We start from the raw sequence: 71590 nt of genomic DNA, 5'->3' as shown, positions 1-71590 counted from the left end.
GGGACTTAAAGGCTTGAAAGTAAACAAGTGGCCATCTAGCCCAGAAGCAACAAAGCCCACATGGAAGCAGCACACCAACATGTGTGATCATGAAGTGCCGAAGGGACCAGACTTCAAACACCAAAGGCTGGGGTGGGGTGGGGATAGGGTGGGGGTGGGGGGTCATAAACTTGGGTGACTTATTAGCAACTTTATTTTAAAGAATCAATCTGCTTCATTGTGTTTTCTCCTCACTTGCTTCTCTTTGGTTCTTTCCTCTCTTTTCACTTCTTTATTCCTAGTTAATTTATTTTCTCCTATTTTTTTCCCAGAACAACTTTCTTCTGCTTTTGTGCTTTACACTTCCACTGACTTTGATCTTTGTGCAGACAAAACAGTTGGTGATGGTAACTACACACCACAGAAAGATGGAAAACACCAGTTGACTACCATATTAAACAACTATATATCCCATTATAAAAGGAATAGTAGCTAAAATACGTTTTTTTCAAAGTAATTAATTAAAACTGCACGTTTGTGTGTATGTTGAAGAGAAATGAGAAAGAATGGTATAATGAAATAAAAATGCAGGATATTTTAAATCACACTCAAGTTGCAGCTATGTATCTTTCATTGGGTCTATGATCTAAAAAGTCTTTTGGCTTCTGTTTTTAACATTTGTACAATTAAAAATTAAGACAAATTTTGAATAAAAAATGAGACTATGCCACTTTTCAGAGTTACTCTAGAAAGTTGTATAAAAGACTAACTCAAAGATTATTTTTATAGTCTAGGTTAGGACTTGAAAATAACCCACAGTTGAAATTGGCCTAATGTATGTGTTTGTGCATCCCCTGAGCTAAGAATGGAATTTAAATTTAAATAAAGAATAAGAATGATTAAAAAAATCAACTAAAAATATATGAAATGATTTCATGGTCTACAAAGTCTGAAATACTTTTTTTCTATCCCGCTACAGGAAAAGTTTGCCAATATTCCTCTAGGGCACTAAACTATTGGTTTGATTTACTTTTTACTTTTTATTTATTTTCAGGATTCAGACACAATGAAAGTAATGAAAGCTTATAGACTGAAACATGAAAATTACCTTTCCCCATTAGACAGGCACTAGATTTCTGCCTGGTAGAAAAGATAATGCTAAAGGTTATAGCTATATTACTCTCTAGGACATTAACCAATTTCTTCCATGACTTTGTAATAATATTTCAGCATCTTCAAGAGGCTGCAAATACTTCAGTCTCTTCCACTAACAGCTTTCTAGCCCTGCTGCTTCTTTATTAATGAGTCAAATAACATGGTTGACATGTATTAATTTCATATTTATATCTGGATTCTATTTCTAGCATTTGGAAAATAAGGGCTTGACAGTAAACAGACCATATTTAGCTGTAAGCTGATTCATATTTTTAATACAATATAATATTGGGTGATTGAGCATAGATTTTTCCTTTTATTGCTCTATACAACCTTTAGAAATATGATGTAGAATTACAGTTAAGAGCCTTTCTGGTATAATTCTCTCTCTCTCTCTCTCTCTTCAAAAAGAAACATATTGTTTGGTGCTGCTGCAATGGTGAATCTTCACAATTAGTCTTCTTTTGCTTACACTACAGAGTTGCATGTATATCAAGAGATTGTTATGTATTTCTTTTCCCCAAAGCTTTTAGTAAAAGGTCTACTTATTATTGTTATTGCATAATTTAATTAAACACCACACAAATAGTTAAAAGTGAGAGAGTTGTTTCAATAAAGATCAAATGGAATGCTTTGAAAATACGCAGTATAAATGTACTGCTAAATAATGGTCATGCAATTAAGTGTGGGTATGGCAGTAGCAAAGACTGGCATTTTGGGTGATAACAACCCCCCTGGTTATTTTGAAAACAAGTGTGCTGCAGACAAAGTACCTCTGTTCCATCTTGAAATTTCTACTTTGGAAACAGCTTGGAAGCTTATTACCTTTTGTCTGATGTGGTACTCAGAGGATAGTTACATTTTCGTCTCAGGAGGGGTTTGGCGGCTAATTGGGGTTATTTGGGGTAAAAAGCCCATTGACAGAGAAACTGCTCTCTTAGACCACATCAGCCCACAGATCCAGAGTGCACGCTGCGAAATATGCTGAAGGCATGAAGGGGCAGGTGGACTTTTTGCCGAAGTAGTTCTGTCCTTTCCCTTCTCTCAGTTAAGAAAATCTCGGGAGCTACTGTAAGTAGTCAAAGTGTTACCCCACAGCTGAAGAATAAGATTGGACTCCTACATGTGGAAAATAAAATCCTGGAAAAATTATTACTTTTAGTTCTTATTCACTTTAAAGAAACTCCAACTGTAAATTGTAGAAGTTTTTGGATGGGTATAATGTTAAAAGACAGAAGGGACCAAGATGGAATCAGAAAAAAGTCTTTGTCATAGCTTAAGTTAAAATAATTTTAGGTCATACATATATATTAAATTATGTTATGAGTCCCTACTTAACTGGTTTGATTATGTTCAACCAGACAGATTGCAAGGTAACAAGCCCAGTAGTTCTTAAAATGTACAACGGTAGTAGAGTTGACACTTTGTGGATCCATTTATTAAATTCAGCTTTCATGACGATTCCATAAATACCTTCTGCTTTCATGGGAAAATTATCTTATCACTTCTCATGGAATAATTAACTAAATATCAGTATGTTATTATATGCAATTATGACCAAGCCATCACAATTTCCTCTCATCTTTAGAGACTTGTTCAATATTTTAATGGATTTTTAAAAACATAAGCATAGATAATAGTCAATATTGAATTTTCCCTGAATCCCAGAAAAACTGCTGTGATTAAAGAAACCCTCCCACATCTGTGTTCCGAGTGGTGTAATCGACTTACTGCAAAGAACCACATGTTCTCTATCACTGAGATCAGACCCCGGGGTGACCTGCGTTTATCTCTGTGAAGGCTGACACAGACCCTCCAGGTTCCTATTCATTGTCTCAGAAATTAGTACCTGAATCACTTGTCGCTATCGATCAATCAGAAACAAAAGGCATAATGACCACACAGTAGTTAAGCTTTTCTCCTTCAATCAAGCTTCTGAATTTGGGTCTACCCTAAGACTGAACCAAAGTATTTCCCCATAGAGATCAACTCCCGTAAAGGAGGTTCAAAGGACCAGAGGGATTGAACCAAGTGAAATTTCAGGTATTGATATTTTAGTTAGCAAGATTGATTAGTTAAACACTTGTGTTTTTGAGAATTACACGGTTTGAATATTGGGATGTAGGGTGGTCTATGCACAGTTAGAGTAGTGAGGATCAATGAGAGAGGAGATTGAAGATACACAAGAACTCTGTCTTGAAGGGTTTTATATGCCAGACTCAGGTGTTGAATTGATGTTGACTATAATGAGGGTCCACTAATAGGTTTAGGTAAGAGAGTGATGGCACTCTTTCCAGTAGAGATAGCTGTCTGGCAAAATAAAAAAGTGGATTATAGTGTGGTGTCCAAAATAGAGGTTATTTGGCACAAGAAGTGATGAAACTAGAAAATATACAAGGGCCCCCCACAAAAATTGGAACTTTTTGTCAAAATATCCTCCTTTACACGTAATACATTTTTCAAATCTGTGACTCCGTTCTTGGAAACATTTTGCAAACTTATCTGTTTGGAATGCTGTGGCAGTTGCGTAATCTCCTGTCAACTTGAACAAAGGAGTGGAGTCTAGCTTGTCAACCAGGGCATAGCCAATGGTATCTCTGTGTGGGCATGGCCCTCTGCTGAAGATTCTGGGAACTCCTGTCTTCTTCCCTGGAGGCAGACACACTCACTGTCTGCTATGTTTTCTTACTGACAAGACATATAGAGCCACACTGATCCCAGCTAGAGCCCAGGAGCTGGAGGAGCCACATGGAGACCCAACCCAGTAGAGATGCTTCTACCACCACTGGATCCATAAGACTTTGCACCCATAGGCCTGTGATCTTCCTGCTTCTGGAGTCATTGCATGTGTTGCATGAGTCTGCAGAGGAATTTGTAGGTTGGTATTGGACATCTGAGCTAATATCGGACTTATGGACTTGATCTGGACTGGATTGGGGTGTTGTCTCAATATGCAATTGCTTTTTGATATGAAGTTCTCTCTTATACACATATTGTTTCTCTAGTCAACCTAGACTAACACAATGGCTGACAGAACCCCCCCCCCCACCTTTTTTTCCCCTGTTCTATGTCTTCAAAGCACTGTCCTTTTATGTCCTGCTTCTGCAAAAACAAAACAAAGTAACACAGAGTGAGGTCAGGTAAGTAAGGTATGTGGGGCAAGAGAGGCATGCTGCTTTTTTGCCAAAAACTGACACATTGAGATGGCTGTGTGAGCAGGTGCATTGTCGTGGTGGCAAAATCAGTCACCTTTCTGCCACAAATCAGGGCTTTTTTGGTAGCACACTGCTACACAATCTTTTCAGAACCTCTAAGCAGAAAGCTTTATTAGAAGTCTGACCCGGTGTAACGAACTCCAAACTCACAATCCCCTCCCATCCAAAAAACCAAATGAGCATTGTCTTGATCGATGAGCTTTTGTCGGGTGAGGTGATGCTGGTGTTTTCCACTGACTTCATTGATGCTCGCTTTTGGGGTTCTAAGAATAGCTCCATGTCTCCTCACCAGTAATGACCTTGGGGAAATATCTGGGTCACTTCAGAGCTGTTCTTTCAAAACAAAGCATGTTTCTACTTGATGCTCTTTTCCCTGGTCAGTCAGAATGTGAGGCACAAATTTCGTAGCAACTCTTCTCTCTCCCAAATTTTCTATTAAAATTGACTGATAACTTCTCCATCTCTTTAATGGTCTGTTGACAGTCTTCGAGCACAAGTGAACAAATTTTGTTGATATTTTCATCCATTTGGACAGCCATAACAAGGTTTGTCATCAATCAACATTTCATATTTTTGGTAATGAGGAAATCACTCATACGCTTGAGTTTTTCCCATAGCACTATCCTTGTAAGCTGTATTCAACATTACAACAGTTTCTGTGGCACTCTTCCTGAGCAAGTAACACAATTTCACAGCTGCACACTGTTTTCTGAAATCAGCCATCACAAAAATGAGGTTCAAGCAAAACTGCTTTTACCGAGAAATTCACAATGGCCAGAGAGAACCTTCCCGGTGATGCCAGTGGGTGCACGAACTCAGAGAGAGTTGCTCCAAGCTTGCCTAGCAAGAAAAATTCACACACAAAAACCACCACCTTTCTGGTTTTTCTTTTTCATTTGTTTTTGGTGGGGGACAGGAGGGTACCCCTTCATATAGCTACAATGCTGGTGGAAATAAATTGGAGAGTCAGTGTTGTTGTTAAGTGTCATTGAGTCAGTTCCAACTCATAGTGACCCTATGTCCCACAGAATGAAACACCACAGAATGAAGCACCACCCAGTCCTGTGCATTTTCATAACTGTTGCTATGTTTGGGTCCATTGCAGCAGCCACTGTGTCAATCCACCTTGTGGAGGCCCTTTGTCTTTTTCTCTGCCCCTCTTCTATACCAAGCATGATGCCCTTCTCCAGTGACTGGTCCCTCCTGATAATATGCAGAATCAATAGAACTTAGCAATTAATTTGTCTTATACTAAAGGAGGAATATTAAGAATAACTTTCTGAGTTTTTCCTGGGCATCTGGGTGATAAGTGACTCTAATGACACATGGAATAGAGGGGATTATCAAAGAAATATCGGAAGGTTGCCTAGGAAAATGATTATCAAGTCATTTTTTAATAAATAGTATTTGAAGTGTATGTGTAAAGACCAGGTCAAGATGTACATTGTAAACATAATTGTCTAAGTACATTGCCTCTTTGCACTTCCTCCCACCACACTTCGCCTGTTGATTGCACTGAAGTAACCTGGCTAAGTGGGTTACACATCAGACCACTAAATCCAAGGATAGCAGTTATAATCCACCAGCTGCTCTAAGGAAAATCTGTGAGGCTGTTTCGTTCCCACAAAGCCATAGAGTGCCACACAACAGAACGGGGTAAAGAGGAAGTTCTGCTTTTCCTGTAAGGTTACTCTGAGTTGAAATTGGCTATATGGCAGTGAGTTTGGGTTTACCTTTGAAATGAGGTAGTGGGTCAGAGGTTTAAGATGACATATTTATGGACTGTTAGTCACATTTCTGATTTATTGCTAGGCTTTCTGGCTCTGAGAAGTATTTCAGGAACAAGTCTACTGCATGGAAAAATGTTGAAAATAATAGAAGTTTTTGTTCCAAGGTGCAAACCTGGTTGACCTTATTTTGTTTGTTAATTTCAAATTATCTTTTTTCCGCTCTGCTTCCTTCTTTCCCCAGACAGTGCTCTTCATATGCAGTATGGTAGTTACATAATCTGGTGTCAATTTGTAATTTGAGAGGATTAAGAGAGAAGGGGCGGAGTCTAGTCTGTCAATCAGGTCATTGCCAAGGTGGCCTCTGTTTGAGCATGACCTTCTCCTGGGGATTCTGGGAACTCCTGGATGGGACACACCCTCTCTTGGCTCATTCCTTGAGTGACTCTCAGCTGATAAGACACATGGAACTATGCTAGATCTCTGGAGCTGGAGAAGAAGCCACATGGAGACTCGTGTCGAAGCTGAAATGCTTATGTCACCACTGGATCCACAAGATTTCCCACCACTGGCCTGTGATTTTCCTGCAATCGGTATCATTGCATGTGTTTCGTAAGTCAGAGGAGGACTTTATTGGTTGGTTTCAGACATATGGACTAATATCGAACTTATGGACCTGCTCTGGACTGGGCTGAGATGTTTTCTCAATATTCAATTGCTCTTATATATAAACCTCTTTCTTATACACATATGAGTGTCCATGAATTTATTTCGCTAGTCAACCCAGAATAATACATGTGGTTTCCTGCTTTCATGGTGCTTCCCTCTCCAGAAGACGGACTCAGTGTGTTCTTAACAGTGGCTCACAATTTCTTTTCTCATAGTATCAGCCAAACCCCATTTTAACTGGCCTATTTCTTTATTTTTCCACGTTGATTATCAACATTATATTCATATAGTTATCTTCCAAAAACTCATTATATATTTTATATTAAGATAAAATGACCTGTTCCCTATTAAAATATTTTAAACTATTAACTGATATATAAAAGCTGACTTTAATATTACAGTGCTTCCAGTCTATGTCATACTCTTTGAAGGATTTTTCTTTCTTTCTTTTTTCCACACTGTTTACTGAATTATTGATTCAGTGAGAAATTCTTATTTGTAAAACTAACTACCGAGGAAGTAGTTGTTAAATAGTTATACAGTTAAACTCTTTCAACATTGATTTAAGAAATGCCCATTCATTTATTCAGGGCTAATAATTGCATTTCAATTAATCACAGCGAGCAAAGAATCATATTTTGCTTATATTTAACATCTATTTTTCAAAGTTTATTGATTTAGAAAATAGATTCTATCTGATTAGCACCTCCTTTGATTTTGTTTTTCTAAGGCTTTATTTTTATTTGAAATGAGGCAGTAGCAAACACAATTAGTATTGACTTAAACGTAGCCCATTGAAATATCATGAATACTTTCAAAAGACTGCCTAAAGGGGAAAAAAAAAGTTTCACCCCCTCCAGGATTCTGTAAATGGGATCATTGCATGAACGTCTTTCCTTAGATTTCAAAATAAAGTCTGGAATTTACTTAAAGTCACTATGCAATGATACTTTTTACTGTCTCCTGGCTTCTACCATTTATTTTAACTGTTAGGTGCCCCACAAGGTTTCTAGATTGTAATCTTTATGAGAGTGGATTATCTCCATTGAACTACTGGGTGAGTTAGAACTGCCAACCTTTTAGTCAGAGTAGAGCCCTTAACCACACAGGGTCACTGTGAGTGTAAAATTGACATGACTACAAAATAAAAGTGATTTTTTTTTCAGTCATTACAACCAGGTAAATGACGTTGATTTAGAATAAAATGCAGTTAGGGTAAATGGTTTGAAGTTTCCAATCAATCTTTAACTTTCAGGGTTAGGAGTTACTTATATTTTTTTTCAAGCACTGCTTCTAGCAGAAAGAAGAAGGGGAAAAAAACTATAGACGAATCTATAGACTTGTTGGGCGAGAAATAAGCCTATAAAATAAAAATTTATGTACATCGATCATAAATTCGACAGTCTAAATCTCCCTTGAAATGCTTTTGGTTTTTAATAATGGATTATGGTATGGTCCCATAAATGATTTATGTTCAGATATTAAACAAACACTGCTTTGGATGATTAATTTTAAAATAGAATTTTTTCCTGTACCAAAGAATAGACATTTCCCCTGTATTTTCAGTTTATTTGGAGGAAGCAATATCAGCCTTATGGTTTTGAATTCATGATTATGTCTTTGTGGGAGCTTCTTTGGAAAGGAAAGCAAAAATAATAATTCAAAGACATCGTGCACAAAGCTCTTTACTTTTTAAAGGCCTACCTGACATTTAAACAATAAAATATTTAAATTGCGATCTGTATAAAATGAATGTCAAGAATAATCAATATATTCACGTTGAAACATTACACTTTTAAAATGGTCAGTTTCATTTAAATGGCAGCTCTTTATTATGTTTTATCTCTAAGTAATTATGATTTACAATATTGGCGATCCAGTTATTACAACTTATTTTTCTACATGTATAAAACCAATACAAATATTAGAATAAATGACCCACGCCATATTCATAAGAAATTTACAACTTCTAAATTTATTTATAAAACTATTAACAATAAAATGATATTTCACTTGACACTCCTAGACATAGCTCAGTCATAACAGCAGAAAAAAATGAATAACAGAGATTTTATTTTTCAAAATACTCATAATTGAATTTAACCTGGGTTTGACATAAACCATACATATTTAATGCCTAAAGAATAAACTGTTTAAGATCACTGCACTTTTTATTTTTCTGCCAAATACCCAGTCCTGTTTTACACTTTAAGAAACAAAACAGGGGGGAAAAAACAACAAAAACAAAACCCCAGTATGTGTTCTTTCAGAAAGTAAATGAGGTCTTTAAAAAATTATTTTCCAACCTCTGTTACCCTTAAAAACACAGATATCTGTTAATATTAGAAATAATTATACAAACATATTACATATTCAAATACAAACTCTAATTATACAAATATACTATACATTAAAAACTAATTATAAGTAATAGTTATAATGTACGACAAAATATTTCTGTTTTTTATATAACATCTAAAGTAAATAGCTATTAACCTGAATTCTTGACGATTCCCCATTAAATTGTAATTGCAAACTAACAAAATGAGAGGATCCGGGTCTGTGTAACTCTTTATTCTTATAATAATTGATTATTTCAGTGACACATCCTCATTTTTTTAAGCACAGTTATGAAAAGAGTTCACTTTAAGTTAATTGGTATCACCATGCAATAAGTTGCAGGAGTGTGTCGTTGGAACGTTGATCAGGTCCACATTAGATCTAATTGGGGAAAACTGTTATTAGAGTTCACAGAGATGAAGGCTATAGAAGAGAATTACATAAGAAATAAATGTGTGAAGTATGTGATACCAAGACTGAGCTATCTGATTTTCTTTTTAAGTACACACACACTCACATCCACAATATATGGCTAAAAAGGCTAAGATGATACTAAATTTTATTAGAAGGGATATTGAAAATTTTACAGAAAACACTTTTATCTATTCCATTTTATCAACATTTGTCTTCATCAATACTATTGGTATGTATCAATACCACATTACAAAAAATCCACAGAAAATTCACGAAATGAAAGGGTGTGCAATGGATTGTGCATATGAACAGAAAAAACAACAACAGAAAACAGAAAAGATTGAGTCAATAAAAATTGAGAGTAGATCATCCTCGAAATGCCCTAAAGATTTTACAGTTTTAGATATATTGTTAGAAAAGAAATCAGTTATATCTTGAAACTTAATTAGATAAACATAAGAAATACCTTTTCATAAATGTATAGGGATCATCATTGTTGAAATCATTAATATCTGAAATATATAAAAATTCAAGAAGGGTGTCTAGAAGTTTATGGATTGTACCTTTATATGAGATTATAAAGAATCTGGGATTAAAAAAATATATATCATTTAACTGCTTCAGTTTTGATATCATAGATTATGAACATAAAGTACCTTAAAATATGACAGAAAATGGTGAACAGTGTGCATCAGAAAAGTCTTCTTGTAATATGAAGATAATTTCTACTTAATTACCTTGTAATTTTAATTACTGCTTAGCTTTGTTTTTAATGTAAACACTTTACTTCTTAAATTCATTGTCCATGTTGTTTAGAAAAATATATTACCCAATCATTTAACATTTAAATTATCAGGAAAATTTATGTCTCTATTTTTGAAAATTATTTTTTTAAGTTTTATGATTCCACTCATAAAAATCACTGATTAAAGAACTGATGAAGTAAGACATTGTATATAGAGAATTTGCATCTGAATACTGCTAAGTATTCAAAAAAACATGCAATTATTTTCCTTTCTTTCCTGTTAAATCAGAAAACCTAGAATAATCATTTGAGGTGTGGGCAGACTTGAGGCGTGGAGGGGTGGTGCCTGCTTAGTGAGTGTCTTTGGTAGGGGTTCTTTTGAGGGAATGTACAGCCTTTTGACAACCCTAGTTGCACAGGCACCAGCCAGCATCGACTGCTTCCAGGTGGTGAAGGCTTTGCTCGTGGCGACTTAATACCAGGTAGGAAAAAAAGAAGTTGAGAGGCAATGACTGATGAATGTAACAGCTTGCTCTGTGATACCAAGAGAGACAATTACTGAACATGCAGTCTTGTGCTATAGTACAAGACAGAGTTTGAATATTCTCCATAAGGAGACAGTGAGAATGTCGACAAGAGCTTGGGTATTGGAGATTAATAAAGCTTCAGATTTCCCGGACCCAGCTCACCCAGGGGTGGGCTGCTGAGGGAGCCGCAAGGAGCTGTTGGGGCTCCTTTAGAGAAGCCTTGTCCTCACCAGCTCTGCTCCCGAGGGCCTCTGTGAGTCCAGAGGGAACCGAGTAGTCTTTCTTTTCGTGTCTGAAAAGAAAGGTCTACTTTTAATTACAGGCTCCTCCTAGCTTTGAGTCTTTTCGTTTCTGGGAGCAATTTAAAATGTTCCATTTGATAGACTAAATTAAAGCTGGGGCCCTCTGGAGTAAACGTGGAGAAGAATATAGCGATTTCCCCCATGTGAATCATATACCGTATGACGCGTTGTTTCAGAACCAGTTTTGTATTGTGCTTCCTTTAAAAAACTGTGCATCTGATCAGGCCCTGTGCCGTTTGCATGTGTTAAATGTTCAATACTCTGGATTAAAAAGGAGTAAATTTTTGGCTTTCAGATGTATGGTTTGTGGACATATAAGTAAGTCATGCAATGAGGGGGCTTCATAAAGTTTGTGGGAAAAATGGGATTGAAAAATAATGAAACATGTCATGATGTTTTTGAAGCCCTCTCATATTTTTCCTCCAGTGTTTAATGTTTAAATAATCTCCAAGATAGGGATATCAATAAGATAAATAAAATAAAATGGAAATATGGAAGATTTGTTGAATAGTAATAGTTCTAACATAAACAATTTGACATTTAAATATCCATACTAATCATATGACATTTAAATACAGATATAAACAATTTTGGAGATATTATAAAATAAATGCATCAAAATGTTTTCTCTTAGTTTTATAAATAATCGCAATTAGGCCCCAGAGCATCACCATGTGACAGAATAGACGTGTCCCACAAGGCTCCACCGGCCGTGTCAGAGCAGATTGCCAGGTCTATGGGTCACAGGTCTCCTGCAGTGCCACGGGACTTGCTCAATATGCCAACCTTGCACTTTACAAACAAGCACTTAATCTTTGCACTACCGGCCTTCCTTTACAGCCAGTACCAGTACTTAATAAGTGACTAGGATAGCAATTTAACTACACAATTATTTTAAATAGCTCATGCTGCCATACTTTTAATTTTTGGAATTATTCAGACTTGTCTATACTCCATATTCCTCTTTATCACTTTATATATTTTTTGAGACAACAGAATCCTTCTTCAAACTCAAGATCCTTTACTTACTGACATGTGCCTATGGTGATGCCATTGAATTGAACCAAGTGATTTGTTGTTGTTGTTGTTAAAGTTTGACTCATGATGTTTTAAGGCCTACATATAAATATATGTGTGTGCTGGTGATTTCTACTTAATTAATGTGAGTCCTTAGTCAGTTATATAGCTAACACTTTATAACATAGTTTATCTTGCTCGTAGAGGAATAGTTAAATAAATTAAATGGAAGGTTGTGTTTCAGCTCAGAATTTCTCTTTTCACAGAAGTAAGGTTTTGAATAATGCAAATGGCGTTTAAACTCACGTATCTGATGCTAAAGAGTCTCCCACACTGCAACATAACAATATATAGCTCTTTGAATTTATAATGCCATAAAAAAATCAACTTATGGCTTAAGAGTATATTATATCTCTGTAAACCCCTTCTGTCCACTTCAAGTAGGAGATGCTTAAGGAGCTGGGGACAATGAATAAATTCTAAACAAATGATTTAGAAATTCAGGTTTGATATACAAAAATTTAATTTTTTCGTTTCATTGAAATGTTTTGTAAACTCTAAAATGTGTATGTTGTCACAGAATTTTTTTAATAGCCTATAAATATAGTGATTTAGAGTTGATCTCTTCCATTACTTATTTCCCCCCAAATTATACCCTGGTAATTAGCTTATAATTTACCTTCTTCACAAGAAAGGAAGCCATTTTTTATGATTTCCAACCTGTTGAGTATTTACCAGTTTCTTATAAATCTCTGACTTTAAAAATCGAGGGAAAGAATCCTTGGCCATGAGACTATAGATTAATTTCTGAGCCTCATCAAAGCATTTGAGCGTTGGTTCTGCAATGTTCTTTGAGATGAGGTCCCTGGTACTGAAGTCAATGTTAATCTGTAGAAAAGAAGGTTGCATATTATAGGATTAGTTTAATCAATGAGCACGGTTTACACAGGTGAGAAACACACATGCTATTGGAATTTTTTTTCAAACACAAAGCTGATCTGATGCAAATCAGCTAAATGGTCATTCATCCACTCATTGTACAGACTGTAGAGTACATACTATTATTTAATTATGTCCTAGGTGGTTTAAAGGGCTGGCACTGACAGAGGACAGAGTTCAAGCATTATTTTTGAATTTTTTAATGGCAAAGTTAAAAAAGAACTTTGATCTTTATAGCTAAAATGCACTTTGCATAGGTCAAATTTTAACTTGAATTTACTAGGCTGATTTCCAGCACCCTATAGATAATCTCTATACCTTCATGTATGTTTCCTCCAACTTTGTGCTACTTTGTATTTCTTCTTGTTCACCCAAATAGTATGTATGTGCATGCACATATGCATGTGTGTATGTATCCATCCACCCACATATACATACATACATACATACATACATACATATATACATACATACATACACACACCTGTCCTTGCCCCATTGCTACTATTATGCCATATTTTGTATGCGCTGGAAACCACTACCTGCGATTATGCTAAATGTCCTAGACAGTCCTACAGGACAGTATCTCTTTAATTGACTAATTCTATCTACCATCTAAAATGTCTTCTGAAAAGCTGAAAAGTTTCTATTGAGGATAGCTAAGTTAAACTGAAAATATTGATGCACAAAAGAGATGTGAATCTTAAAGTTCACTGAGGTGGGTGCTCTGTTTGTCTTAGTCATCATTCTGTTTTCCAACACTTAGCAGAATACCTCGTATTATAATAGGCAGGCAGTACTTATTTGTTGAATAGAATGAAAAGAATCTCTTAGAAAATATGCTGGAATGTTGAGTGGTCAAAGAAACACCTGTTCAGCTGCATTGAATTGAGGATAGAAGATACGCCGGCGGAGCTGCAATTAAATCTCTCTTCAATATCTTGTTCATGTGTATATGACTCAAACAAATTCATCTTCAATTTCTTCCTTATACAGGTGAACAGTAATAGTTGCTCTCTAAAAGTGTTATTGTAAGTATGTATAAGATAAGGAATTTTAAGTATTATTAGTTTTGATTTAGGAATAATAATAGAAAAAAGAATCTTTTTTAGAAATGTGAAGCAAAGATCATCAAAAGACCAATATTGCTCATGAATATTTTCTTTCTTTAGTAATTCTAATTTCAGACTAAAGATTGGAATTTTATTATTTTGATTACCTTCTTTGTTCCCTTGTTAAAATTTGTGGCCATAACTCTTTTTATAAAAATTTAAGAATATAAGTTAAGTGTGAATTTATAATTCAGGTGTTAAAAAGATGTCACTTCCATTAGACGTCAGACAATGCTGGAAAATAGAAAGACTTCGGGGTTTCACTCATTTCAAACCTGTGCTCTATCACTTGTGACCTTGGGGGACTTGCCTTATGTGTCTGTTTATCCATCTTTAAACTTCTGATAGGTCTTGACTCAGACTTGTTAGAATGAAAACGAGATAATCCATAGGAGCCTCTATTCTGAGCCAACGTGTCGCTGAGTAGTCCAAATGGTTAAAAGCACTACTACTCCCACCCCAAATAGCTTTCTATCCACCCAGAACTGCTTTGAAGACAGGACTGGCAATCTGCTTCTGAGAGGTCAGAGTTTGACAACCTTTGGGGCAGGTGTACTCGGTACAAGTGCTGTTATTGTTAGGTGCTGTCCAGCGACTCTGAAGTCATAGTGTCCACACAGTCACAGACAAGCGTAGAAGGAGATGCTGCTGGGTCCTGCACCATCTCACAATTGTTAGGTTCGAACCATTGTTACAGTCACCATGCCCATATAGCTCCTTGAGGGTCTTCTTTGTTGGCTAACCCTCTACTTTACCAGGTAGGGAACAGTCTCTCCTGATAACATATCCAAAGTACATGAGATGAAGTCTTGCCATCCCCACTTCTAAGGAGCATTCTGGGTATATTTCTTCCAAAACAAACATGTCTGTATTCTGGCAGTTCAGGGCACTTCCCATATTCTTCAGCATCACCGTCATTCAAATACATTGATTCTCCTCATCTTACTTTTTAATTGTCCACCTTTCATACGCATCTGATGTGACTGAACATACGATGACTTGGGTCAGAACACCTTGGCCAGCTGATTTGTAATTGGTCATTTGAATTCTTAATGGTTGCTTTGCTGAACATTGAATGTGGAGCCAAAAAAGAAAACCCTTGTCATCGCTCCGTTCATCATGATGCCGTCTGTTGGTCTGGTTGTTAGGCTTTGATGACACTGCCTTTTCATTCACGCTGAAGGCGGCAGTCTGATTGTCATCAAGAAGCACTTCACGTCCCTCATTTTCAGCAAGCAAGACTGTGTCATCTGTCTATACCACAAGTAGTTAATAGCCTTCATCAAATCTTGATCACCCTGCCCAGCCCTTAGATTGTCTTCAGCATACAGATTGAGTAAGTATGGTGAAAGGATGCAAACCTGGTACACACCTTTTTCTTTTAATTATATCTCTTTGTTCTGTTTGGATGACTGCCACTTGGTCCATGTGCCGGTTCCACATGAGCACAAGTGTTCTTGAATCCATAATTTGTTATGGTCCACATATTTGAATGCTTTTACATAGTAAATAAAACAGAAATAAGCATCTGTCTGGTATACTCTATTTTTCAGCCAAGATCCATCTGACATTCGCAAAGATAATCCTTGTTCTGTGTCTTATTCTAGCAACTTTTTCGTGATGTCCTACTGCAATGATTTTTAAAATTTTACTTGCATGTGATATTGTGTTTGATAATTTCCACATTCTTTTGAATCACATTTCTTTGGAATAAACACATATATGAATCTCTAAGAGCTTGTTGAAACTTTAAAGTTGACATTTCCTCAATTCCTGGGGCCTTGTTTTTGCCGAATGCCTTCACTGCAGCTTCGAATTCGTTCTTCAATATCTTTGGTTCTCAATCATGTGCTACCTCTTGAAATGGTGACATGTCTGCTAGCTCTTTTCGGCACAGTACCTTTGTGTGTTCTTCCTATCTTCTTTTGGTGCTTCATGAATTATTCATTATTTTGCTGATAGAATCCTTCAACATTGCAATTTGAGGCTTGAAAATTTTCCTTATATATTCCAGCTAGTGTAATTCTAAGCCTCCCTTTTTAATAAAAGAAAATGGAGTTTTAACTGTACACACGAAGTCTCCATGAATCAGAATGGCAACTAACAGCAACATTTGCAGCCAAATGTCACTTATGTTTGGGAAATATATCCAACAAGTAAAGAAATAGTATTAGGATAAATTTAAACTAGGAAGATGATAAGCAACTCCTTCTTGCCAGATAAACATTCTGGCAGAAAAATCAACAAATGTCAAATCTCTGGGACCAGTCAGACTCTGCTGGCAAGTTGGAAGAGCAGTTATGATGGGAGATACAAGGTTAAAGGGCTAGGAAGGCAGGATCTATGATGGGGTTGGAAACGAAAGTGTAGCACAATTCCTGTAGATCTTATATGCTACTGTAAAGACTTCCTATTTTTCAAGAAAACACAATTGAAAGACAGTGAAGACGTTAAGAAGGAAAGTGGCACAATTTAGTGAATGGATCTGTTACTGTCCAGTGTGGTGCTTCTTAGTGGGAGTCAAGAAACAGTGGTGATTATCAAATCTCCGAGCTATTTTTATACATCTACCAAAGTGTTTCTCACAAGCCTTTGTGTTGTGATGATTTGATAACACAGGATCCTTATTTCCTTCTTTAACAGCAATTTTAGCTTTTTAACAACATCATTAGGCATCTATCTAACTTTGTATCCCCCATAACAGTAATTATAGTGATTTGCTTTTCTTATGCATTCATTGGATAAACTTTCCTTGACAATAATGAGAGCATGTTCTTTGTACATAATGATAGATTAATATTATTAGTAGTAGTAAGAGGAGAAATGTGTGATTAAACTGAACACCAGTGATAACTACTCTGTCCTATTTTAAAAGTCCAAACCCTTGGTTTTGCTACACAATGTGCCCCCCACCCCTACTTTTTTCTCCCTTCTCCTGTGCACTGGATTCCCATCAAGTTATGTTTCTTTACCTTAAATTCCTTGTATTTTCCCATCTGTGAATATCTTTTTATGCCATTAATCTAATTGAAAATCATTACCTAAGTCTTTCATAGTCCTTCAGGCTCCATTCAAATAACATATATCACAGGAAGTTTATTTGTGGAATTTTTTAAGACTCTCAATGGATTTTGCACTACTGATGTAACATTTACAGGCTGGGCATCCCTCACCGCCTTCCACAATATAAAAATTCAATAAATAATAATTGTACAAATAAAGTGCAAAAACTTTTCTGGATTTAATCCAAACAATGTTAAAACTTTAATGATGATTAACTCTTCTACTTCAGCGTATTAATATTGTTATTGAAGTATAATAAGTTTGTATTTCTGACTTATCCTTCTCATTTTTCTGATTTCTTTTGTGTTCTTACCAAGGAACTGTCAGCAGCAGCTATTGATAGTTAAATGATGAGCAGATGCACAGTTGCCAAGGGAAAATCCTATGATGTGCCTTAGCAATTCTGCTTAATGTCAATGGCAAAATATCACACCCACATGTTTGTATAAATCTCATGATTTTTCTCCCAATTGCTCAGCTCAAACATGTGACTCATCTCTGATACCTCTTTGTATCCCTGATCTCTTAATGTGTGTATGTATTGAATTCTGCTGTTCATTGGTAATTTCACAATGTCTTTTTTCATTCTCGTGCGTCCTCGTCAGGATAGACTTGGACAAGCCCTTATTACAACTACCTTTGATTCTGACTCATCACGACCCTGTGGGACATGGTCGAACTGTCACAGACACTTTCTAACAAGGCAATATTTACAGAAGGAAATAGTCACATTTCCTCCCACAGAGAATCTAATGTTTCAACTGCCAACCTTTTATACAACAGCTGAGCACTTTAATGTCTGTGCCACCAGGACTCCCTTATAACCTAATTATACTCACTTAATTTTCAAAAGGTCATGATACCTGAGAACAATAAGAAAAAATTTAAGCAAGAAAATGATGTAAATATATTTTTAAATGTACCCCAGCCTGACATGTGGTGAAATGGCCAGATGTTAATAAATATTTAGAAGATCCTATCAGAAGGTACAGTCAAAAATGATATGAGTTAGGCTGGGTAACATTGAGGAGAATTAAAGAATGTTGATAAATTTCCAAGATAGTCAAGAGCTCATGATTGATTAATTATGAGCAATGGTGAGAGAGAAGATCTCTGGGAATAGCTGGATTTTAGATATATTCTGAATAAAGAGGTACAGAAAGTGATGATGGATTTGGATGCGGAGTAGAAGATAAAAGGAATTAAACATGATAGACAAGTATTTAGCGAAGGGAACTGGAAAAATGGAGCTACCATTAACTGAGACGGAGAGAAGGTGGGTGGAAGAACGTCTGACGAGTATCAGGACTCCGAGGTGCTCTGTTAGTTAGGCTGCCTTTTTAAAGCCACAAAACAGAATGAAGTCATGATCCAGTGAGCGCAAACAAACACAAACGGGGGCCCCTTCCTTTGACTGCAGCGGGGATTGGATGATGATTTTTTATCTGTTATTGAAGCATTGCTGACCCTTGGAGCATCCTGTATTACAGAGTAGGACTCCTTCACAGGCTTTTCTTGACTGTAATCTTAAGGGACATCACCTGATTTCTTCCCTGTCACTTCTAGGTGGATTCTAACAGTCAACCTTTGGGTTAGCCATCCAAAGCGAACTATTGTACATTTGGAATCTTTGGGTTAGGAGTAGAAACTGCAAAATGAATTGTTAAAGAGCAATCTCTAAGGAAGGAGGATACGCCATCCTTGAATACAATTCATTTCTCCCCAATTACTTGAATAAAGGATGAGTGATCAACTCAAATATTCCTGAGAACTCAATTCAGATGAGGTGTTAGAATACCCTTTCAAGAGTGTCTTCTATTTTCTTCTGGATTCCTTTGCATGTTTAGTAACAGGGGGGAAAACAGCTAAACAATTAAGCCTAATATATGTACTGGTAAATAAATTCATCGGATATAATTAATCCTGGGAACATATCTATAAGCTGGAACCCAAAGTTTGCACTTATCTTAAATTTGCTTTTTGTTTGCATTTTAACAAAGATACTTCTGTAAATTTCTGCCTCAAAAATTCAGATGGAGGCCATGGGCCCAGTTGGAGTAAGCGGCAGCGGATCCCTTTCAGGTGGTGATATTCTAGAGATTCATAACATTTGCAATTGTATTTAACTGCCGGCAGCTTCAGGGAAGTTTAGACTTTGTTGAGCATTTCAAAGTCTTTTAGTTAGAGGCCAAAGAACGAACATGGTGTCAATTAATTACATAAACATCAGTTATAAATACATTATTTGCTGATATAAATCAAAACTCAAACTCGTGCCATTGAATCCGTTCTGACTCCCAGGTCCCCTCTAGGACAGTGTACAACTGCCACTGCAGGTTTCCAGGGCGGCGCATCTTCCTCTGATGGCGGACCTGGGTGTTCAAAGTGCTGACCTGGTGGTTGGCAGCTGAGCACATACCCCGTTGTGCCACCAGGGCTCCTTTTTTTCATCGCTATAGTCAATTTTAATTTGTTTTAAGCTTCAGGATATCTGAGAAACAAAATATTTCAATGCGTAATTTTCAAAAGGTCGCGAATTATCTTAGAGAGTTGAGATTTCAACTCCGCCAACCATCAAAGACAACCTCTCCACCCAGCCCACACACAAGACTTACAGTGTGTTTCTTAAAAATAACAGCTGCCGGGCCGTCACAGGCTTTAACATTCTGCCAATTTTGGAAAGGGCTTGCCATGGCTGACTCTGACAACATCCCTTCTATTAAAATGATTGATTCCTGAATTACATTGGAGTCATTATTAAAATCTTGTAATAACACTATAGGCTACTTTAATATCCAGGTGATTTTGTTAACTAGAGTGCATGCAGGCCTAATTCCTTTTTTCTGTCCCAGAAGTTTAAGATCACCCTTGACTTTCATTCTGTGGAATCGTCAAGGTTGATGTTTGCCCATGCAGTAACTCATGGCGCCAAACTCAAGTCCCACTCCCAATCGCCCCTCCCCATGGACATACTAGACCTTAAAGAATTTTTAATAATGTTTACTGTCAATTTTAAACATAAAACAATATGCGAATTGTTTTAATTGCTTAGCTGTACTAGTTATTAGATAACATGAATACTAACAAAATAGCTTTGTAAATGCTTTCTACATTGAACTACATTTGTAGGTACACTTTTCTTAGGAAATAAATGGAAAGATGAATTGATTTTTCTCCTAGCCCTATTCTCACCAGACGTCACTCACCAGATGGCGCTCTGCTTTACTTCACCAGGCAGGGCTAGAGCTGCCGTTTTCAAATCACACGTTTGTGGCAGCCTTGTGAGGAGCGACTCCATTGTCACCATTCTGAAATGGCACGTGCTCGCTCTACATCTGCGTCACCATTTGTTAATAGTCCTAAAACTTTAAACATTGTTTACTGCCATTGCCCACTCACCACACTGCACTATAGTGCAAACACAACTTTCAATGGAATGTGGAAATGAAAAACTAGTGTGTGATTCACTTTTTGAGATATTCAATTGATTATAGCAGTCCTACGGATGCCAGCTCTTCACTATCAAAAAAGTTATTGGTAAAGATTTAGAAATACTGATTGCTACAATATTGTTACGGAAACACTGGGAAAGTAAGCAAAAACCAACATCTATTAACACAATGGCCATAATGAAACCAACAGAGGATGCTTGTAAGTGAATGAAGACAAAACCACGTGATCTGAAGTGTCCTTATAACTGAGTCATAATGACAGCTCTGGCCAAAGCACATGAGACAGTTCAAAAATTCATTAGCATAGAACTTTCATCCTGGTACGTGTTTTGATACATGAAAGTGGGGACTCTTACACATATTTTTTATTGCATACAAAATTTTATTGTAGCTAAGTACAGGTATATTTTTATATTAAAAACATTGTACAAAATTGTACAAAAATTGTGTAGACCCCAGGATCCTAAACTTACTTGCCCTAAATGTCTTAGAAAAAAAAACCTCACTTAGTGAACCCCTGGTAATTAAAAATATTGCGCTATCATCCAAAGTCTAGGATAAAGTGTAGGTATCTACTTTTTCCAGCACACTCCCCCTCCCCTAGACTGGCCAGCACCCCTAAGAGGCAGCTTCACCCACTTTGAGGAAGGTTGGCATATATAGAGTCATTTTGTGTGAGTAGGCATCGACTCAATATCAATGAGTTTTGATTTTGATAATTTATACCTTCGCAGTGAGGCCATTGCTTTCCATAAACTATTTTAGCAGGAAGCATCCATTTTAAAGTGTACTTGTTGCCGCTCTTGTTAACCTAAACCATGCCTTATATATTTTCACATAATTTGAATGAAAATTTCCAATTCTGCTCTGAAATTCAAATGAAATAGCCTTTCTTAATTTAGAACGGATAGTGTAGCAGGCGACTGTCATTATGCAAAGGATGTGTGCATGCATATGAAAGAAATGCCTTACTTAAAGTGATGTAGGCAGCGTCTGAGGGCTCATTCACCACAGTGCTGAAATATTATTCAAATTAAAGCCATCTATAATCATCACTTGCATTGTAGGGAAAAATGTAGCTAATTGCTATTAACGCCTTCAGTATTGGCTCATTTTTTACATAATGAAATGCAAACAAATATTCTCTAACCTATGCTTAAGGGCTGGCTATTGGAGTTGAGAACTGCACAGTTTGAAGCACCTAGAAGAAACCCTGCCCCTAGAGGACGATATCCTTTTGTTACCATTAGCTCTGGAGACAGAAATAGATGTTAACACCTTGAATTGGACAAGAGAAATGAATGACATAGAATTCAGAACCAGCTTGATTAATTAGACAAGTAGTCAAAGGAAGATGCAATTGAATAGAAACCTGATTCCCCTCCAGTTTCTGTGGTGATAAAGATGACACATATAAATTCATAACATTTATGGATTGTTAAAAAATAGGTGTACAAAAGCTGAAGTCATGCTGAAGCAGCTGAAAAGGACTAAGATTGACTAGTTTCTTTCATCAACTCCAACATGCTATTGCAAGGCTATTTTAAATAGTGTTAGGAAGTGGGATAGTTTTCAAAAAACAGGAGAGCTCCTTGTTTTTGTGTTGATATGCTGCATCTTCCCCCCAGATATGACTGCAGATTGCTAGAAGAAATATTCCTGCCACTTTTTTTCCTTCTAATACAATATATTTGGATCTGGGCTTCATAGTTCACGATGTTATAAAAAACACAGAGAGCATGGTACTAGAGGGTAAGAGAAGCGACTCATTCTTGGCTATGAACTAGGACATGTGAACTTTACCATGGCACCACAGAAGAAAGGCCTGGTGATCTGCTTCAGCAAAGAATGTAGCCAAGAAAATCATATAGCGCTTAGTTCCTCTCCATAACACGCAGGATCAGTATGAACATGATTGCCCTTTTGACAGTGGTGTCTTCTTTTGTTTGTTTGTTCAGGTTTTGTTATGAAAAGAGAAAGAAAATTCTGAAAAATAACAGATAGACCGTGTCAAGATGATTATAAGCTTCTCTCTTTATTAAAAACATAAAAATTCCCTGGCTATGTTGAAAACACTTGGAATAATTAATAGATCAAGGGAATGGAATTAAAGATGAAAGAGTCGACATTATAACAGATCCAAATGAAATGAAAAAGAATAGCTAGTACTATAAATGACTACACTTTAATGCATTTGAAAGCCCAGAAGCAATGGACAAATATCTAGAAATACACCATCTATCCAAGTTATCGCAGACAGATGTAGAAAACCGCAACAAATCCACAACAGAAGGAAAAATAGAACAGGCCATCAGAAAACGTTCAAGTAAGGGAAGGTCAAGAGCAGGTGGCTCCACAGAGGCATTCTACTATGCATCTGGAGAAGAGTTGCCACCAGTTCTACCCAGAGTCTTTCAGAATAGAGAAAAAGACAGCGACTTTCCACACTAATTTTAGGAAGCGCACCATCTAAGTGAGCATCACCCTGATACCGAAATCAGGCAAAGATCCCTCAAGGGCAGGAAAAAAAAACAAAACAAAACAGAAGAACCATTGTGAGCAGGGTGCAGAACCAGGCAGTGTTTCTTTCTGATGAACCTGGGGCATTAGGAGTCAGAACTAACTCTGTGGCACCTCACACTAAAGGCAAGATTCAATCCCACCTCAATCCTCTCCATTAGTTTAGCAGAGCACTCCCTCCAAAATGAGACTATAACCATCGGCATAGAGTTCAGAATTATAATACATCATGTAAGGAATTGTGGCCGGAAGGCTTATAATAATTGACTACATCTCATTAGCTTAATTGGTAATGAATATCTGCCTTGAGCATGTATTGTGCTCTCTCTCTCTCTCTCTTTTGAATAACGTATATTCTACAAAGAGAGGACATTAGAATAGACCCTGGGAGTACATTACAAACACTTTCGTTCACAAAAATGACACTAGTGCCCATCTGACATTGATGGTACGTAGAATTTCCATTACAAGATTTTTCAGAGGGACATGAAAGGACAATAATTTGATGACACAGAAGAGGAGAAGAAAAAAACAAGGGAGTTGCTGTCAGTCATTCAAACAGATGAGTTTGAAAAATATTTCCAAGAATGGGATCTCAGATTTGACAAATGTATTACGTGTAATGGAGAGTACTTTGAAAGTGATAATGCTGTTTTGTAAAAAGTGTAAATACATAGCTTTGGGTGAAAAAAAATAGATGGGAATTTTCTCAACAAAATCCAGGCTTGTATATTCCAACAGCATGTCAAAACAATAATACGCTATGATCAATTAGGATTCATGCCAGGTAATCAAGGATTGTTCAACATAAGAAAAACAATTAATGTGATATTCCATTTAAACACTATAAAGGAAAAGAACCACATATTCAAATCAACATATGCAGAAAAGGAATTTGACACTATCCAACACTCATTTCTAATAAAAACATTTAACAATATAAAGGCAGAGGGAAAATTTCTCAACACAATAAAGGCCATTTATGAAAAACCGTGGTTTTCCGTAAAGGTGGCATCACGCTCAAAGGGGAAAACGGGAAACCCTTTCCCTGTGATTGGGAATGAGGCAAAGATCATCCCGGTCACCACTCTTATCCAATATCATGCTGGAGGTCTTAGCAAGCACCACCAGATAAGAAACAGAAATAAACAAAATACAACTGGAAAAGAAAAAGGGAAACTCACTGTTTGCAGATGATATTATTTTATACGTGTAAAAATAATATCAAAGACTTCACAAAAAGATTGCTGGGAACAATTGAGAGATTCAGTAATGTGGCAGGATATAAGAATAACACACAGAAAGCAATTAGATTCCTGTATGTCAGCAAAAAGACCTATGAAAGAAACAATACAATTTACAATTGCCACACAAATCATGAAATGCTTAGGAATAAACCTCACCAAAGAAACAAATAACTGACACAAACACACACCCCCTAAAAAAACTATAGATCATTATTCTAAGAAATCAAAAGAGACTTGAACAAATGGAGGAAAATCCCATGTTGACGGATAAACTCCCTATCATCAAGTCAATTTGGATTCACAGTCACCCAATAGGACAGGGTAGAACTGCCCATGGGTTTCCAAAGCAGTAATTCTTTACAGGAATAGAAAGCTCCATCCATCTCGTGAAGGGGCTGGTAGTTTTGGACTGCAGACCTAACAGTTAGTAGTTCAACACATAACCCCCTTGGCCACCAGGGCTCTTAGGTTCATGGGCAGGAAGGCTTATTATTGTGAAACTATCAGAACTACCAAAAATAATCTATGAACACATTGTAACTTTGGTCTACATCCTAAAGTCATTAAGAATAATGAAAGAGGTGACCTCATGTTACCCCACCTTATAACTTATTACACCACCACAGTAGTCAAAGGAACCTGTATAGGTACTAGTATAGTGATAGATACACAGATCAATGAAACATATTAGAAAATGCATAAATAAATCCATCCATCTACAGACAATTGGTCTTTGACAACGTACCAAAAATTATTAAATGGGAAAGAAAGACCCTCATCAATACATTTTGGTAGCAAAATTGATCTCCTGTTCAGAGGAATGAAACAAGAAAAAAAACAACCCTCATGTACAAAAATAAACTCAAGATGCATTGAAGAACTAAATGTAAATCCCAGAGTTACGAAGACCATCGATGAGAAAATAGACACACACGAAGTGCCCTGGTGCAGGGCTTAGACATACCACCAAATGTAATGAAGGAAACATACACAGGAGGAGACAAAACAGATGATTGTGAACTGCTAAAAGTAGGACATTCATATGCATCAAAAGACTTCACTGAAAGAGTAATAAAGAGAACACACAAACTGAGGAAAAAATTATTTAGCAGTGACACAAAGGACAAGAAACTAATATTAAAATCTAGAACACATTGCAATACCTCACTAAGAGAAAAACAAAAAATCACAGCAGAACAGTCTGACCACACCAGACCAGGTGCAGCACAAAGGGAGTGCAATGGAGCAGCAAGGGGAGCAAAGTAATGAATCCCAAGGAATCCCAAAAATGGACTCCCCCCCCCCCCCATGACTATCTATATAGGATAGGCAGTATAAATAACTCTGAGGAGAAAACAACGGGACCAATGGCTCTGGGGGGACATGGGAGAAGGGGAGGTGGTAGAAAGAAAGGGGAGAGCCAACAAACCCAGGGACAAGGGAACAACAAGTGATCTAAAATCGATGGCAAGGAGGGTGTAGAATGCCTGGTTGGGCTTGAGCAAGTGAAAGGTAGCTGAAAGGAATTACTGAAAGCTGAATCATGATTGAACATGATAGTTGGACAAGAGGCAAGTAAAAGGAAATAGAGGACAGAACTAGGCACCAAATGACATTTATAGAGGTATAAATACAGGCACATATATATGCAAATATATTTATATGTAATTACAGGGACATAGATCTATGTATATATATATATATATGTATGTGAAATATTAAGGTAGCTGACAGACATTGGGCCTCTGCTGAAGCCCAATGATCACTGAAGGCAAAATGGGTGCATAAGAAAAGTGGTCAAGAAAGCTGATGGTGCCTATCAAAAGCTATGGTATCTGGGGTCTTAAAGGGTTGAAGGTAAACAAGTGGCCATCTTGTGGAAACAAACAAAACCCACATGGAAGAAGCACGTCAGTCTCTACGATGATGAGATGTCAATGGGATCAGGTATCCAGCATCAGAAGACCCCTAAAAAAAATCACATCAATGCAAAAAATGGGGGGGAGGGACAGAATGGAAACCCAAAGCCCATCTGTAGACAAATGGACATCCCCTCACAGAAGGGTAACAAGGAAGGGATGCACCAGTTAGGGTGCAGTATAACACCGACAAAACATACAACATTTTTTAGTTCTTTAATGCTTCCTCCACCCCCCCCACCCCCCACCCCCGACTATTATGACCCCAGTTCGAACTTAAATATCTGGCTAAACCAGAGCGTGTACACTGGTACAGATAAGAGCTCTCTACAAATGGAACCCAGGACTGGGAGTAATGATACCATGAGGGTATGGGGAAGGTAGAGGAGAAAGGAGGAAATCATCACAATGATCGATGTATAAGTCCACCCCTACCCCCCTTCCTGGGGATGAACAACATAAATGTGGCTAAAGGGAGACAATAGTCAGTATAAGATATGAAAATAACAATAATTTATAAGTCATCAAGGGTTCATGAGGGAGGGAAGGTCAGGAAGTGAGGAAAAAATAAGGAGCTGATACCAAGGGCTCAACTAGCAAGGAAATCTTTTGAAAAGGATGATGGCAAGATATGTACAAATGTGGCTGACACAATGGATGTATGGGTTTTTATAAGAGCTGTAAGATCCCTTAATAAAAGTATTTAAAAAAAAAAAGAAGAAAAAAAATGGGCAAAAGCCCGAGGACACAATTCACCAAAAATGGCATTCAAAAGACTAATAAAGACATGAAAACAATACTCATGATCACAAGCCATTTGGGAAATGCAAATCAAAACAATGATGAGATAGGACCTTACACGAGCAATAACAACTCAATTAAAAAAGAAGAAAACAAAATGCTGAAGAGAGTGCAGAGAGATTGGAACTCTCATACAGTTCTAGTGGGTTTGTAAATTGTACAATCATGCTAAAAAGTGACATGGTGCTACATAAGACAGGTGGGAATAAAAATCACATATGACCCAGCAAGATCTCTGCTGAATATATGTCGCAAAGAAGTTGGAGACACAACACAAACAAATGCATGCTATTCACAAGAGCAAGAATTTGGAAACACTCCAAAAGCCCATCAGTAGAAGAATGGATTAGTGGGGGGAAAACCAAGTTTGGTACATTCACATAATGGAATAATATGCATTGCTAAAAACATTGGTGAAACTTGAATTTCCTCAAGACATGGACTTACCTAGAAAACATTATGCTGAATGAAGTTGTAATTATCATGTGAGACCAGTACTATAAGGCATTTCTTTTCAGATCATGTAATCATTTAATCTGGTCTCCTAAGCAATGGGTGGCAGGTCTTTCTAATCATGTTTAGGATTCATGTGTCATTCTCCTACTTGCACATTTAAAACCCACTTAGTCATAGGAACTCCTATCTCAGCTGGTGTCAGTTTTGTGTTTAGTAGAGAGATGGAAAGGACCAAATAGTTCCTGCCATAGAGCAATGTCCATGGTCACTCAAACCAATAAGTATTCCTACAATGGCATTCAGCAAGTTCCAATGAAAATTCATGAATGTGGGGGGAGGGGGGAGCAGATATGTCTGTCTCTGCGTATTTGATTTCACTTTTGTTAATTGATAAGCCAGGAGAGGTAACCTGCTGTTTAGGGGGGGGGGGGATTACCTTTACTGATATAAACCTCCAATGGAGAATTCACCCTGATCAATTCCCTGATCATGCATTTTTGACCAAGTTTCTATTTAGCCCATGGTGACCTAGGTCCTGTGTTATTAGCAACCTGGGATTTAGATTTTCTCTTTTTGAGTTGCACAACTTTCTTCACAGGCAACACCAGGAGGACACTATTAGCAAATCCCACCAAGTGAACCCATTTTAACTTAAACATATCGGTAGCAGACTAAAAGAATGGAAATACTCATTTGGACTTAAGAGTGAAATACTCTATTGTGGGAAGAAACAGATTACTTCTATCCCAAGGTCATGGATTTGGAAGTCATTGGACTTTGGTTCATATCTCAAGTTTTTAAGAGTGCCTATAATTGGCTACTTTAGACTATCATATGTTTGCTATTTTCATACTATTTTTGCTTTTCATAACATTTCTTAGTCCTGAAGTGGCCTTGGTGCTGAAGTTGTTACGGGTTGGGCTGCTCACCCCAAGGTCAGTAGTTCTAAACCACTGCTGCTCCGCAGAAGAGAGACAGCGTGTCTGGTAAACCCACACAGGGCAATGCAACATTGCCCTCTAGGCTTCCTCTGAGTTGCGTCAACCCTATGGAGGTGAACGTTTGTTTATTTGTTTTGTTTTTTTTGGGTTTTATTAGTCTTGATGATATAGTTTTGTTTAGTGAATGTGTGTTATTGCAATTTTTGCCTTGTGTCCAATCTTCATTGTTTTCATAAACAATGTTCATGCTTAAATCTGTACAAGTCAATAATCTGTGCATTTTACTTTAAAAAGTTTTCTGATATAGTGTTCTAAATTCTATATCATTGGTTAAATTACTTATATTATAGATAGGATGACCAAATACTTTGTGGGGTTACTTATATCATTTCTTAAGAAACTGACATTACTGTGTCTAAAGTGGGTTGGGACATACATAACCTGTAGATACAGGAATGAATGTTGAGCTCACACTTAATTTTAAGCCCTAACCAAAGAACAATTAGTTTTTATGTTTTCACCCTGTTGGATACCTGCCCCATGAAGTGATCACTGAAAACACGATGCTATTGCAAAGTGTGGTGAAGAAATCAGATGGTGCCAGGTTCTCAGAAAAAAATAGTGTTTGGAGACAAATATTTATCTGAAAATGCGGCCATTTAAATGTGGTATCAGCTAAATCTTCACTGAGAAACCAAGCGATCTAAGAATTATTGACAATAAAATTCAAGATCAGAAGGGGAGAGTTTATTAAAGCTTAAATTTTGAGCACTTTTTTGCACAAAGCTATGGGTGGAAGTATAAACCCCAAATCATTTACATAGCCCTCACATGGACTAAGCCTTTACTGAATTTTCTCAGTACATTGACCAAGGATGTGAATAGTCTTGTCTCCAAATAGAGTATATTATAAAACAGAGTACCATAGATATAGGTTTGTCAAAATTTAACATCTTACCATTTGCTTTTTCTTTTGACCCATTTTTAACTTTTCTTAGCTTTTTTACCTCCTGCTATCTCTTGAAGTTTTTCTGTGTTTTGTTGTTGCTGGGTGTTTTTAAAACAATAATTTTCTTTATTTGAAACACAGAGTCAATAAAGGTATTAAAAACAGTAATTAGATTAATAGTCTCAGGGTTATATTAGGGGAGATTGGGGTAAATGGGTAGCTAATAATAATGGATACAAGATGAGGAAAATGTTCTAACATTGATTGTGGTGATATATGCAAAACTCTCTAATATATTTAAACTATTGAATTGTATGATATATGAATTATGTGTTGATAAATCTATTTTAAAAACAGTTAATAAATAGCATTTTGCTGCATTAATAAAAAAACAAGTAGGCAGACATACATATTAAACTTTTGCATAATGCATAATTTTGCATAAATGCAGTCTTATTAAAATTTCTTTTCCTTATGACTAAATTTCTTTATTGTTTTATGAATTATGATGTCCTCACATTTAGTAAAGAAATTTAAGAATTTAATATTTTGTACTGATATTTTAAACTAATTGCCAATATAGTTGCTCCTGAATTGGTAAGAATATGAAGTTTAAATTCTATAATGCAAAAATTTTAGTTTTTAGTGTTACAATGGAATTAATTTCTAATCTCAAGAATGACAGTTGACATAAACAAATTTCTCTGTAATGTCTTAGCTCCCATTCTGTCTTGAGTTTTACTTTTTAAAAGAATAACATTGTAATGTGTTTTAAAATATGTCAATGTGTTAGATAGACAGATATGAAAATATACTTAAATTTTAAGAGATAAATATTTTCCTGAAGTCACATAATATAATTTAATTGAAGGTTGTCCAATATTATGAAGCATGTGGTCTGAGTTGAAGAAAAAATAAATATTGTTTTAAGAATTTTTATTATTTGCCAAATTCTCTCAATGTGTACAAAGCAGAGACATTTTAAAAAATTATATTGTTTGTTTAATAATTTTCTTATTTTCAAGTTAGTCAAAATATCTGGCTTACATACACATACAGACACACTGACTCACACAAATAATCAAAAACAACCCATGGTCATCAAGTTAATTTTGATTCATGGCATCCTAATATAAGATTTCCAAGACTAAATCTTTACAGTAACCACCAGCCTCAATGTTCTCCATGGAGTGGCTGGTGGGTTTGTCTGTCTGTCTCTCTCACCTTGTTATTCCCCTTCATTATTAGCTCCTGAACCTATCTGGGTGCACTTTGTTCTGTGAGTAGCTCTTTTTGGAGCTTGATGATTTATGACACGTGATGAAGTTCACACATTTATTAAGTTTTTCAGAGTTGCTTGTTTTCAAATGTAGCAGTAGCTTTCAGGTAGATTTAGTAAAAATTTACAGTAACTTGTTTAAAGAATGGCAGAGGTTAAGATTTTAAAAGATCATTCTGCATTATCCTTAACTAGACACATTATCTAATTATCGTTGTTCTGTGTAAAGAGTGTTACTGTGCTAATTTTATAGATGAGTAAACTGAGGCTCAGAGAGATGAAATAGCTCACCACAGGTTCAGAGTCAGAATTAAAACCTAGTGTAAGTGATTCCAAATGTTAGGTTTTCCATTATATCTAACTAACTCCCTGTTAAAGTAGGGACCAAAGGGAAAAAAAGATAACACATTAACAGAGAGAGAATCAAGACTTGGTGAAATGATTATAACTTCTCATAGAGATATGTAAGCTTAATTTTGTATTTATTCTTTGTCTATTAGAGGAGAAAATTGACAAACATTAGTTATGCCAATTTATAGACAAATAATTTTATAGACTTAATATTATTAACCATACATTATCTAATTACATTGAGTTCTATATTGTCATTCTATCAATTTTATAGATAAGATAAGAATAAAGTAAATGGAGATTAATAGGCATCTAGATAACATGACTATTATCATTGTTCTTTGTTTTTAGTCCATCTACCAAGAAAATTGGTTAATTTTGATTATTTATGAAAGTCAATTATACAACTATAATTGTATATTAAAAATGAAGAACATATTCATGTAAATCTCATTAATTTTTGAATTATCTTTTTACTTAGGAAAATTACTAAGTTTTCTAATCTCCACATTAAGTCAGCCACTCATAGACACATCTTACTAGATAAATAGAGAGCACTCCCTGCCTCCCTTTCTCTGTACTGCTGGGCTTGAGCGTTCTCAAGGCTGTTTTTCCAAATTTCTCCTCTTTTCTTTCTGCTCACTTTAATAAGACTAAAGATTTCAATCTCTTCAAAACTGAGGGAGTGTTGTATCTCTGTATCTACCCCCCCTCCCGCCCCCCGTGACCACTCTAAGATATTCTTTCATTTGTTCTCTATATAAAATATGGCTAATTTTTCAAAACCTACATCATTTGTAAAATAGGGTTGGGGAATCTCCCAAGCCAAAGCCATGTCCCCTGCTGTGGAATTGATTCTCATTTATAATCGCCTTATATAAGACAGAATACAATTGTTCCTAAGAATTCTCAAGGCTGGACATTCTGATGGCGGCAGAATGCCTCTTTCTCCCATGAGTGGTGCCTGGCTAAGAACCAATCTTGCAGTTAGTAGTCTAGTGCTTAACTCATAGTATCACCACATCTGTGAATCCAGGTAGACTTAACCATTCTCTCCAGTGTGCTAATAACAAACTTTAAATGTGGTTTATTATTATGTTTCTTACTATATATTTGACTTTTTTATTATATGTTAACCACTTCTGCAAAATGTCAGTCAAATCAAACAGTACTAGCTTTGAGCACATCTGCTCCACAAAACCTGTTTAAAGTGTTCAAGAGCAAGGATGTCACTTTGAAGACTGATACACTTGTTGTAGTTAAATAATCTTGTGTCAGTTGGGGACTTGAGAGGATTAAGAGTGAAGGGGTGGAGTCTAGTCTTTCAATTGGATCATAGCCAATGAGTTCTCTGTATGGGCCTGGAATTCTCCTGAGGATTCTGGGAACTCCTGGATTTCCTCCTTGGAGGCAAGACAGACACTCTCTCTCCTCACTCCCTGCGAGACATCCCTGAGGAAAAACCACATGGACCTACCCTGATGCAGCCAGAACCCTGGACCTGGAGAAGCAAGGTGGAGACTCCTGCCAGCACTAAGATGCTTACAACGCCACTGGATCTACAAGACTTTCCAGTCGCTGATCTGTGATCTTCCTGCATTCAGCATCATTGAATGTGTTTTATGAGTCTGAAGAGGACTTTATAGATTGGGATCAGACATATGGGCTAATATCACACTTCTGGACTTGATCTGGACTGGGCTGGGAAGTTTGTGAAAGACGGACAATGAATGAGAGGCTAAAGAAGAATGGATGCATTTGAACTATGGCATTGGCAACGAATATTGAAAAGTACCACTCAGTCCCAGGGAAGAACAAATCTTTTTTGGAAGAAATACAGCCTAACCACTCCTTAGCAATGAGGATGGTATGGATTGTGATTAGCGCTGGAAGAGCCTCCAATAAAATGGTTTTTTAAACAGGAGGATAGTGACATTTGTCTTACATACTTTGGATATGTTATCCGGAGGGATCAGTCCCTGTAAAAGGAGATTATGCCTGATGAAATGTAAAGTCAAGGCAGAAAGATGCAGACTGCCGAGGAGAAGGATTGCCACAATGGCAGAGGCCTGGCAGTGTTCAGTACTGTTATGCAAAGGGCTGCTAAGAGTCAGAACCAAGGAGACAGCACCTGACAACAACAACATCACATCCAGTCTGCAGCTCCAGTGAGCTCAGAGACAACCAAAAAGGCAGTTTAATGAACCAATATATCCATAGTTGTATTATATATAAAGCATATAACTGATGAGATATGAAGGAATACCTTGAAGACAGCAATTCATAAAGAGTATAAGACACCAGTGCTCATTAATAATCTAAATGTTAAAAATGTTAAAAGAAATGATTATTTCCAACATAAATATATATATATTTATTATTTATATTCCAACATAAATGTATGCATACATATATATTTATTTAATTGTTTTCTTTGAACTTACTATATCTAACAAAAACATTATTAGAGATGGTAGAGATAATGTTTACTTTGGAAAACATTTATAATCTCAATTATATTTGATTTAGTAAAAGTTAATGAAATGGGTATATTATAAAAGCACTCAGACACTTTATTTCCTAAAATAAAATTATACTATTTAGCTGAAATTTCACTATAGTCATTACTTTAAAAAGTTTAGGAAGTAATAGTGTTTTGTCAAAATTGATAGATTAAAGAATGTTTGTATTATAACTTTGCATTCAGCTATAATTAAAGATTCGATATTTTATTAGTAGACTTTTCATACATATGTTTGATAATACTAATCTAAAGCAACTGCAGTAAATTAGATGAACTCCAACAGAAGAAAATCTGGCTTTCAGAACAGTATCACCATAACATTAGGGTTAATTTCAAAACCTTTTAGGGAATGATACATGAATCAACTTGACAAATCCTATATACTACATTTTCAATTTTCTGGAATTATTTATTGATTCTTAGATGATGACTCTGAAGTGTACTTTGAAACCACTCCTGAGGAGTTAACATTCTTTTACCTTTCCTCTATGAAGTATAGACCCTGCTTCAGTAACTCATGTCTATTCCACGATACCAGACCACTAAATGCCACAGTAACTAATGCTCATCTTAAAGTTGAACTACTGATATGGCAATTTTATGGTTTAGATCTTCTCAAGGCTCTTGCATTTCCTCTGTTCTCTCCATTGTCCCCCTCAGCCAAATCATCCTTCTCATACCAGGCATCTAGTTTGGGGGTCATAAATTGTGGCCCAGGTCATCTATGACAATATCAGATTTACCTCTATAGAATTTGGGTTTGGTATTGGTACTTGGAAAGAAGACTTGGGGTGCAGTGTTCCTTGGCTCAACCCCACCTTCTTCCCTGAGGGGGAAACATGGCAGTCAGCTGCCAGACAAGTTCACAGTCTCAGCGACCCACACAGGCATTTCTCTTCCGCACTACAGGGCTGCTGGAGTTGGAATTGCCTTGACATGAGTTTTATTTTGTTTTGCTCTTTTGGATACCAATACTTTGCAGTTCTTGGAGTGGGAATATTGTTTATATAGTTGGCTACTAACTGAAAGTTTGGTTAAGGTTTATACTTGTAGTTTAATGTACCTTCTTATTCAAAACTTAGTGCTTTAAACAGTTTGCCTACATGATATATTAGATGAAGACAGGCTCAAAATATGATGTTTATAGTTGAGCATGCAAGAGGTATGTGGAGATTATTGTGAATTTGGCTATGGTGTTTTATCAAATATAAATTAGATGGCCCACGTGCTGGGGTTTTCTCTGAGGTCCTTTGTAGGTTCTTTACTTTAAAGCAGCATCAGTGGGTTCTCACTATGTGAGACAACGTCTCAAACGTTTGGCTTATTTTCACCATCAAACAGAATGCCTCTTTGGAATACAAGGGCTCATTAGATGTCATAATTTGTCTAGCTGGCACATTAAAAATAAAGAGTTTTACTTTTTTAGTTTAGTTTTATTTGCCCCTCCCATATTAATGTTCTTGTTTCAATATGTGTTTACAAATTCTACTCCTTAGTGACCTTACTGAATTCAACAGTTTATTAAAGGGAAAGATGTAACTGAGCTTTATCCCAACAGCATATTTAAGTGAAATTTTGTGTTTTAGGATTCTTAACTTTTAGATAGTAGAATATTTTCCCAAGAGTCTGCATGCCAGACTAAGAAGACTGAAATATTGATTATATCTTGAACATTGCAGGAGTCACAAATATATACTGAATTAGTGATAAATGATTCATCAGTAAATCAGCAAAGGAAGATAAGATGGCTATCCTAATGAAGTTCAATTGGAATCTACTAAAACTTTCCATCTGAATACTAGAGTGGTGATTGGTTATTATTTAGAAAGATTTCAGATCTTCTAATTTTGGGATGGCTCACTCACCTCTTTAGGGGCATCAGCTTCGATGAATTCAGAATAGATCATCTTGGCTTTGGAGGCAATTGTTTCTGAACTTTCTGTTTTCTTGAAGTCTTCACAGGCAAGCCAGAACTCTACATTTTCTTCACTGAACTCTGACTTTAGAAATGTTCTAAAAGCATCTAGACCAGCTATAAAACATATAAGAAATATTTAGATACATCACACACAACAGTTGAATGACTAAAATGAGTACATTATACACTTTGAGCATTTATTATTTAATGAACAAATGTATATCAGTTCTTCTAAACATAAGCATGATTCCATTTCTAACTTCTGAAAATCTTAATCATAAATACAAAGGACCTCTAGGGGCTCTGCTGTCCAGATGTAGGACTGTGAAGGGAAAGGTCTGGGATGCAAATTCACTGGGCACTCCACTTCTGTAACTCTTTACAGTGCCTGAATCCCTAAGGAACAGTTCTCCTCTGTTCTCTATAGGGTTGCTATAAGTTAAAATAGACTTGATGGCCATAGGTGTGGTTGTTTTTCTTTGTAACTATAAATTATTTACATCTTTCATTGTATATTGGCTCCATTGACAAAGAAACTTTTTCCCCCTTGATTTGAAAAATCTAGAAGTTTTATAGAAGATAGGTCTTAATGGTCATTTTTCCACAGGAAGCCCCATGAGCTTTTAGACTCATTGCACTAAGCTCCAAGGTCCAGTCAGTTAATTATGTGATACTAACTTCAACATAATAATTTAAATTTTTAAATTATCTGTTGAAAAAACCCAACTTGATGTTAAAGAGTTAGAATGTGTTGGTTTGTCCTTAAAGCAAAGCAGGATGAGCTATTAATTATTGTTTTGGTGGAATAATTGTATGCTGGTATTAGCCAAGTGGAATCTCAAGATTAAGAAAGTCACTTAAGAAATTAAGGAAGGTATAGATACTTGATGTAAATGAGCCCTACTATTGTATGGTGATAGGTAATTTTAAGTTCAAAAACCAAATAAGCAGACATTTTACAAAATTCTTCCTCCTTTGACTTATTCTGTGCCAGTAGTTTACTTCCTGCCTCTATCGTGCATTTCTTCAGTAATTTAAGACCAAGGGCTGCAAACTAGGGTCCACTTATCTGCAGATTTTTGTACTTGCCTTAATTAGCACATACATTTTACAGGTTTATTAACTACAAGTAGGATTTGTTACTTCCAAGCTCATTTCCAACCAAATGTGCACATCAATTGTACAGCTTTTTGAGTTCATTATCACTTATTTAGTCTTTTCATTCTTTGCTTACCTCATCAGTTTGTGCTCTGAAATATTTTCTCTTTGGTAAACTAGAGCTCATTTGAGAATGCCATTCTTGTTAAAGTGGGTAATACACCCCTTGGGGCTGAAAACACAAATACCTAGTATTTTTTTATGATTTATGGGCTGTAATGCAAGTTTTTAACTGTCAGGGGGAACCTGAGGTGTTTTTGTTGTTGTTGTTTGTTTGTTTGTTTGTTTGTTTTTGAACTAAAGAGAGTGGTTGACCAAGGAAGTTTGTGAAACTGTGCTCTAGTTAGATAGGAGATCAGTGATATCAGATTGGAATTCCTGTGTTGAATGGATTAAACCAATATCTTCAAACCAACAAAACAAAAACACTCCTCAAACTCACTGGGATCAGGTCAATGCTGACTCATAGCAACCCGATGGAACAGCCCCTGTGGATTTCTGAGATGGTAGTTCCTTAGGGGAGTAGAAATGTTTTCTCCTGAGTAGCTGGTAACCTCTAACTGCTGACTTGCAGTTAGCAGCCCAGCACTTATCCCACGACACCACCGGGGCTCCGACTTAGTATCTTAGGGCCATGGAAGTCAGGATCAGGGTTGCACCTTTCTGACAGCAGGTATCTGCTTATACGTGGGCTGTATACTCCCAAGAAGGAAAACATACGTGTGTTTTTTGTAACAGATTTGCCTTCCAAAATGCTCTGGTTTCCCCCCCACGTGTTATGGAAGCCCTATTTGCATGAACTCAAAGCAGCTGTTCAGAGAGTTTTCCACTTCCAAAAAAAGAAAATAAAATCCAACACACAAGCCCATTGCTGTTATGTCAGGTCTGATCCATAGTGATCATATAGGGTAGAGCAGAACAGCATCCTAACGTTTTCCAGGCTGTAAGCCTCATCTTTCCCTATGGAGCAGCTGGGTGGTGGTGTTTCAACTGCCAATCTTGTGGTTATTGTGGTTAGTAAGATTGGGTTTATCCCACATCACGACCAGGGTCCTCCTCCATTTTCAAAGAAGGATTGAAATAATTTTTTGGATTACTAGTAGGCCAGAAAATACTGACAATAAAATGTAAAAGTTTATGGAGAAGGAGCCTGTCAGTTATTTGCCGAGTTGTTGGAAGTAAAGAGAAAGAATGAAGTATAGCAAGAGAACGTGGAACAAGATTAAAGAGTGTAGAAGCACTGGATTTAAAACAGATCCAATTATATGGGCGTGTGTAATTTGAAATAGAGGTCAAATAACACGCTACTGCAAAAAGATTATCAAGTAGTATGGTACCAATTAAGATTCCCAGTGGAAATATTTGAGAATGAAAATGCCATTATGTGAGCACTATATAAAAATTCAATTACTCACACATTTTTTTCATTTAAAAATGCATCCAAGAATATTCTGTGACATATATTTAGGTTATAAAAACCCTCTTGGTAACAGTAGATTCCAATTTGTACTGCATTTGTCCCAAATAATGATGAACTGTGGGGGAGAGGGAGTCTAAACAGAATCTATGGTAAAAATTAATTTTCAATAAGAGATGAAGTATGCCTTAATAAAACTGAAAAACATTGCAGATTCATGATTGGTAATATTGTAGACATACATTAATACATTATATGGTATTTTTAACCTGTAAGAATTATCTAAACACATCCTATAGTGATGAGAAGCTAGAAATTCATAAACAATTTCATTTCCTTATCTTTAGTTTTAACGAAGCGCTGACATGAATGAACAATTATTCTCTACTTCTTCCTCTCCTCACTTGGCTTAGGGCCCAAGCAAACCGAATAAAAGCTAAAGGCAGGGATGGTTATCTTGGACGCACTATTTTGTGGAACAATGATTTTATACGATTTGAAAACTCAAGAGATGTAAAATGATTTTGGAACAACATCCTGTATACGTTGAGAAACCATGTTTTCTGAGGACAGCTTGCACAGCGTGGAATGGCAGCTAAGTACAGTGAGTTAGCAAGAGGAGGAAACTACTCAATGTCCTTTGCTTAGTACATGCAAGTCCACAAAAGTTAGGTAATTTAGTGACTTCTGTAACTGTGTAAAATATTATAATGCATACATATCCACTTCCCTACACCTAGCAGAACAGTTGTTCATGTGGATCTATAATTTCCTTTCACTTTATGTGGGTTTGAAATATCAAATCCCAGGGGTTATGAAGATGGCGTGTCTGTCTTCCTCTCCACCATCTCTGTACTGGCTCTGCCGTCCTGTCTTCTATTTGGTCGCCAGTGGCGTCACAGTGAAAAGAGACACCTTCAGAGGCTTCTAGCGAATCTGATTGGTCACAATGGGTATATTAGCTTAAGACAAAAAGAACACTATTCAAGCCTAGGTCACAAGGCAATTCCCTCTCCTGGATGCCTTTGATATATGCTGTTTGGTGAACTCTGGGAGTTTTAGGTAGATTTAGGTAGATACTTTGGGGATTAGCCATCTAAAAGGTGAACAATCATTTAAATTAATCTAAGAAACAGGTACCCTGGTGACATATTGGGTTTCACTCTGACTGCAAACCAAAAGGTCAGCAGTTCAAAGCCCCCAGCCACACCTCTGGAGAAAGAGGAGACTCTGCTTCTGCAGAGATTGCTGGCCTCAGAAGCCCGCAGGGGCAGTTCATGCTGTCTGGTATACAGTCTTTACTAGGTGGAATTGCCGTGATAAACCATAAACTTTTCTAACATTCTTCTTCTTTTCTTTACTTTTAGAATTAAAACTATGCAAGCTGATTAGTACAATATATTAAAAAGAAACATAGTCATTGATTTGATTCTGACTCATGGCAGCCAGAATAGGATTGTAATTTGTATGGGAGCAGAACACCAGAACTACTGCGGGTGTTTGAGCTGCGGTGGGAGTTATCTAATCTTTTGGCAATTTGAGGATTAAGAGCGAAGGGGTGGAGTACAGTCTGTCAACCGGTCATATCCAATGAGGCCTCTGTGTGGGTGTGGCCTTCTGAGAATTCCTGGATTTCCTCTCTGAAGGCAGGAGAGTCACTCTCTGCTCACTTCCTGTGAGACAACCTGAGGAGAAGCCACAGGGACCCACCCTACTGCAACCCTGGGAACTGGAGGAGCCACATATAGACCCTGCCAGCACTGAGATGCTTACACCGCCACTGGATGCAGAAGACTTCCAACCCACTGGCCTGTGATCTTCCTGCATTCAGTGTCATTGCATGTGTTTCATGAGTCTGAAGAGGACTTTACAGATTGGTATCAGGCATACGGGCTAATATTGGACTGTGGACTTGATCTGGACTGGGCTGGGAGGTTTCCTCAATATTCAACTGCTCTTGTCTATAAATTTCTTTCTTATACATATATGTGTGTCCATGATTTAGTTTCTTTAGTCCACCCGGACTAACACAGCTGCCAACATTTAGGTCAGTACTTCAGTACAAATTATTTGTGCCGTATAAGAGGCTGTTGTTAGATGCTATCAAGTCAGTTCTAACTCATTGCTAGATAGCAACTCTGTGTACAACAGGGGGAAACACTGCCCTAGCCTGTTCCATCCTCACAATTATTGTGATGTTTGAACCCACTCTTTCCGCCATTGTATCAGTACATCACCCTGAGAGTCTTCCTCTTTTTCTGACCACTTACTTTACAAACATGATGTCCTTTTTCAGAGACTGATCCTTCCTGACAACATGTCCAAAGTACACGAGGGTAAAAGACAGTGTCCTCCGATGCTTCAAATAACATTTTATATATAAAATTTTTCTCCTTTCATCATCCCAATGTGTAATAATACAAATCAGGGTTATTTATAACATAAACAAAGATCTAGATACATTTGTAAATGACATATATTATTGAGGCTCAGGGGGGCACAAGCAGTTAAGTGCTTGACTACAACCCAAAAGGTTATCGAGTCCCGTCACGCTGACGTGACTCAGAAGACAGGACTAGCCATCTGCTTTGGACCTGTCACTATCTTGAGACACATGTAGACGAGGTCTAGTCTGTGCACAGGAGGAGCTTTGAGTCGGAACTGATTTGAATGCAACTAACAGCACCAGTATGTGTGCAAATTTATTTTGTATCAAATCCTGGGATGTTTTACTTGTAAGTAACCAAAAGTCCTTTATTATTACGTCACTAAGTATATATACATACACCATATGTATTTGTATACTCATATATACATTTAAATTAACTTTCGTAGTCACTAAAATTAAGATTAACCCAGTTGAAATAAATATTTTAAAACCCTTTTATTTTAGCCTACAAAGCATGAAACAAGTCATGTCTTTAAGATTTTCAATCATTTGTATGTTTCTGTTAACTTATGATAAAGTTAAAATTGCATGCATCTAATAATGATTGGAGGAGCCCTACTGGCATTGAGTTGGTAACCACAGTTTGAACCCACCAGCCAATCCATTAGAGAAAGATGAGACTATTTTTTGCTTTAAAGATCTACAGCCTAGAAAGACGCTATAAGAAAGAAATGGAAAAAAATAAAAAGACCTGCAGCCTCAGAAACCCACAGGGGTATCTCTTGCAGGGATACTCAGAATATACTTTAGAGCAATGAGTTTTGTTTTTTGAATAATAGTTGAGTCCAAGGAAATGTCAACTTCTCATTTGCTATTTGGAATTTTCTATTTGTTTGAATGTTTGGCATTTCTGTAATTTGTCTTTAGCTCTAAATTAATTCCATTTGCGGAATTCCATCTATAGAATTAATAAATTTTGTAGACTCTAGGTCTGTGTATATTTATGCAACTGTTTTGGAGGAGACTTGGTTGCATAATGGTTATACGTTGTATTGTTAACCTTAGGGTCAGCAGTTTGAAACCACCAGTCACTCCTTGGGAGAAAGATGAGGCTTTCTACTCCCGTAATGTTATAGTGCCAGAAACCCATAAGGACAGCTGTGTTCTGTCCTATAGGGTCACTATGAGGAGGAACTGACTTGACGGCAGGGAGTGAGTTAGGAATCTTATACTTCAAATGTGTGATTGAACCCATACCTTACAATATGCCAATGATTCTAAACTCTTACCATTGTAGTTCACAACCTAGCATTTCTTGGGTCTTACCTTGGTTGGTTAAAAGTGTGTCCATGTTTTCTGACCACGCCATTACATCTGAGGTTGGTGACCTGTAGAAACAGCATCTACCCTTGACAATAGCATCATGATCTTTTTCTTCTGTTCCCTCTAGCAATATCTGATTATTTGTGTTTGTTGAATTATATCCTCTAGTTGAGGTTTGCCTTATTAACCAAACCACACAAAGGTCAATACAATGCTATGTTTCCCTGCCTTGGCCACCTACAACAACATCAATAATCAACACCCAAAACTTGTGCCAGATCTAGGTGACAATGTGAATGGTATTTGAAAATTCTTGTGCTATAATAAAGATACAAGAGAGTTATTTCTTATTGTTCTGTGAAACAGTAGTAAATGTCTTCTCAATTATAAATATGTTATGAATGTATGTGCCATTACTCTCATCTATTTATGCATCTTGAGAAAGTTGGAAAATATTTGATTAAGAATTTCTGACAGGTGGTGATACTGAAAATGTTTATTCCTAGTATTTTGAGGAATCTTACCCACACGGAGGCAGCCTTTATTTCTCTCCAGGCTTGTACACTTCTAGTTCAGGGCTGATTTATTTAAATCCAGGCATCTGTCACTACAGACTAATATCTTTTCCAAAGCAGTCAAAAATTTATAGACTTAAGTATTCTAAAGAAGATATTCTTTTGGTGACTTGATGCAGAAATAATAAATCAGATTTTAGATATGAACTTCTGAGATGCAAATATATTATATGTTGTTCCTCTTAATAAACAAAGATTCTGATGAGATAAGCCCTGATTCATAGAAAACACCTGCTGCCCAGAAAACAAAAGAAACATTTTATATTATGCAGTTGTGGTGTGCAGCGACCTAATTATTAAAAAAGGATGATCTAATTTAAGGTCTATTAAAATTGTTTTTAATAAAACAGAGAGAATCTCATACCTAGCTATTATAAAATTTGATATTTGAATATCAAAGTGATTAATATTAACTATGCTGGCATGAAATTGTCTCTATACTTCGGTGCCCTATGACTTCCTGTAATTTGCTACAGGTTTTATTATGTCTTGTGAGGATGGAGGATCATTCTCTCTCCTGTTGCGAATGTAGCTGTGTTTTCTGGTAATTGTAGTGGTCGCAATAAAAGGTACCTGGACTATGTGACTGGCACTCACTTTGCTCTCTTTTATGACTTACAGTTCTTTCACCCATCAAATGTTCTTTCCCTTTGGGGTACACAGGATTAGCTGTAATAGTTCTGAAAAAACAATTCATGGATATTTACAATACTTGTGTTGTTCAATTTCCATCTTTCATATAGGGGATGAGATCCGATGTGAGATTTAATTTTACCTTAAAAGTTTTGTGTACTATACAACCTGATTTATGGGGAAGAAAGTATGCTCTATTACATATGATATCTAGTCCAACAGAAATTTTAGTGCTGGAATTATAATATGGCCACTTCAAGTTCACATGTTTTAAAAATGTCACAATAAATGTTGCCTTGTTAACAGGGAATTAAAAGTTACAGTAGAAGAAGGACAATCACTTTCAAAATGCTGGTAGATGAGAGAGATAAGAGGGTTAGAGAAAGGCAGAGCTGAAAGGCATGAATTTCCAGGTCCTAAAGCATGCTGGGGCATGGGGGAAGGAAAACAATGTGAGGCATCAATTGAAAACCATAAATCATCACTTCTTTTTTCTACCTTGAGGTCTGTGAGGTAGGGCAAATGGACAACATTCATTCTACAAGGCTGTAATGGATTGGATTATGTACCCCAAACACGTGTTGTAAATACTAACTCCTCACCACTAGACTGAACAAGTCTATTTTGGAAGAAATACAGCCAAAATGCTCCTTAGATGGGAGGATGGTGAGACTTTGCCTCACATACTTCAGACATGATCTCAGGCGAGATTCCTGAAAAAGGACCTCACGCTTTGTAAAGTAGAGGACCAGTGGAAAAGAGGGAGGCCCTCAATGAGATGGATTGACACTGTGGCTGACACAATACCCCGAAACATGTCAACAATGGTGAGGATGCTTCAGAATCTGACAGGGTTTCTCTTCTGGTCCACAGGGGCTCTACTCATCTTAACTGGCTAAATAGCACCTAACAACAACACAGAGGTTTGAAAATCCTATTTGGGAAAAGATTTTCTTGTTACATTCATGTGGCAGTATTAGGGTAGGTCATGCCATCAATCAATCCCTTTTGAGTTAGAGAAGAGAGGATCCCAAATGACCAAAGGCCACATGAGATGAGCTGACGAAGGGAGCTCGAACCATCAGCTAAAAAGAGAGGACCCTTCACCAGAGTCGACAGAGAGAGGAACGAGCTGCTAGAGCTGCACCCTGGCGTCAGGCTTCCACGTCTCACTAATTGTGAGAATATCATTTTTGTGTGTGTTAAAGCAAGGCACGTGTGATCTCCTATTTACAGCAGTGGATAACTAAGAGAAAGACTTCCGAACCGTCGAGCTCTTTCTAGAGGTGCAGGTGTGGGTTAATGCAAAAGCAAAATAAGTATTCAGTGACGAGCTTGTTTTCTGTGGGCGTATCCCTGGAACGAAAGCATTCGATAAATGATACCTACTGAGCGCACATTCGCTAACATAGCGAGCGAGGTCAAACCTAACAAACTGATAAGAAAGCAAGATCTGAGCGATCATGCAGAGGTAAAGACATAGCAATATTTCTAATGAGGGAATATTCCTTATATTCTATTGATATAGATTTATAATATGTTAGAGCATAGAATTAGAGACATCAGAATAGCCCAGTTTTGAATTAAGGTCCACACATTGCTTACAAGGAAAAATTGCCTTTTAGCTTTCTGAAGGAATGCCTCAGCTAATCTATGATACTGCCCAGATAATGCAATATGATACGCCCAGAATTTTTTTACTAACTACTTCTAACCTATTTCTAATCTAGATTAAATTCTCACTATCTGATATGCTCAAAGGGTTGATAATAATAGCATTTACTTTCCAGAAACTGGTTGAAATTCAACTATTTTAAGAAATAACGTTTGCTAATTGATTTAACATTTTTCCAATTTGGGGCTTCTAAAATATTTATAATTCTGTGTGAGGATCAAATTATTGATGGTTATGAAAAAACTAACATAACTTTTATAATAGCATTATAATGCGCACAATGTCTTAGGTAGTTCTACTATGCTAAATAGAATGCATATTTCACCTTATTTAATCTTGAAAATTACTAATTTATCATTCCATATTTTATAAATATAAAGTGGCTCAATGTTTCTGATAGCTGAAACAATATTATACTTGTGCCAATTGACTGCATTAATATTCCAACATAAGTGTATCTGCTTGTAACCCACACTTCCTACACTTTTTCCTAAAATAGATGAGTCAATGTGGATTTGTTTGTATTTTATTCATGTTTGGGAATATTTGGAATAAGTAATTTTTTCTGTAGAGTTTATCACACTTCACACAAACAGTTCTTCCAAAAAAGGGTCAAGTTGAAGCAATTGGTTATTTAATTGAGATTTAAAATTTTCAGAATACAAAGGTTCTTAAAACTTTGACTTTATCAAATAAAAGTAGGATAGTTCCTATGTGAGCTGTCAATGAAACATATGATCTTGCTTTTCAGAAGATGCAATTATAGTATGTAGGTGTCAAGAGAAACAATCCATTAAATGAAATTTCGGGGGCAGACTGTGAGTAGTTGGAACTGTACTGAGTTGGCTGAAATTTTTCTGTCTTAAAAAATGGACAATTTACTCCCTTCCTCATTCCCGAGTTTTCACCTTTTAATTTGATTTCAATTATAACTCTAATAGGGAGTTTGTCTGACTCCTCATATTTGTAAATTTTTAATTTCCTACGAAATTGTTCTGCATAATCAGAAATTGTTGTGTGTGTGTGTCTGATTTGCCATAAAAATTCACCATGTATCAGAGGAAAAATTGCACTTAACATTTCACAGGGTTTTGGATGATGTCTTCTCTGTTTTCTTCATTAAGCAAGTGCCATCCAGGCCAGCAGTACTGATATTACATGTCCAGAAAAAGCCAGGACAGATGGGAACTGCATGAAGGCTCCCAGTTGTCTGGCTAATTGAGCCAGCTAGAACCAGTTGTATTGCATTAACGAATGTGGAGCCCAACAACGTTCCGTTCACACTCAATTAGCAGTGTGCTGGAGAAAGGACAATTCAAGCGAGGAGGCCATGTGCTCAAGGCAGTGACAGCTGCTTCCTTACCGGCATTTAATATCCATCTTTAAGTTCTTTGTTAAATATTGCAATAACAAAGAAGTTGTGCAAGAATTATATACATACATATATATACACATATATCATGTATAAAATGTATTTAATAATTTTGAAAATGCTTCACATGACGAATACTCAGTGAGCTTCACCATTTAATTGCCTCTGTTTATCTCAGCAAGTTGAAACTGCAAGAGCAAACTGAATGTTGTATACACATTTTAGAAAACAAGAAATCAGCAGAGGAAAAAAATAAATCAGAAAGACAACAATTAGCATATCGATCAGAGATGAAGGACACCGAACATCTAGACTGATGAAGACGCAGTGTTTCATTTGTACATCTTCCAGATAAAAACAGCTGTAAGCAGCAACTCACTTCACTGGCATTTTTCGTTCCACTGTCTGACTGTCACAGATGATGCCGAGTGTCTCTCTCTGACTGATCTTCAAGCTGAAGGTAATGTGACAGCAGGAAGATTACAATTAGTATGCAGATACCTGTCCCTTGGGTTACAAATTGGCATTCCTTAAATCATACTATTCTCAGCCTTTTTCATTTCAATAGTTAAATCATACTATTCTCAGCCTTTTTCACGGGTCAAACACTTAGAAGACTAAGTAACAAATAACTCTTTGAATAAATGTGACATTTGTCTAAGATCTGTGGCATAACTGAATTATATTCCATTTGAAAATTAGTTTCTAATGCTCAGTTATATCAGCTTACAAAAAATTGCAGTTAATAATAAATTTAAATAAATTCATAAGTGATATTTAGATGGAACTAAAATGTATGTACATATCTGTGTATATATGCACACATTCACACTCCCACACTTTTAAAATTTACATTAGGTCTTGTCTGTCTTAATAATAATTTTTTTTTCTTTAATTTTTAGAAAATCTGAAGAAGACATCATTTTAATATACTTAGATGCCTGTACATGTATAAGTAATTTTATTATTTTCTCCAAGGACTTAAATATTCTGGAACAAACCATTGTATGCTTATTTGTGAATTATACATGTTTTGAAATATAGTTTAGTAAGATACATCCCTTGATTACTTTTAATGCTCTTAATAATTACTTTATGACTTACAGTATTTTATACCAATATTATTGTAATGCTAACGTTTAAGATGGAGCCCTTAAATTGTAGTGCTTAAGGGCTCAGCTGCCAACCAAAAGGTCAGCTGTTCAAATCCATCAGTTGCTTTTCAGGAAAAAGACTTGGGCATTCTGCTTCCTTAAAGATTGACAGCCATGTGAAACCTGTGGGGCAGTTTTGCTGTGAACCACACATGGTCTCTCTCTGTGGTTCAGAATTAACTTGATGGCAATTTTTTTTTTAAGTTATGTTTAAGGTTAAAGTGTTGGTGTGCATTTATGAAAACAAAGACTATAGATTACTCTTATTAGTTGTAGTTCATTTTTTGTATGCAAACTCCCATGTATGCAGCACCAAATTTTGTACCTCAAGATAATAAATGTGTTTGGTGGAAATCTCCTATCATCTATCTATCTATCTATCTATCTATCTATCTATCTATCTATCTATCTATCTATCTATCATCTATCTATCTACCTATCTATCTATCTATCTTCTATTTATCTATTTCACAAGCATTTTAGTAAAGCAAATTATTTCAGGGCGGCAAAAAATTGAGGCAGAAGAGCATAGATCTGTCGCATGGAGTTCTCTTTGATTTAGCAACCAAAAAAAAAATCTCCATTTAGTTCATTTACAGAAATGTCTGTTTCTGTAATACCAGGTTTCTAGTCCGTGAGTGGCCCTGGACTAATGAGACTGACAGAAGTAGAAATGTTGACCTAAAAAGTCAGTGTATCATTAAGAAGGGATCTCATCAATTAGCACAATTCATTTTGTTAATTCAAGCTCCATTAAGTAATGGTCTTATGATATGTAAAAACTGAGTTAGTAAACATATTTTGACTTGTTTTGCTGGGGGCTAAAAGGGTAATGAATTAATACTTTTATAATATCTTGAACATAATTCCTTTTGGAAAATGTCAAAATTTTAAAACTATGCTAATGTGATAATAATATTCACCATGAATAAGTTTATTTTTCATTAAAACTACAGAACAAAAACATTTAAATTGAAATTATAGAACAAAACTAATAAAAATTATATTTTGAATTCAATAAAATTGAAAGTGTGCTATTTCTCATGAATCGTCCCATAACCCACAGTTATTTGTTTAATGTGCATGCTCTATACCTTTGAAAGTCATCTAATTATTTTTGAGAAATAGGTAGAGCTCATTTTATTAAAATCAAGGTTCACAATAAAATCAGCAGTTGAAGAAATAAATGATTTTTGCAGGCTGAATAATTCTGTATTATTTTCAATATTTATTATTTGAAAGTTCGCCATCTATAGATGATGTTATTTGGGCACATAAATGTCAGCAGCTCTTAGTTCAAGGAGGTGCAGTGGCATTGTCAGTGGGGATGCAGTGGGCTACTGAGTGCTGTGTCAGCCAGTCAAAGAGGCCAGCCCACTCAGAAAGTGTAAAACAAGCTTTCTACTCTAGTAAAGAGTTCCTCTCAGAACTCACAGGGGCTGTTCCATGATTATCAGTGACTTGGCATTCTAAGAAAACACAAAGAAAGTATATATGTGACACATAATCATGAAGTGTGACAAGCAAGTGATGTGATTAATTTTTCAACAAGCATACGAAGAACTAAACATCTAAATGAGCATTGAATTTCCAAGCAGCCACTTTGGGAGATAAGATGTATTTCAGTTGTACTGCTTTTGCTTAAAACATTTGAAACTTCTTTGGACTAACCCGAGTTAATCAATATCTGTTTTATCATGTGATCTGACATATCCATGGGTTCAAGAGATTGGGACTTGAATATCTGTGGTGCTACTCCAGCCAGCCTATTACAGTCATATGAGTCTATAAAAGAGAATTAAAAGTAGAAGTAGGAGATGTGAAGACAGAAGCACGAGTTTCCAATTATGCCAGAATGGGGCCAAGACCTCAGGGATGTAAATACTCTCCAGAGATTGGATCTTCCTGCAGATTTCACACAGAGAATTAAAGAATTGCCCTCCTTGATTTTAGTGTCATGATACTGTTTGGATTTCTGACTTTCAGAAGTGTAAAAGAATACATTTGCATTGTTTTAACCCACTAATTCTAGGTAAGTTGTTACAGTAAAATTAGAAATCTAACACTCCCAGGACACTTCACTCTTTGCAATAATTGTATCAATTGATTTTTAAACAATTGCCTTCTTACATTCATTTGATGAATGTATGTAAGGAGCTTACTTTGTGGATTAAATAATTTAATATTTGTTTTCTTTAAAATGAAGGAGAAAAGAAAATTATATTTTCTAGATTCTACATTGCCACAAGTTACTTCTGTATGAGATACAATTTATAAAGCAATGAGCCTGAGTTTTGTATGGTTCATGAATTATTTCTGAGAGCAATTCCAAGGAAGTTTCAAGTGTTTTGAGCAAAAGCAGTACAACTGAAATTTTTCTGATCCCCCAAAGTGGCTGCTTGGAAAGGCAATGCTCATTTGGATGTTTAGTGCTTAGTATGCTTGTTGACAAATCAGTCACATTACTTTCTAGTCACACTTCATGATTATATGTCACAGATATACTTTGTGTTTTCTTAGAATATCAAGTCACTGATAATCATAGAAACATCTGCCTCTGTAAAATGAAATATTTAGATGCTTAACATGCTTTCTGACATAAGGATATCTTTTGTGTATTTTTAATGTTAAATAAAATTAGTGACTTATAATTTAATTTGAATTGTCAGATAGAATCTCATAAAAGTAAAATAAACACATCATCTTAATCTAAAAGATCAGCTTCTGTCATTTGATAAAGAATGTTTATACATTCTTTACATTACAATCTCATAGTCTTATTAATTGGTCTCTTGAATATTCCTTTACTTTAACCTGGTGCTTTAACACAGAGAGATAGATAGCCGTTTAACGGATTTTCCCCTCATCTTTAACTCCAATTTTTGTGTTTTTGTTGCTGTTGTTTTTTTAATTTTCCTGAGTCAGCCTTCACTTTCTTCTTGCCTGGTACAAAGTTCAGTATTCAGTCCAAGGTATGTAGGGTAGGCTATCAGCCACGGATCACATTAATGAAGCTGAGTAGTATACATTTTAAGTAAAAATTCAACTGGAATAAATGCATCTTTAGCCAAAATCATTTTGCTAATTTATGTATGATCCAATATAACATTCAAGACTTTCTAACAGGAAATGGCATATTCTGAATAGTAGGCATATGACATATTGATGAGTGAGTCTCTACAAAGTGGAATGTCATTTTTATGTGCGATAAAGAAAAGGTGCTTCTATTTGCAAGAACAAAAACTTGGAAAGGAAAAATACACACACACACACAGAAATTCAGGTTGATTGATATATGTTTCAATTAAATTTCTTTGTTATAAGCATTTTCAGTACAGAATAAAATATCTTTTGTTATTTTGTAAGTGAATGGGCCCATTTCTTTTATTAGTATAAACAATACAAATATTAACTTATTATAAATATAAAAGAGTAAAATTTTAAACCGTGATGTAAAATAAACTTATTTAATTTTGTTTAACAACCATGTTCAAATCCAATCAGGAATTAATGTGGTTCCCCTGTATATTTTCATTATCTAGAGAAAAGAAAAACTTCTGCTAAGTCAATCACTTTCTTATATCAGGACATAATGCAATTATTTTTATTTCTTTTCTTCATAGTCATGTGGTTTTCATTGCATAATAATCTAATTTCATATATATATATACCTTAAGCTTGTTAAGTGTATTTTTCTAGAAAGAAATGACAAATATTTTACTGTTTGTATCCTCTATTAATAAAATATGTAGCTACTTAGGGATACTCAATCATTCAACTCTCGACAGACAGATGAGTATCACTTAATCTGTGAGTGATTACTGGAGGAACTTTCAACATTCCAAAGACCGCAGGAAGTCATCAAGCATGTGTGCTGCCATGAATTAGACTGTAACAACATGTTTTTGTTTCATTCTCCATTTGAATCCTTTCATCTTCTGATTAATGCTGCTAATATCCTGGCTACAGGAAATTCTGAAATGTTCTATATGCTTTCATTTTCATTATCTTTAGGTAATATGCTTTTCACAAGAGAATGTGTTACACAATGATATCTAGATATTACTATCAAGAATATGCACTTTTGACAACAAACAAAGTCTTCATTCATGTCCCATTGCTTACCAAGCAAGTCCAAACTTGGTAGTATACAAACTATTTCCTTTAAAACAGAACTCCCACTAGCCCATCCGCAGACACACTGATAGTCCGCGATAGCCTAACCAAACCCAAACCCATAGCCATCTGGTCGATGTTGACTCGTAGTGATCGATCTTTGAACAGTCCAAAACTTAGTGCTGCAGCACCACTAAGGCTCTTTGATGATGGTACGTCTATTTTGTTTTTTTAAAAAATTTTTTTCATCATTTTATTAGGGACTCATACAACTCTTATCACAATCCGTACATACATCAATTGTGTAAAGCACATTTGTACATTCATTGCCCTCATTATTCTCAAAACATTTGCTCTCTACCTAAGCCCCTGGCATCAGCTCCTCATTTTCCCCCCATCCCTCCCCACTACCCCCCCTTCATGAACCCTTGATAAATTATACATTATTATTTTGTCATATCGTGCCCTGTCCAATGTCTCCCTTCACCCACCCTTCTGTTGTCTGCCCCCCAGGGAGGAGGTCACATGCAGATCCTTGTAATCCGTTCCCCCTTGGTATGTCTATTTTCTAACCATTATTTTATTCTTCAAATTCCCCATTGTTGGAATTCTCTCCTCTCTCTTTTCAATCACCTGACATTCCTCCAAATTTTAGTTTAAATGCTTTTGTTTGTTATTTTGTCTTACAAACTTACTTTGTCTCCACCCTTCACTGGGTAGAACCTGGTTAGTACTAATCGCGTGTTTTCTACCCATCAGCTTTGTAATTGTTCTGTGTCTCACAATGTGTGACATAGTGCCAATACTTTTATCTATGAGACTACCCAGTGCATATTTATTGAAACAGGATAAAATTAAATCTATGCATTGACAAGAAATCAATATGCAATCTCAGACACACACTGATGATAATGAGGAGGAAAGTAAATAAATGAAGAATGATTGCCCTTAATAAGACTTTTCTGGGGGATAGTCCTTCTATGGTATTGGGCGTAATGTATCTAAAACTTAATGCCTATATGAAAATTCATTTTTTAAAAAGATTTTGTTGAATTTTTAGTGATTTATATAGCAAGTTAGGTTAATACTTTAAAACTCCTCATAAATGTCCATGTTCTCCATAAGACCTTTCCTGAAAACAACGCTCTATTCTTCTGAACTACCTTAGCAGTTGTGTCTAGTCTATGTACATGAGCCAACTTATTTTTATCTTATATTTCAACTTTTATTTAATTATACGTTACACTTCAGTAGTCTGTAGTCTGTGTGAATACCTTGAGGACACAACATTCTTTACACCTGATCTGTCACAAAGTCCCGAGTGGCTTCCCTCTGCAAAGGGTTGGTATACATCGTTGAATGAATGTACACGGCACAGATGAATCTCTCCCGAACACTGTAAATTTTGCTACATCAATTTCTACTGGCTCAGCATTCAAACCATTTTAGTATCGTCCATATGTGCTTTGATCTAATAGATTCAGCCATTTAACTATAGAAGTGATCATTCATTATTCAGAGTTCCATAATTTCCTATTTTTTATAAATATACATCTTACTTCCTGCTACCAGTAACAATAATTAGCACTAACTGAGGCACTAAGCAAGAAAACCAGTCCAAACACAACATAAGTAATGCTATCACAAATTTAGAACATCTTCTGTTTATAATCCAGTATTGTGGGAAACAGCCTATTGAATTTGGGAATTTCAAGAGCTGAATTTAGATTCTGATTGGAGGAGAACAATGAAAGCAATAAAAAATAAGAATGGTAATATACAATGACTATGCAATGATATACAAATTACCCTGATGTTTTTCTTTCTAACATGATTTGATAAGAGATCCTGGCTTTAGCTTTTGCATTCCTGTCTTTATGTATTTATTGGGAAATCATGGGTAGCAGTTTTTATATAATGGAACATATTCCAGTCCATGGCAGTTCCAGGCAATACAGACATTGAGAGTTAGTGCTAGATCTGTGCTCTCTCCGTCTCGTCTATTTCCATTATTCTAATTTCCATGCTTCGATTCGTTCGCCTTCACTCATCTAACGCAATTTAGCTCAACTTTAGGGCTTGCATTGAAATTAAACTTCTAAGAAAGCATACAAAAGTTTCACGTTCGCTTTATCTCTTTTTCATTAAATCAAATCTTAGTGGCTTTGGGGATAAACTTTACACATTAAGCTAGGTTCCTATTTGAAAAGTTCCAAAAACGGTTTCAGACATTAGTTACAGTGATTAGAATGTGCTCGTAGTCTCTCATCGTCTTATGCTTGTTCCCTTTCTGAGGAGTTCTAGTGGCTCTGTAGCAGACATCTGAAACTGTGAACAGACAGGTCAGTGGCTCAAACCCACTACTTGCTCTGCAGTAGGAAGATGAGGCTGTCTGCACCCATAAACATTTACAGTACATGAAACCCTAAGGAGCAATTCTGCTCTGTCCTATAGGGTCACTCTGTGTCAGAATTTATTCCATGGAAATGAGTTTAGTATGATTTAACTTCTTCTCTTTTCAGGACTCATTGCTTCACCTGAATCTTTTCATTTTTCTGATGAGAAATTGTCACTTATTTCTCATACTGATGATTGTTATGGAGGTCTTCAATCTTAAGGGTAATACTCTTTGTTTTGTGTCACTGTAATGTTTAGATAAAAGGTGATCTGAGGAGACAGGGTTGCTTCTAGGGGTGTATTGTTTCAAAGAAATTTTATCAGAGGATCCTCTGTTTTCTACAGTTCCAACTAGTCTAGCTTTTTAAATAAGAATTTGACTCCTGCTCCATATTTTCCTTCCATTCTAAAAGTGACCATCTATTATGTCTCGGGTAGAATGGTCTCTTGTAGCCAGGCACAAGATAATTCTTCTGGCTTTCTCCTGGTGTGTTGAGACCTGTAGTCATGTCTACAAGCTTTTAAGAACTATGACAACACTCACCACTGGAATACATATCATATTGTGTGTGTGTGAACTATTTCATGCTAAAGGAGTCTTGATGACATTTTAGATTAAGTATTGGGCTGCTAACCATAAGGTCTGTGGTTGAAATGGAGCAGTCACTCCAAGTGAGAACAATATGGTAGTCTGCTTCCATAAAGATTTGTGATTTCAAAATCTAGCTGAGCAATTCCAGTCTGTCCTATAGAAGGTAGCTGTGAGTTCAAATGGATTCAATGGCAGTAGGTTTGGATTTTGCTGCATGAGGTCAAATGACTGAGGTTCCACAGAAAATTATCCTAAGCCTTCAAACACAGAAAATCAATGCTGAAAAGATTTTGATTATGTCTGCAGATTATCAATACTTTTGTCTCCAATGAACATGTGAGATAAAACCCACACATTTCTTTTTAAGCATACCTATAGATTGATCGCTTCTAACCTATGTACTCATCTGTCCCTACCAATATTTTAGTTTGTCTATACCAAATCCATCAGCTGCTTGTCTGTCAGACTGTTGTATGTTGTACTGTGGTGACTTGTGTATTGGTGTGATGTTGGGAGTTGTGTCACTTTTATTTCAAATGTCAGTAGAGTCATAAAAAGTCAACAGGTTTCAATGGAGCTTCCAGAATAAGAACATGTTGCATAGGAGAAATGCACTGTCTATTTCAGAGAAATTAGCCAATGAAACCTTTACATATACAAGAAAACATTGTCAGAAACTGAAGGCCTATTGAATAGAAGCAGAACACTCTCAGAGTTGGTGCCAGAAGATGAGCCCTCCAGTCAGAAAGCATATTGTAACTGAGAAAGAGCTGCCTTCTCTAAGTGGAGTTGGTCATAATGCTGTGAAGGGAATAAAGGCCATGGAAGGAAAGACGTTGGAACCTTCCATTGTTGATGGAACATGACTCAAATGAGAAGAAAATGCTCTGCAGAAATCTACTAGTAATCAGAACCTGAAATGTACGAAGTATGAATCTAGGAAAATGAGAAGTCATCTACAATGAAATGCAACACATAAATCCCAATAGCCTATGTGTAAAGATCTGAAATGGAATCATACTGGCCATTTTAAATCAGAAAACTATACTTCTTACTATGGTGTGAATAACATGATCAAGAAGAATGACATTGCACTCATTATCCAAAGGGACATTTCAAGATCTATGTTGAATACAATACAGTCTGTGATAGCATTGTATCTACGCACATTCAAAGACATCCAATCACTACAACTATTATTTAAATTTACTAAATTTAGTGATGAAGAAATTGATTAATTCTACCAAATCTTTTGTCTTGAATTGATCAAACATTCAATCAAGTGTGTTGATAATTATTGGTGATTGGAATACAAACTTTGGAAATAAAGAGGAAAGAAAAATAGTTGAAGAACATCAGTCTTAGTGATAGAAACAAAGCTGGGGATTGCATGATAGAAACTTGCAAGACCACACTGAGCCCAAATTCCCAATGACACTATTATGAGAAAATACTTATGTTCCAGAGAGATGTTCAACAATATTCTCTACAAGAAATTAACAAGGTCTCTAAGAGGAACAGAAGGTTGATGCAAAACCTAGACCCAGGAATGGATTGGGGTTCACAATAAATACTAGCTTCAACTTAAGTACAATTCGTTCTTACAACATGACTCTACTCAATATGCACCCTCATGAAGGAAACAAAGAAGATATGGGTGCTACAGCAAAGCATGGTGAGTAAATAAGCCTCTGGCAATTTCCCTCTATCAATAATTAAAGGACGGGAATAACCCGATTGCAAAACACGAAGTATTGAAGAGATGACTATAGAAGATCAACATGACAAACCTGACTCGAATGGTTAAACCTAGTCACTTGATCCCCTTTCTGAATACTAAGGGTATGATCTGGTTTTCGATATTTTCTGATCTTTTAAACAATATTGGTGTTTATCTCTGAAGTATTCTGTTATTGTGGGTAGCCCTCAAATTTTTGTTAAATATATTTGCTCTGTTTTTCCATATATAAAAACCAGGCTTGATGGGCCTATAGAGACAATAAGTAAATTAAGGATTCCTGGGAAGTACGGTGAGGGGAGGGTGTAAAGAGGAACAGGAATCTAGGCGTTCAAGAAGGAAGAAAATGTTTTGAAGCTGAATGTGGTAGCTGTTGTGCAATACAGCTTGATGTGATTGAACTATGGAATAGTATGATATCTGCTAGCTCCCAATAAAATGGTTTGGGGGGAAAAATCTGGGAGAAAAAAAAATGTAACTAAATAAAAGAATATTGGAAGACAAATAACTTTTCATCACAGTACTATTTTTTCACAACACAAACAGCAATTATGCACATAGACTTCTTCAGGTGGAATATAGAGAAATCAAATTGACTAAATCTATGTGAAGATATGTTGTAGAAGTTCAATATCAGCACCTGACACAAAGCCAGGTTCTGACTATGGAGCAGATCACTAATTGTTCATGTAAAATTCAGGTTGAAGTTGAAGAAATGAAAAATACAACCAGTGACTAGCCCAATGGATTGTTGAGAACATCTCAAGAACATATTTTCTGTATTGAACATTAATGACAGAATACTTAATGAGCTGTGGAAAGATTTCAAGAACCTCATTCATGAAGAAAGCAAAAGGTCATTAAAAAGACAGGAACAATAGAAGACATCCAAGTTGCTGTTAGAAAAGACTCTCAGACTTGCTCTTATTCACAGAGGAGCTAAGCCAGCATGGAAGAAGTGATGACGTCAAAGAGCAGAACGGCAAGTTTCAAAGGACAGTTCAAGAAGACAAAGTTAAAGAACATGCTCAGCATATCTTAAACTGAAAGAACCCAAGAAAAATTTCAAGCTGCAAGCTGCAATTTTGAAAGATTTTATGGGCAAAATATTAAATGATGCAGAAAGCACCAAAGGAAGATGGAAAGAAGATGCAGTCACTGCACCAAGACCTGTTTGATGTTCATCAGTTCAAGAAGTAGCGGATGAGCAAGAACCAATCATATGGAAGGAAGAAGTTCAAGCTGAACAGGAATTGATGGAATACCAATTGAAATATTTCCATAAGCTGATGAAACAGTGGAAGTACACATCTGTCTATCGCAGAAAATTTAGAAGACAGCTACTTGGCCAAAAGACTGTAAGAGATCTATGTTTGTGCCCAATCCAAAAAAAAAATGTGACCCCACAGAATGCTCAAATGATAGAACAATATTACAAGCAAGTGAATTTTTGCTGAAAATCATTTAATAGCAGTTAAGCAGTACAAAGGTTTAAGCTGGATTGAGAAGATGTGGAACAAGGGATATATCAACTCTGATGTCAGATATACCTTGGCTAAAAGCAAAGAATGCCAGAAAGATGTTAACATGTGTTTCACTGACTATGAAAATTCTTTCCACTTGGTGGGTCATATAACAAACTGTGGGTGGCTTTGAGAAGAATGGGAATTCCAGAACATTAACTTGTGCTAATAGGGAAACAGTACATGGCTTGAGACAGTTACGTGAATAGAACATGGGACTACTTCATGGTTCAAAATCAGGAAATGTGTGCATCGGTGTTGTATCCTTTCATCATACGCATTCAATCAGTATGCTGAGCAAAGAATCAAATAAACTAGATTACATGGAGAAGAATGTGGCATCATGACTGGAAGAAGGCGTTTTTAGAATCTGGGACATGCAGGAGACACGACCTTTCTTGTGGAAAGGGAGGAGGACTTGCAGCATCTGCCGATGAAGATTCAAAATTGCTACCTTCATGATAGACTACAACTCAATGTAAGGAAAATCCAAATCCTTACAACTAGACTAATGAGTGGTGTTAAGCTATATGGAGAAAGTTTCCTCTTGTTTTGATCCACAAGCAGGGAACTAGCACTCAAGAGAGCAAAGTACTACATTGGAGACATCTGCTGCACAAGACCTCTTTACGGTGCTGCAAACCAAGCGGTTGCTTTGAGGGCTAAGGTGGGCCTGACACAAGCCGTGGCATTTTCATTCGCCTCATATGCATGTGAAAGTGGGACATTGAATAAAGAAGAGCAAAGAAGTACGGATACCTTTGCATCATGGTTCTGGCAATGAATGTTGGAAATATCATGGACTGCCAAAGGACAAACAAATATGTTTTAAAAAATGTACAGCCAGAATGCTCCTTACAGGCAAGGATGGAGAGACTTCATCTTATGCTTGTTGGGCATGTTTTCAGGAGATAAGTCCCTGGAGAAGGACATCATGCTCGGAAAGCAGAGGTGCAGCAGAAAAGAGGAAGGCCCTCAAGAAGTTGGATTGACACAGTGGCTAGAGCAATCGATTCAAACATAAGGACAATTCTGATGGCCCAGGACTGGCGGTATGACATTTTCTTGTTCGTTGGGTCACTATGAGTCTGAATCACTTGATGGCTCCTAACAACAATACACCAACAAGTATGTGCCCCAGACTCATTTTTACTTTGCTCCCTGCATCCACAATCATTGTCGCTCGGCCATCACCCCCAAATAACTAGTCTCTATGGTGTAAGCATGCTACCCGCCCACTTCTTGACAGTCACATTGCTCGCTCTCTCTCTATGTCTATATTTTTCTATCTGTAAAAGATGAATCATAAAATATCTTCTTTGCCTTCCATGTTCATTCATGTCCACACCGTTTTACTAGCACCGTTGACAGTCTGCCTCATTGAGACTGTTTCTGCTCCATTGAATGGACATTGACCCCTTGTCAAAAATCACTTGGCCTCTGAATTGATTTAAATCTGTATTTTCAGTTCCTTTCTACTGGTCTCTGGGTCTATCATTGAATGGATGGCCAGGCTGTTTTTATTAGAGTTTCAAAACTGTATACTGTTTTGAAATCAGGGAGTGGAGATTCCCTTAATTTGGCTTAATTTTTTTTTCTTCAATATCACTTTTGCTGCCAAAGATCTCTATCCTTTCGCTAAGAAGTTGGTTGATAGTTGTTTTGCTTTTCAGTAAGGAATGTTGTTGGGATTTGTGTCAAGACCGCATTGTAATTGTAGATTACTTTAGTTAAGACGTACTTTTCACTATATTAAATTTACTGATCTATGCGAACAGGATGTCTTTCCACTTACATAGGTCTTCATTAATCTCTTGTAATGTTGTATAATTTTAATTGTGTAGGTCTTTAAGAACCCCTGTCACGTTACTTCCTAGGTATTTTATTCATTTGGGGAATTATTGGAAGTTGTGTGTTCTTGATTGTGTGCATATGTGTGCATGCAGAATTTAGGATCTTATATGTGTAGGATTATGTTATCTACAAATAGGGATTGTTTTACTTCTTCCTTTTCAATTTGAATAACTTTTATTTATTTATTTTATCTTATTGATGTGCCCAAGTCGTTTAGTACAAAGTTGAATAAGAATAGTGATAAAGGGCATATTTTCCTCAGTCCCATTTTCAATGAGAACTCTCCCAGCCTTTCTAAATTGAGAACAGTGTTAGCTATTGGTGTGAAATATATGTCTGTTATGTTGAGAAATTTCCCTTGTATTTCTATTTTGATATCATATTTATCATGTGTTAAATTTTATTGAATTATTTTGTACAAATTAATCTGATCATGTTTCTTTTTCTTTTTAATGTGGTGAGTTACATTATTATTTTCTCCTTAGTGTTGGAATATCCTTTTATTGCTGGTATGAACCTCATTGGCTCCTGGTTAATGGTTTGTTTGTTTTTTAATATTGTCCTGAAGTCTGTGGTCTAGGATATTTGAAAGTGAATGTGGTTAGAAATAACTTTGTGAATTATATTTCATATTGACCATCATGTCATATGATAGCTATTCATTTTTCTCCACTTTAAAGATGATAAACTGAATTTCAGAAAATATATTTATTAAGGTTTTCACTCATAATTACACAACTACCAAACTAAATTAATAATTGCCATACTAATTCAAAACTCAGATTTTCTGAGTCCAAATATACTTCTTTTTATATTTCTGATAAAAAAGTTCTCTAAAAGTTTAGCCTAGTTTAGCAAACGACATGCAGGCCTAAAGGCAGCGCTACACATACAGGAAGTCCATCTTTTTATAACCACAATGTGTTCAGGAAGCCATATGTTAAAGTAGTTCAATTTTCTCAAGAATTAATATATATGTATGTACATAGTTTTTAGCTATATTTTAACTATCTAATACGTTTTATTTTTGCATATTTAGAGATCCACAAAAAGTTACAGAGAAAACACAGACAAGTCCTCTGTCCCCTTCACTCAGTTTTCCATAGTTATATACTGTGTACTTGTTATACAAAATTAAAACCAGTAAATGGGCATTGGAACATGTGTGTTTAGTTCTTTGTCCTTAGATTACTTGTGTAGATTCATGTAATCTTCATCACAATAAATCCAGAGCTATTTTGTAAACACAAGTAGCTCCTTCATCCTACTCTTTACAATCACACCCTCAAGTTCGCAGCTGAGCCCTCAACCATTGCACTACCAACCCGCTGTGTACCAGGAAATATTTCTCAATAATAAAAAGAAACAAAACTATTCTGACAGTAGGCCACTTAGATGGAACCCAAGGGCAATTTACTGAATGAAAATCCATTTACATAAAATTCTTAAAATTAAAAATATTTATAAAGATGAAAATGCATGAGGTCACCAGAGTTTAGGGACAATGGCATGAGGATCATAATGGGTTGCAATCGACTTGATGAAACTGAATTTGCTGGTTTTGTTTTGTTTTGTTTTATAAATCATTTAATTGGGGACTCTTACAGCTCTTATCACATTCCATACATAAAGCCATTGTGTCAAGCACATTTGTACATGTTGCCATCATAATTTTCAAAACATTTTCTTTCTATTTGGGCCCTTGGTATCAGCTTATTTTTTTTCACCGCCCCCCTTCCTCTCTCATGAATCCTTGATAAAATTATGAATTATTTTTTCATGTCTTACACCGACCGCTGTCTCCTTTCACTCACTTTTCTGTTATCCATCTCCCTGGGTGTTAAAGAGCCCTAGTAATGTAGTCAGTTATGTGTTGGGCTGCTAACCGCAAGGTCGGCAGTTCTAAGTCACCAGTTATTCCTAAGCAGAAAGATGAGGTTTCTGAGCCCAGAAATATTGACAGCTTTAGAAACCTACAGGAACAGTGTGTCCTGTAGGGTCCTTATGAGTAAAATTGTCTCAGTGGCATTGGGTTTGTTTTCTTTGAATTTACATGATTACATTTATGGTTTTTTAAAGGTGTAAATAATAAGGTTATATTTAAATTTTCTTTTAAATAAAATATTTTTTTCTTAAAATTTCAAATTACTTCTTTACTATTTGTAATGTTTTCCTTGTAATAACCCACATTTCCCCCCCAAAAGTACATCACAAATTTCATCAAATACATTTTTTCATTTATAGTCAGAGATACCTGCTTTCCAGGTAATATACTCTCCAGTTCTAATTTTGAATTCTTTCTTTTCAGTTTGGAGTGAAATTGCACTCTAGTAATCATCTTGATAACTATTCTAATTTGGACTCACTATTTCAGCAATAGCATGTAATCTTTTTATTCTTTTATGCTCTCTTGTTTTATTTGTGCATGTCCTCAGTAGTCATATAAAAACAAACAAGTATGGTAATTTTTCTGAAATTTTAAATATCTCAATTTTTCATAGGGTACATTTGGTACATTGATTGAATTAAATTTTAGGTCAAAAGCTGTTTTCCTTTATAAATTTAATAGTGCTCAATTTCTTGCTATCCTTCAATGTGACCCCATTCTCATTAAAAAAAAAATTCTTCTTAGTATTATGAATTTTGTCTTATATTGTTCCTTGATGTTTTTAATTCATTAGTTTATTCTTTCAATAGTCTAATGTTCTTTTGATCAGAATATTTTCTTCATTAATTTTTAAAACAATAACCTTTTTCTTTATTCTAGAATTTTTAAAATGTAATTTTATTTATATAATTTTAATTATGTTTGTAAATAAATCATTTCATTGGGGGCTCTTACAATCTATAATAGATCAAAGATTCACTAGAGTGGGAGGGTGGGGGAGGGGGATAAAAAAGAGGAGCTTATACCAAGGGTTCAAGTAGAAAATGTATTGAAAATGATGGTGGCTTCTTCCATGTGGGCTTTGCTGTTTCTGAGCTAGATGGCTGCTTGTTAACCTTCAAGAAGCACACCAGCCTGTGCGATCAGGAGGTGCCGAAGGGATCAGGTATAAGGCATCATCAGAAGAAAAAATCTTACCACAGTGAATGAGAGGGGTGTGTGGAGTGGAGACCCAAAGCCCATTTGTAGGCCACTGGAGAGCCCCTTGCAGAAGGGTCTCAGGGAGGAGATGAGCCAGTTAGGGTGCAATGTAGCAACGATGATAAATACAAAATGCTTCCTCCCCATAAATGATTCCTGCCCCTCCTCCCGCCACTTTCATGATCCAAATTCTACCTTGCAAGTCTGGCTAGACCAGAGGATGTACACTGGTACAGATAGGAACTGGAAACACAGGGAATCCAGGGCAGATGATCCCTTCCAGTGGTGTGAGTGGCGATACTGGGAGGGGAGAGGGAGAGTGGGTTGGAAAGGGAGAACAGATGACAAGGATCTACATGTGACCTCCTCCCTGGGGGATGGACAACAGAAAAGTGGGTGGTGAAGGGAGATGTTGGACAGGGCAAGGTATGGCAAAAAAATAATTTATAAATTATCAAGGTCTCATGAGGGAGGGGGGAGCGGGGAGGGAGGGGTAAAAATGAGGACCTGATGCCAGGGGCTTAAGTGGAGAGGAAATGCTTTGAGAATGATGAGGGCAATAAATGTACAAACGTGCTTTACACAATTGATGTACGTATGGATTGTGATAAGAGTTGTATGAACCCCTAATAAAATGATTGAAAAAAAAGAAAATGATGGTGGCAACATATGTACAAATATGCTGGATATAATCAATGTATACTAGATTTTTATGGACTTTAAAATTATTAATTAAATATGAATTTTCAATTTATCATTTTAATAGTCTGATTTATACTTCCGTATTTTGACAATTTCATTTACCTGCTGTATGACAGTTTTTTTACATCAGATATTTTATCTTATTTAGACAAGACCCCGTTTCAAATATTTTCATGATTGTAAATATATCTAATAGTTATCATTTTAATCTTATTTTAAAAGGACCCATTGAAAGAAAAGGGATAAAGACAATTTAAATTGGCTATTTTTAATCCAAAAGTAGAGACTCTTGCATAGAGATTGTGAAAATATTATTTAAAATATTAAAAACCGTTCAACATTACTTTGGTTGATTTTGTTACTATATTTTTATAACCATTGATTTTAATGATTTCACGATATTTTATCAAATATATGTACCATGATTTTTTTTTTTAGGTTGGCAGTTCAAGCCTACACAGAAAGATAGACGTATAGAAAAAGAACGTCCCAGAGCACCAGTTACATTTAGTGGTGACACAAACGAATTTACAGTTTGCGATTAAGAAGTCGCACAAAAATAAACAAGCAATCAAACAGAACACTAGAAACATCAATAAACCACAACAAACACCAATGCTGGGAAGGAAATGGAAGTAAGCTCTTAAATAAGATAAACAGAAATGCGGACAATCCCATGACACGGATAACTGCAATTTTGTGACTTCCAAGTGAGGTCATGCTGAGCTCTCTTATAGGAAGAACGACTTCACCCAGCATAAACTTGATTTCACAGACACAGGATCAGTCCTCTCCCTTGGATTACAAAGGCCTTGTGATACATCCCTGTCTGTCGGTCCCTAGTAGACAGCCTAGCTTGTTAGTCTGATTGGGGGTGGGGGAGGGACTTTGGCTTTTAAGTCAGACCATCTTCTGAGACTCAAGCTGAAATCATGAAAACTGACCTTGAGAGACCAATTCCAGTTGCAAGAACGCCCAGATGAACTAAGTGACTGTCATAGTGTTACCATGTGCTCTGGGCCAAGACAGCAACATCAGGCTTCTCATAAAAAGGAAAAGGCGCGCATTAGCCAGGCTAATAAAAATGCCTGCTGGGACGCTAGGGCCAAGAGTGGCAGCGATGGGATGTGCTACAGACTGGTGGGCAAGACACCCAGAAAAGTTTTCTGCAACGTGGTTAACCAAGGGGGTCTGGAGGCCCATTTTTAAGATATTAGTAATAGGGTGGAACCCAGACAGACCAGATTCCCCAAAGCAGAGTGAGTGCATTCTGCAATCTCGTGACCATTTCGACTGAGCCTGAAGCCCTGGGGGCACGCCGTGTAAATCAGCCCTTACAGACGGTTGTGGCTGATGCCTCGAATTTGACCCATGGTGAGCCCATAGGACAGAGGAGTGCAGGCTCCCAACGTGTCCGTGGCTGTCAGCCATACGGGAGCAGAGACCCAGGTCTCTTCCATGAGCCACTGGGTGGACCCGTCTTTCGGTGTGCAGTCACGCGCCTCACCATTGCATCAGGAGCTCCGTTTACAAGAGTCCCAGGGCCAAAATGATCTGTTCCCACCCAGAATTCAGAAAGCACACTCAAGGACGGGCAGATGAGGCGATGGAAGTCCTTACTAAGAACCAAATCCAGGCGGAGAGAGGAGCTCAGAAGAAAGCGTTCAACACCCTGTCCTAAAGCAGCGTTACACTTTCTGAACAGAAAACAAAACGAAGAAACCCACCGGGCATCACCCACTCCGAGCAAGTCACACTGCCCACGGGAGAGCGACCAAATCACTAAGAGGCACCCCAAGATGCCTTCTGTTGGAAGCCACTGCTGGGGAGTAAGGGGGGACACAGAGCCATGTTTCTCGTGCAGTGGAATGAGCTGGCACTGGATTACCAGGAGGCCAAAACCCTTGGTGATGTCATTTATAAAGGAGTAGAGAATTTGATCCCTGTCCCCTGTCCCCATGTTCTTCTGCAGAGTAGCAGGAAGCTACCAGGCTCCAGACCAGTGATTCTCAGCCTTCCTAATGCCAGGCACGACCCTTTCAGACAGTTCCTCATGTGGTGGTGACCCCCGAGCCATAAAATGATTTTTGTTGCTACTTCATAACTGTCATTTTGCTACTGTTATGAGTCAGGTGATGCCTGTGAAAGGGTCGTTCGACTCCCAAGGGGTCACGACCCACAGGTTGAGAACCGCTGCTTTAGCGTTAAAGCAAGCCCCCCTCTACAATGTATTAACTGCAACGAATGTCCCGCTGAAACCTCATTTCTCCACCTGTGAAGCACGGACCCCGCTTGCGTCAGGAAGGGGAGCACCAGTTGTGAACAGTTAGCACCCCAGGAAACAGGGTGGCAGGCCATGTGTAAGGGGTACAGAGAGACTGAAGGAAATGCTTGCATCGAGGCAAGGATGTTTGGGATATAGGACTGAAAGTGTGTTCAGAGGCGGAAACGCTGTGGTTTCCCCCAGGCCAGGCTACCCAATTTGCCAGAGTTGTCCACTCTCAAGGGTCCACCCTGGGGTCCAGGACATTCAGGGAAGGACCAGGGCTCATTTAAAATTCAAAGAAATTGATAGAGAGCCTGTGGCTTCCATCTGAGGGGCAACCGGGACCGTCTCCTATGTACCTTAATTTTTAACAATCACAACCACCATGGTATTCTTCAGGTATATAAGTTTTTCATTATTTCTGAAAAATATACTGTAAAATAAATTAGATTAACATACTCATCTATATTAATTTAAAATAGTAAAATTTCTATGAAGTCCCCTATTTCTTTTTGATACAACCAGTCTTAAGCAAGAAACTGAGTTCTTGCCTACCCAGAGCTTTGTGTGTAGTTATGTACTCTTTCTTAAAAGTACTCTAAGTGGGTACAGCCAAACCATATGAATTGACCAGAAGTATGTGCTATATATACATATAATCTAGTACATCATAATCACCCCCCAAAATTACCAAAATTGGGCATCAATACCATATCCTCAGCTTCTGCATACATCTACCTTGTTATTCCTTAACTTATCACACTCACCTCATCTAAAATGGAATCATAATTTTTCCATCTCCTATCTTTATTTCTTCATTTTTATGACTAAATTTTACAGTTAGATATGATAACTCCTAGCTATTGTTACACTACTTCACCCAAAGATAATATATTATCTAATTTAGAAATATCACACTATCATTCCCAAGGTACACTAATATCACTAAAAACCATGACCTCTTATTTTTAGTGATATTAATTGCATCTATTTTAGCTGATAATTCACTTTTCAAATGCTTCCCCTTACAATCTACCCTACTTATCTCTAAGTCCTAGTAGAAATAGAACTCGTTTCATTATTTCGTACCCTACAATTGTAAATGTCTATGTTACTTGCAAAAGTGAAGGCGAATCTCTCTATTTGATTTTCTTTTCCTTTTTTCCCTCAATTTGACTTTTATTATAGTTTCAGACTGCTCTTACAATAAGTTCCCAGATTTCTCTCCAAAGTTCATTGTCTTAAAATCCTTGTTCTTTTGTCTTCACATTTAATTTGAATGTATCTACTTTATACTATAACCCATATTTCATACTCCTTTAGAATTAATTGCTTTAAACCCACCAGTTTTAATTATCTAAAATTTAGCCCAAAATGAAAATGTAGATTGCATGCTTTCTGGTGTTGATTCCGTGATTATTTGGCCTGTGTTACTTCTTGTGTACTTCTAGTGTGAGCCCACATCTTGTCCTCCCTTCTAGATTTCTCACGCCATAAGGATCGGCAGAGCTTTAGATGGCTTTGAATTTCTCCTCAGCACCTAGCACACTGCTCCATATAGAACAGAAATACAGATGATAATATCATTAATCTAACAGGTGAACATAATATTGACATTTTAAATGGAATTAAATGGATTGTAGATTTTTAAACTTTTCATTTTTACCTCCTTCAACAGCTAGAGAGTTCTGCAGTGCAATATGACTTTAAAATTCTATGAATATGTCTGTATCATGGTATTTATCATTGCATTAGCATACCTCCGCTTAAATAAATAAATTCCTACACCTAGGCTATTTTGTAATGTAGAAAAGGCAAAAAAAATCTATTGTGTGCTTAGAGAACTTGGGGGCTGAGACATGATTCATTTGTTTTTACCCTTCTCTTTGTATCCTACCTTCCTTTCCCATGTGTCTGATTGCTTTGGCCAGTAGGGCTATAGCACGAAGATTTTGCTACAGTTTTACATTAATTGCATGACACACCTGGGTCCCCTTGACTCATTTGAGAAACATCCTTCTCAACAGTCTATGAAATTACGTTAATACTTTAATTCCTCAGTCATACATATTTCATTAATCTGAGTAACAGATGGCTTTGCAATTTCATATTTCTTATGTGAACTGCAATACACATAGATGTTCTTTTTTTCTTAATAATAATAGTAGATAAACTAAAAGCCCCTTCCATAATTTATTTTTTTGTTTAGAGATAGTCACTGAAGAATCATTGTCAACATATTGGTTTGGGCAATAAGAAACTTGGTTATTCTCAGACTAATATTCTTGAGAAGCAAATTTGAAATGGAATTATTTATATGCTATAACTATAAAAAAAACTCCTGTACACCAAAAGAAAAAACAGAGAATATAGCTCTGGACCCTTATCATCACATTTATAGAATCACTTTGGTATTTCAGTTATACATATCTATGTCTTTTGCTGATTTCCATGAGCTGTTGTCAATTTATTTATAATTAGAACTGACAGTAGTAAGCCATTAAATATTTTTGCAGAATCTCTAAATATGAATGTGCAGGTTTGTTGTATCAAATTATTTATTGCCTGTGTTATCTTCAGTGAATAATAAACTTCTCTGGATCTCACTGATCATCTACAAGGTAGTAAAAATAGCTCTAGAATTATTGTGAGAGTTAATTTATTGGAAATAATTTTAAATTTTATGATACTTTACAAAATAAATTTAGTTTGATCGTAATTATCATGTGAAAGTATGTACTCTTATTGAAAGCAATCTCCAGTGTTTCTATCTCAATCTACATTATTTATTACTTGTTGGATTGGCATATTCAGATACTACAACTGAAGCTTGTGTGGTAGGGTGAAATTGAATTTGAAAATTTGTTGTTGTGAATATTATAAACACAAATTGAGTGAGTGCATAGAATGTTGTAAAATGCCAAATTCATTGAGCTTGAATCAAATCTGGCTCATAGCAACCCTATTTGACAAAGTAGAATTGCCCATACAGTTTCTGAGGCAAAATTGAATTAGTGTTAATTTCAACACATCTATTCCATTGTAAATTTCAGAATATTGTGTTTCATTTTACATACAGGGAATAATTTGTTTCAGCAATCTCGTAGATAATATTGATTAACCTGAATAACAATCTTCTTGGCTTTCACTTTTGTTGGAATAATACTTAAAATTACTAGTAATCACATGCACATATTTAATACTTATAACATTCTTCATTTTATGCTGTTTTAATTATTAGAAATCACATTGGGTGAACATTATCTATATTTTCTCACACATGGAAACTGATTCACTTATATCATAAAATTAGCAATCTGTGAAGCTGAAATTGGAACACATGTCTGACTAGCCATTTCTTGGGAGTCTTTAGCCTGTTCTTTCCTTATCCACTTTGCTAATTATGAATGTGACAACTTTATTTTTCTTAAAATTGTGTTAATGTATTTAAAATAACCTTGGTGTCTTTATGTGATACAACAAAAAAGAATATCATTGCTTACAAGGATGAGGAACATCAGCCAACAGGGCTTTATATGCAAAATCATCAATACGAGAAAACATTAAATGCATTACCAAAGAGAAATAGTTTCAGCCATTAAGCACATTGAGATAAACTAATTAAATAGCTGACCAGTATGACCTGTGGATGATATAATAATGGCCCTTGGTGGAGAAAAGGTTGCAACCCAAGCTACCTGGCATTTTCCCAAACCCAGTTCACACAAGCTAAAAGAGAGATTAGAGTCGCCCTCTAAAGACAATAATTCCAATTTGGAGCACTTAAAATTATGATACTGACATTACTCTTAACTTCTGGATATTAATTATGAAAAACACACATGTCATCTCCATTGAACACTAATTACATACCCCTTTTTATATGGAATATAACTCATATTTTACAAAATAAATTTTATAACATATTATTCTTTCCTCAGGACCTGTCTCTACTTGATCAAACAAATTTGTTTTTGTAATGTTGAGATAAATTATAACTAGAATAGTAAAATACCTAAGGGTATTTCACAGATTGCATAAATTAAAGTCATAAAGAAAAATCTAAATTGATACCTGTCATCCTCCAATGTTTTTCATAGTTTAAGAAGTCTTACCTCCCCCATGTAGGCTCAGGCCAACAGTAGTCCGATTGTCTCCTTTCACCTTTAAGATGATTTAGTTATAACTCTCACATTTGTTGGTTTGGGATGGAATTAATAGGCTAATTTTGGGTTGAATTAAATATAAATTATTCTTCACTCTTAAGCCTAGAAAATATAAATATCTGTTCCTTATGGTCTCCCAATTCATTAACTTTATTTTTACTTCCTACAGTCTAGTTCAGTTTTGACCAATACTTGGCTGCCCTTAAACTTTTCACCAGGTTTCCTGTCTTCCTACATCTGTACTCCATAATCCTGCAAGCTTCGATTTACTAAAAAGCAAATCTGATGATGATATTGCTGGCCAGATACATGCAAATGAAAGTAATTTCCTTCACAGCCAACTTTATGCAAAGGTTGAAAGAGGCAACTTCCGCTGCTAAGAAAAGCAAAGCATGTCCAATGTTTTCCAGCTCATGCTTTTCTCTTTGCAGCATCATAATTGCATCTGAAAATTCATTTTTCCTCATTCTTCATGTTACTGTTTAACACTAGTTTAGTATTGATTCAGCAACCCCACGAAGCAGTTCTATTTGGTATAAGAAATCCCTTTAAAAAAAATCGAACCATTACTTTTAAAATTAACTACTTATTTTGCAATAATTTTAAATTTAAGGAGAAGTTGCAAGGATATCACAGGTCTCCCATTCATTCCTCATCCACTTCCTCTCCTAACATATTGTCATTATATGCTTATCAAACCAGTTAACCAACATTTGTACATTTCAGCTAACCAAACTCCAGCATTTGTGCAGATTTTACTTGGTGGCTGAGTAATTTCTTGATCTGTTCCAGGATCTAGTCCCATATGCATCAATGGATGAAAAAATGACCAATGTTGCTCTGAGTCAGAGTCCACTTGGTGCCAGTGCGTTGGACCCATGTGTACTGCACACAAACAGGTCAGTAGTGATTATGTCTGAGAACAATGGTTATTGATTACACAGCTAATGTCTCAATCACCATGGATTCAACTCTAGGAAAATAACATAAATTTGAGAGACATATTAAAATCAAACATTGACTAGAACTACAAACTTACAAAGTTTTAATCAGAGCATTGTATGACATTTAAAGAGAATATTTGGCTGAGAGTAGGAAAGAAGATTCTGATTTTTAGAGTCATTCTTTTGATGACTGCCTTGACATAATTGGACATTTTTCAACTGAGTCAAGAAATATGACTTTAGATATGTGAAGGCCTTACTTAAATATGTAAATGAATCTTCTCAGGCTCAAAAGGAGGAAAATTACATATTTCCTGTTAAGTCATCTGCACAGGAACCTGGGGGGAAAGTCTAAGTAGCTGTCAGCTTCCCTGAGAGTATCAGCTATCGTCTCCTGCAGAGGGTAGGATATTGGATTAGGTCTCACACTTTTAATTTCCTGGGAACATACTGCATGGTTAAAATACCATATCAGAAAAACCTTCATTAATTTTTAAATGATGATAACAAAAGTTTTGTTTGTTATAATCTGTGCGTGGGCAAGTGTTGATGTGTGTTTGTGGCTTTGACTGTTTTTTTGGAGTTAAATTCCACATTCTAAGATAAAACAACCACCTACTCATAATGAAGGGTTTGCTCAAGTTTTTAATATGAAAAACTTACATTTTAAAAGCATACTAACTTCAGAACAGGGCTTTTCTTGTTATTACATCAAGGTGTATGTATGCAGAACTAATGAGAAATCAGTTTCAATTGTATTAAATATATAATCATCTTGCAATTTACTAGAATGATCATATTATATATGAATATGCAAACAATTCAAAATAAAGCAAAAATGAGACATACAAAAAATCAATAAGGTATTCTCATTTCTAGAAGGTTTCTTCTTTTCTTATTTTTGCATTTAATGCCTAATGTTATAATTACAAACAGCAAGGATAATG

General features: G+C 36.3%; 1 protein-coding gene across 1 annotated transcript; it reads right to left on the bottom strand.

Annotated features, from left to right (window-relative positions):
* Positions 1 to 12774: 12774 nt before the first annotated feature.
* On the bottom strand, positions 12775 to 46493 carry RGS21 (regulator of G protein signaling 21). The gene is made up of 4 exons (XM_004706658.1): positions 46483 to 46493; positions 41852 to 41928; positions 35509 to 35675; positions 12775 to 12978 (listed from the first exon to the last, which is right to left on the bottom strand). Exons 1-4 carry the CDS (start codon positions 46491 to 46493, stop codon positions 12775 to 12777), a joined length of 459 nt encoding a protein of 152 aa, XP_004706715.1.
* Between the last annotated feature and the right edge of the window lie 25097 nt (positions 46494 to 71590).

The sequence above is a fragment of the Echinops telfairi genome, unplaced genomic scaffold (genome assembly GCF_000313985.2).
Source record: "Echinops telfairi isolate 266 unplaced genomic scaffold, ASM31398v2 ScPeMD7_7424;HRSCAF=8462, whole genome shotgun sequence".
Taxonomy (NCBI): Eukaryota; Metazoa; Chordata; class Mammalia; order Afrosoricida; family Tenrecidae; genus Echinops; species Echinops telfairi.
This window is presented reverse-complemented; position numbering and strand designations above follow the sequence as displayed.

Excerpts from the sequence above, each read along its gene's own strand:
- RGS21 (XM_004706658.1), bottom strand. Across the intron at positions 35,676-41,851 it reads CACACTTTTAACCAACCAAG|CTGGTCTAGATGCTTTTAGA; the intron begins GTAAGACCCAAG and ends TATGTTTTATAG. Across the intron at positions 12,979-35,508 it reads AAGCTGATGCCCCTAAAGAG|ATTAACATTGACTTCAGTAC; the intron begins GTGAGTGAGCCA and ends TCTTTTCTACAG.